Source organism: Ptychodera flava, chromosome 11, assembly GCF_041260155.1.
Source record: "Ptychodera flava strain L36383 chromosome 11, AS_Pfla_20210202, whole genome shotgun sequence".
In the NCBI taxonomy this organism is placed as follows: Eukaryota; Metazoa; Hemichordata; class Enteropneusta; family Ptychoderidae; genus Ptychodera; species Ptychodera flava.
This window is the reverse complement of record NC_091938.1, coordinates 35535376-35602013: the sequence shown is the minus strand read 5'-3', so window position 1 is coordinate 35602013 and position 66638 is coordinate 35535376. Positions and strand designations below refer to the sequence as shown.

Sequence of the window (66638 nt, the reverse complement as noted above, 5' to 3'; positions counted from 1 at the left end):
TGTTTGTTTTCCTTATGCGTGTTCCTCCATCTTTCTGTTTTCTCCAATTTCAAAACGAATATTTATATTACAGAAATGTGAACATATTCTATACAATGGTCTGTCACTTTTCAGCGCCAACCCACAGTCCGGTCCGTGTTATACTACGCCTTGTCAGTTTTGTTTAGTTTTGTTTGTTTTTGTTAACGATAAAGTTTGATTTTCAATGCAAAGTATAGTCCTGTATATAAGTATAAGGGTGTGAATTGTAAAACAAAACTACATCGGGATTCATTATTTTTAAAAGCGATTATCAAAAATATAATGGATGCCAAATGACAGATAATATGTTTAAAATAACGCTCTAGTGTAACTTAAAGTATACCAGACACAATGAATTTAACATGGTTGCCAGAAAACGAATCTTGTGTCACTTTGGAACAGCACACGGGATTTCTGACACCACTTTTCTTACACCGTTTTCCTGCACACTTTACATGCCTAAGCAGAATTTCTGATGCAACCATGTAACTCTGAAACCTATGGAATACCAGTCAATTTATTGCACTCTGGACGAACACAGGCACGCATCGATATCGAAAATTAGACTGCTTAACATTAATACAAATTTTTGGCAACTGATAATATATTTTCGTAAGCTAAGATGAATGACATTCTTTCACTGTCGATATTTCGAAGCTTCATTAACATAGTTTACTACGCGTGTACCTCAACACGTAAATTATTACACTTCCAAGCAGTTCTCAGCGCGGAACTGTTCATATATGCCATTAGTATTCAAGGTACATCCCATCATTGGTGTACATTCTAGAAAATAACATTTCCTTTGCTACACCTGCTCAAATACTCCGGCTGGTTTGGGGGGCTTTCCATCTGCGAAGCACTAATTGAGAAAGGCGAATTTTGGGTCAGCTTTCTTGTCACAAAAGTGACGCGGTTCTTGTATGTCAAAAGATCTACCATAAGTCACTTTAAACAACTACAGTCAGAATTTGTACTCCTTCATCAGAGAAATGGCGGGAAAATGTACCAAAACACGGAAATCCCATACGTCAATGATAGACTACAATGATTTTTTACATTTAAGGAATACATTTGTGAAACCGGAAATTTATTCCAGAATTAGCCGTTTAATGGAATACAATATCATTTTTATTAGTGTAAAGCTTTTCAGTGTAATTTGAGAGGTAAAAATATACCGAAGTCGAGGCCGCTCAAAACAAGTTAGCTGTTTTACGGATCAATTCACCATGAAAGAGGCGTTTAAACGAGCTCTTTATTTCGCGATTAACGAATATAAAAATGAACAGAGTAGAGTTCCAAAGCGGCTTATACTCTGCGCATGTCTGTGGGAACGAGAAGTTCTGGACACGCATGATGCAAACCAAATATGGACCACCCTGTAAAATACTGGACCCATATCCCAATGAATGAATACACAGGGACGGTCTCTCATAGAGAAACATTTACAATACGATTTTGTAATTAAGGTCGGTTTATCTTTGGTATTACTAAATTTGTTTCTCTAAAACCAACTTTGCACCGTAACTCCCATTTTCATTCTTGATTTTGAAAGAGAGCGTTTAAAAGTTTCATTAGGGCACATTATTTCAGCAAAGGTTTTAAGTCTTTCACTTTCGAGGTGCGTACTTCCTTACTGTGACCCCAGTCTTCCTCAGTTCTGCCCCAATAAGTAAAGTTCAACAAACTTGGCAATATATGCCACGAATTCAATCAATTTTTCTTTATATTGACAAAAAATTAGCATGGACTATGGCACAGTGAGGTATAATATAGTATTAGAACACTGAAACGCAATACATCTCTTTCAATGTGCAATGATGAATGGAGAGAAATTACTGCAGTAATAAGATTTTTTTTGCCGTTTACAATTTCAATTTTAAATGAATAAATCCCGACTTTTTTCTTCCCCATTAACATCAATGTACTTGTCATTCAAGATACATTTAATGAAAAATCAACAATGCTTGATTATTGGACAAAATAAACACTGGTTTGATTAATTTATTTTCATTTTCTCCGCTGTAAAACGGAGAGTTCATAGATAAAACGAACTTAGTGACCTCTCTCAATGTGAAGTGTTATTATGAAAAATTAGAGTTTCGTAGATTTTTCCTTATCTTTACCACCATTTGGCTCAGACACTATGTTTAAGTTGCATTTTCATCGACAGTTCTTGCATGCTGAGTGAAGATTACCCTCTGTATTCGAAGTGAAATGGTTATTATATATAAGGCGTGTTTCTAGCTATATATACTAACGACTCCCTAGGCTACCAGTAATTACTGCGAACTCCCTGGGCTACCAGTGATAACTGCAAAAGGCTGTGTGTGACCAATAATCTCCATTCTCGCTATAATTTTCTCTACACAGAATCATCAAGAGTGAGAGGGCAGGGTCAATGCCCTAGAAAACATTCGAACTGTAATGGTGTACGTTCTTTCACGGGCAAAAATTCTTTCATGGGATTGAAAGATGTTTTTAACAGGAATGGAAAATTCTTTTACAGGAATGCAATCTTGTAACGTTGTTCCACTTGTTGAGTCACCGTTGAAAAGCACAAAAAGCACAAAAACATCGATCAACCATTTTACAGCAAGGTGGGGGATGATATAGACCGTATCTGAAACAATCACCGTATTCCTCTAATGGTAAAGCAATCTACACAGTGTTTTCATTGGGCATGGATAGAAATATTTCATCTATATTGGATAAGTGTAATGGTTTTCCGTTGATATTTGTACTGATGTCTATAACTCATTGCTGTTGTTGTTGTGAACGCGACGTCGAAAATTAATAAATCGCCAGGCTGTAAATTATGAGTTAAATTGGACATAACACACATAAAGAACGTATGTTTTGATTATTTTAAGATCAAATAAGGCAATCTGTGCTACTGAAAAGTTTTCTGCGAGGAAATGAGTCTTTAATACCAAGTGAAGGTGATCACATTATAGAATGATGATAAAGTAATGTCTGCATTTGGAAGACGTGAATATCTATTTTGATATTCATGTTCATGTGAGCCTTTTATCTTTATGCAAATCTGGTGTGGGATTTAATCCTAGTCCTAAAACCATTGTTAAAATAACCTATATTGTGACGATATTCCACACACACTACCGCTTGCAGACAGATAACAGCATAGGCTGACCTCTGACCTCACGACACATACAAAGACTCGAATAACTTGGAAGAAGATGCATCTTTGGTGATAGCTTCTACGAAAATGTCTCTTTAAAGTTGAAATAGAGACTAGATGTAATCTTGGAAAGGGCTTTAAAAGTCTACATGTGCTAATAAATTGGATATTCACGTGTTGACACTGTGTTCAATTCTACATATATAGAATTTAGCCTGAGTTGGAGTTGGCCAGGCAGGTTATACTCCTTCTACTAGCCTGAGAGGATTGAAGATATGTCTCCACTGTTTTATTCAAGGCAACGTCAAATATAGGTGAATCTCAATAGGTCTTACATTTGTTGTACTCTTGAACTTTACCCTGTAAAAGTGACAGAGATGGGTCGAATACGTATTTGTCACATCAATGGTAACGATGTGATTCAATGATGTGCTTTGTGCATCACTTCTATATTTCCCAGAGATGAAAGAAGATGATTTACGTCATAACTGAGATAAAGTGTGATTCAGATACGTCAAAGGAACAATAGCTGTAATTTTACGTTTCATTTCTATTGTAATGTACTTCAAGAATTGATTTCTTCCCCTACAGACTAACACAATCCAATGTTAGAGTGCCGGCCCTGCAAAGACAACGCACCGTACACAATATGCGATGTTATGATAAGGAAAAATGGATTCTAGTCCGGAATAAATTCGATCATCAACAATGGCATTTGTCAATCATTTGACATTTCGCCCAACTTGCATGATTGGTATAGAACTACACTGTCTACACTACAACAAGTACTGGATAATAAATCCGACGGTGCAGCTGATGGAAATGTCGCGAATTTTTTTTTGATTCCTGGATATGCAAAGTTGTTTCTCACTGCTTTCACAGTTTAACAATATGTACTAGTACTGCTGAGAAATATTATGAACATTTCGGCAATCCATCGGTCTTTGCAACCGACATGACGCTACGTGTGCAATGCGACGGTAACAGAGACAATTTACATTTTATGCCGCCTGCCTTCATTGTTACAAAATTTACCAGACCATTCCCATCAGTCCTAAATGGCTTTGCATTGAACTGTCCAGGTTTTAAAGAGGAATATGGTTTGTAGGCATGTAATAGTGTTACAACTTATTTCAAACCAAGGTTTAAATTGACCGATAGTTTCACCCGTACAGTTTGGATGAGAGCTGGATTCAAATTGTCGTGTCATTTTGTCTCAACTTGATAGAACAAGGCACTGATGAAATTGTCAGGCAGGAAGCTACATCATAAAAACAATGAGGTGGACTGTACTTTACCGAATACTAATCTTTCAGTCGATCTAATTAGTGTTTATATGTATCATCACATGGGATTAATTGAAAAATAACAACCCCGTAGAACGTATTCAGCTAGATAAGTGAATCACCTCTGACTTACCGTGAAAAACTATTAATAGAAGCAAGGCAGAATTAGAAATGACGTGCATGCAATAGGGCAACGTCACATAGTTAGATTTTGATTAGAAAATAAATCTCGTGCTCAATGAATGGTGCTATAGCGGAATCTAGAACACTAGCCACGGCGTCGGTCAGAATTTCACATTATTAACATACGAAATACATGTCTACAAACTGAATATCATGTAGGCATATCTATCTGTCTATCTATCTATCTATCTATCTATCTATCTCACATATATACATATCATGTGTCTGTATATATATATACAACAATATATATATCGAAGTGGGAATTACAGTGCTCAATGCAAAAAGCAGATAATCCTCTATCTGAGGATTGCAAGATGCATGAAACTTAAGTAATAGATTTCATTACTTTGTACTTGAAGTAATCTGTTTATATATATATATATATATATATATATATATATATATATATATATATATATATATATATATCATTTTTTCAAGCCCCAAAAATTTGCTGTGCAGAGACACTCAGATGTAGTTGTGTGTTTTTCAATTTAGTTTCTACTGTAAATTTCCACGCTACAGAACACTGGGGAACCTGTCTTATTTCAATACCACGTTTCTAGTTACATGTTTACGGTTCCTTAAAACAACTCTTTCGAGAGAATAACCAGTGTAAATCTGAGGTCTCATTGGGGGAAGAAAAAAGGCCAACAGGACGGCGCACGTCAAACCAGCTTGAACTGATCCGTTAGCTCAGTTGGTAGAGCATCCGAACTGAATTCGGGGGACGTGGGTTCAAGTCCTACATGGGTCATTTTTTCAAGCCCCAAAAATTTGCTGTGCAGAGACACTCAGATGTAGTTGTGTGTTTTTCAATTTAGTTTCTACTGTAAATTTCCACGCTACAGAACACTGGGGAACCTGTCTTATTTCAATACCACGTTTCTAGTTACATGTTTACGGTTCCTTAAAACAACTCTTTCGAGAGAATAACCAGTGCCCGGTGGTGGCAGTCTCGGAGCAGCCGGGTACGCACGCTCGTTAGAAATTTCGCGGAAAAGGGGGTGATTTTCGTCCGACATCACGGAGACATCTAGGTCCGTGGAATCGAGAAAAAGGGGTACTTTTCAGATCACCCTCCGAGAATAGGTCGGGTTCTTCTCCCAAACGCAAGGCAGTCTGTTACTGTGCACATCAAACACAAAGTCAACCAATGCTAAGCTAGTGTATTATGTGTTGCTTTTTCACCAAGAGTCAGCACACTTGTTTTCAAATTGGTAAATTATGGTATTCAAATGTCTTGGCAAACATTTAGGTAAAATCTCCCTGATATCGGAAAAAAGGGGGTGTTTTTCGCAGTGATTTTCTCCCAGATTTCCAAAACAGGGGGTGTTTTTCAGATAAAAATTCTGAGAAAAGGGGTACATTTAAAATTCTGCTAACGAGCGTGGGTACCAACCCATCCAGAGACTGCCACCGCCGGGAACCATTGTAATCTGAGGTCTCATTGGGGGAAGAAAAAAGGCCAACAGGACGGCGCACGTCAAACCAGCTTGAACTGATCCGTTAGCTCAGTTGGTAGAGCATCCGAACTGAATTCGGGGGACGTGGGTTCAAGTTCTACATGGGTCATTTTTTCAAGCCCCAAAAATTTGCTGTGCAGAGACACTCAGATGTAGTTGTGTGTTTTTCAATTTAGTTTCTACTGTAAATTTCCACGCTACAGAACACTGGGGAACCTGTCTTATTTCAATACCACGTTTCTAGTTACATGTTTACGGTTCCTTAAAACAACTCTTTCGAGAGAATAACCAGTGTAAATCTGAGGTCTCATTGGGGGAAGAAAAAAGGCCAACAGGACGGCGCACGTCAAACCAGCTTGAACTGATCCGTTAGCTCAGTTGGTAGAGCATCCGAACTGAATTCGGGGGACGTGGGTTCAAGTCCTACATGGGTCATTTTTTCAAGCCCCAAAAATTTGCTGTGTAGAGACACTCAGATGTATTTGTGTGTTTTTCAATTCAGTTTCTAATATATATATATATATATATATATATATATATACATATATCACATATATACATACATACATACACACATACATATACATATATATATATATATATATATATATATATATATATATATATATATATATATATATATATATATATATATATAACATTTAAAATGTAAATTCCATTTGTACATTTACATCTGTGGAGTCACACAACTTGGAAATATTCAATGAAGTAAATTCGAAACACGTAACCTCTAAACCCTTTCAGACTTCAAAAAGACATTCGACGTTTTGTAAACAAGCGCACGACTCATTTTTCCATATTCTAAATTCCCAAGTCACGAAGCGAGAGCGAAATTGAAAGGGGTTGTGTCCCCCATTACGACATTGCTTCTTCGGAGAGCCAACATGTGTTTTTGAGAATTATTCTGACGTTGACAGCTTATTAAATTTCTAATTTTTTTGCTTTAGTATTTAGCTCGCTTAGAATTTGCAATGAGCGGGTAATAGCATCGATGCATTTTGTCAATACGTGCAATATGTTCTTTGATTGCAACGGGTTTACTATCGTACACGTCACACTCTGGTATAGAGACTCTGATTTCGTAATTGTTCAACAAATTCATATATAAACTCTTTACTTGAATTAATTGTGAGCTCGAATTGAAAGCGAGCGTCTCCTTTTATAAAACAAGGCAGTCGATGGAATAGAACAGGCAGTAGTCATTGAAAATATGCAAAATTTTCATCATAACGATACAAAGCATTTAATTATTGATTGCATTTCATCAACTTGGAAAGCAATACTGCCCCGATGATAAAGACAGTAATATCATTTAAGTTACCATCTTTATGATTAGGACGAATGTCGATGAGTAGCAATTTTGTTACATAACGGTTAAACAGATCGATTCATAAGGATTGGATTAAAATTGTCTTATTAAAAGAAGTCAAAATTGAATATGAAATACACAGTGACTATACTCTTGCATTCTACGACTCCAAACTCTGCGTTTTACAAGAGAAAGGCTATACATTTTGACCTCACATACCATAGCAACACGTGGTATTTCTGAAACTGTATGTAGGTCACTCTTGATATATCGATCGTATTTGACTATGGAATTCAAAGTTGACAATTCTTTGATGTATTCGTAAAATGCGCCGAGGAAAGATCACGGGGTTATGTTCAACATTAGAGCTGTTATTACTCTACGAAATGAAAACCTAATCAATCATACATACAGTTTTCTCTGCTTGGAGAGAACGCTATCAGGTGCGTACATACATCTCCGATACAGCGAATATATCATTGATCACGGCAATCTACCAGTACAAATGTGACAAATCTCACACAGACTGAGTCCCTTTAGTTTGCAATGAAAACATACTTGGTTTTTTATTGCACTGATTAGTGGAAAGAGTCCATACTAACTTCTACTATTATGCAGAATGTGTACATGACTGTTACTATGTTCATCTTACGAGCAGGATACCAGAGATCAACCAGACTAGTGGCTCGTGGATGACAAAGAAAATCTTTATTTCTTTGAGGAAGATGCTTACATGTGAGCCCGCTGATAAGTGACGATAAAAGGCTGCTATGCCAAACCTAATATCTAACTACATACTTTCTTAACTAAATTATAAATGCAACATATGTTACAGCACTCTTTCTCAACTTAATTATAAATGCATATTCTAACTCATTACAATAAGTCAATCGAAGAGAACAGATGTTAGGAGAAAACAACAGATGTTATGAGCGGTTGTATACCTTTGAACTTCCAACTTGGTTATCCTGACATCTGTTTATGAATACCAAGTTTAACTTCTTGCGCTAAGTTTAGCTTGTTGACATCTGGTCGATGACTTTTTGGGTACTTGACAATGTCACAGTTTCAAATCAACACATAACTGGCCAAATTCATGAAGTCGGCTTACGCAAAATATAATGAACTTTGCACCAATTTTAACGAAAGCTTTCTGAGGAGCAAAATTTCGGCACACAGTCCATGTAGCCGACAATGAGATGCAAATGATATGCGGTCAAGGTCTCCTCAACTAACTTTCAGCTTCAGCTGGTTCTTCACTTTCTACTATTTTTTTAGTATTTTTTACAAAGGCACAGACTTATTCTACCTGCAACTTAAAACTGATAGTGATTTTGTAGCTCATTCTTTACTATTTTTCATAGTTTTTGGTAGCCGGTAACACACACTTCGTGTTCGTGTCGGCTACATGGACGATCTGCCCAAATTTCTTCCGTAACAGACTAGCTAGACCGCATGACGTTTTGATAAAGGTCAAGGATATCACAACATACTTACATGACCTGACTTTGTATCCCTCACGAGTAAGAGGCGTGTAATGAGAATTATACCCGTATTGAAGAACACCATTATGGGTCTGGTTTTTTCGACGTTGGCGTGAGCGTTTGGACTCTAGTGTCTTCTTTGACGTCACGGTAAGATGGACAACAAAACTTCATTTGAATATAAAGAATATTAAAGGTTGCATTTAAATCTCGTGATCGGGCGAGAGTCCTTTGTCTGACTATACGGTTAGAGTGTCACTTGACCGTGAACCTGCTCATCTTCAAGGAAGGCTGTGAAATGTCGAACAACTGGGATCACGGTACGAGTTTGCAGGTACTTCCAGAATCTGCAAGTTCATCCATAGTCACTATACACAAACCAACATAGGGCCTATACTTGTACATACATACATACATACATACATACATACATACATACATACATACATACATACATACATACATACATACATACATACATACATACATACATACATACATACATACATACATACATACATACATACATACATACATACACACACACGGATTTTTTAATAGAGTGACCATAATTTGTCGGTATACATTATTCATTGTTTTATTTATTTATTATTTATTTATTATTTATTATGGACAACAGGCTGTGTGCCCTTGTGGACGTTTTTCAAACTGATAGGATGATAACCCAGTCGATGCAACAGCGCCCTCATTGTCAACGCTATCGAACTCCTTTCGTTTGAAATTAATAATATTTGTTTTCGAGTTCATTAATCGAAGAAACAAAGATTTTGTGAGATAGACGGACTTTTCGCATCACTTTTATTTTCAACGTTTAAGTTTTTTGGTCAAAGTTGCGGACACTGACATGTTTAAATTTGCCCATTATGTGATAATTATATGTATAGGGTAAGGTTACTGGCTTACAATTTGCCATTAGGCCTAACGTGATAGATGGAGAAAAGTAAATGCTCTGAATTACATTTGCTATCTGTTAAAGGACTGATCATAAGTTCATGATTTCTTGCAAAATCTTGGTATCTATCTGGGTATATCGACGGCAAATCACCATGCATTGTCGACAGAGAGATACTATTGTCACTGAGACTAGCAGATATCCCTGGGTAAGCATGTCTTAGGCCTAGGCCGAAGAATTAGTTTGAGGAACACTGTGTACAGTATTCACAGAGAAGACGTCAAATTATTTAATTTTTTTCTGTTTCCCAATTTAACTGATCGTGGTACTTGGGGGAGGGGGTTCATACTTTCACGCGTGAATTCAATTGCTTCAGCAGATTGTTGTGTACAACTTGAAAATAGACGACCTGTCTTAAAATGTTCTCGGTGAAATTTAGTGATTTTTCTATTAAAAACCGATAACACCTTGAAAAGAATACAAATTTGATGATAACCCACCTCAGTGCGCCGTCGTGTTTCTGTTGATTAGGCCTACACCTATATTTTGGCACGGTCCCTCCCTGTGGAGGGACCGTGATTTTGGACACCTATATTAGCTTTGGACCCACAGCTAAATATTCAGTTACACCACAGTTACCTGTTGCTATTCGGCTCTGCGTCTATGTGCCCCCACAGTCCCTCTATGTGGTGCCCCATAGACGTGTGTACATATGCCTGAGACATATTTAAATGACATACATGTGTACATATGCCTGAGGCATATTTAAAAGACGTGTGTACATATGCCTGAGGCATATGTACACACGTCTATAGCGAAATAGACCAACGGTGATGTGGCCACATCGTGGCTGCACGGCACAATCGATCAACTGTTAACAGCGCCCTCTTCGTCCGTGTATCAGAGTGGTCAACATGGCGTCGCGCATTACCATCCCGAAACGTCTTCCTCTGTTGCTGATCTCTGACGGTGTTCTGCTGCCGGGGTCGTCGATGAGAATACCTGTGCAGTCTCCCAAGAAGTAAGTCTTCAGATTGCGTCACTTTGATCGTGGCTGTAAACGCCTTATAGTTCATTTTGCACCTTGCATGGGACGGGTATGCTTCGTAAACAACGAAACTTATGAGACGGGATAATGAGCTGTGCAGGCGAGTCGCCGTACAGTACCGTGCATCTGCAAAAAGTTACCATGTCATAGTGAAGCAAACGATAAAATTGAAATTTTGTTCTTTTTTCTTCGTATGACTACCATATCAAGTATTCTACTACACTCTGTCTGCAGTGTTATAATGACGTGAGGTTTACGTAAGCATCAACCAAGGTCTCCGTTGAAGTTGAACTTTGTGTTGTAGTTTAACCCCATGTCCCATCGTTACACAAACCGCATCGACCTGTACCTATACCTTGGCACCGTACATAGCTTCTAGAAATACTCAGTAGTTTCAGCAGTCACGGCATTAAAGAGGCTTTTGTTGTACCGAATACTTTGCGTTTATCACTTTATAGATTCTGCTTTGGTTTATTATTATATGCAAATCTTGCCAGTCATAAAGAACCACCACTGGCGTCGATCTACCGGCTCACTCTAGATCTAGGGCCGTAATGTTATTAAAATGAGAAATATGTTTGTTTGTTTGATTACAATCACAGCGGTGTAAAGAGTGAACCCTTTCCTTTCATTTATTCACCCCTCCATTGTCTGTTTTGTTCTCTTTCTTGCATGATTGACATAGACAAAACTTGCTGTGACTAGCGAGGGTACTCTCAGTGCTGTAATGTGAGGAAATATCATAAAACGACAGTGAACCATCTTTAAACGTGGGAACCCGGAATCATGAGAGAGTTCATGTGTTTGTCACAGAATGTAAACACTAATTGTCACATGTGTGTTGTTGTCGTTGTTGTTAAAATAGATTGGTTGTTTACTCGATGAAAAATGGACTACACCCCCAGACCCCTGTATCAATTGAAACGTACTACCAACATTTCTTTGGTATCATCACCTCGATGCTCCATTAATTTACCTTACAGTGTTTAAAAACCTGTCTACAGTGTGGAATTCAAAGAAGTGGTTGCAGTAATTTATTGCATTTGGGTTTAGGTAGGGGTTTAATCATGATTTTATTGCCTACATTTACAAACATACACACCTTCAAATTTTGGGTGAGGGGTTTGTTTGCCATGCTTGTGGTATTATAATGAACCATTGACCCTCAAGAAAAGGGTCTATGAATGAACTCCTATTCTGTGAGTCATTCTGATATACAGTATTTGTTTTTCCCTTCCCAGCATGCACATGGTGAAGAAGCATTTACTGAAGTCCAATACTCTCAGCAGTACAATAATTGGTGTCATTACCAGAGAAAAAGGTGCACAGGTCAGTTGGATTGTTTTCAACTTATATTACACCCCGGAACCCTGTAAAGAGTATGTTTGACTGATTTGATTCTGATTCCGTTGCTAGTTTCAGTGAAAAAGATCTTGCTTCACAACCTGATAAGTTAAACACAGATTTAGATGCAGCATGCGGAGACAGACAATGAATGAAATATTTGAGTGAAACTTTGTTCTATCGTAAATTCATTCAAGTTTTTATACTTGGGTGTTTTTTAAGTTCTTGACGAAAAGTTGTTCTTGCTGTTAGCTTTCTTCAAGATACATGTACACAGTATCATGCATATTAATTTCATTTATCAAAGTATGACTGCACTGTACCTGTTAATTAATGCAGGTGTAAGTCAAAGTGTGAATTTAACTTTTTGCCACAGTCCTTCCATTCCACAGACTGTGCTTGAAATCATGATGTAAGCACTTCACACATAGTAGTCTGAGTTAAACTTAAAATTTACATACACTAAAATATATCAATCAATTTTAGGACATGTAGTGATAATGATCTCAAATTAACAATTTCATAAGACTTGCCCTATCTCACTTTCCTAAGACCAACATACATCATTCCTTGCAATCTATGTCTCCATTCAGATCTCCATATAGCTAGAACACTTGTAAATATAGAACATGCAGTCTTGTATGAGGTACTTGTGTAAAACTCACTACATGTTTGTAAACTTCACATAATCTAATTCTGTACTCCGTCAGGATGAAGACATCAATACATTACATTCTATCGGCACTGCTGCAGTGGTTGTACAGGTGACGGGTACAAACTGGCCAAGACCTGCCTACTCACTGTTACTGACTGGACTCTGTCGATTCAAGTTGGAAGATTTACTACAAGATATACCATACCCTATAGGTCGGGTCAGGCAGTTAGATAAATTACCAGGTGAAGATCTTGGTGAGTGTTATTGACATTTACAACTGTGCTTTCACTGTTTAATATTTTATATCATTTGGACGAGGGACCATGGTTTGATGAAGTACATGGTATTCACAGAGTTGGCCCTTTATCACTCAAATCTGATTTCTGATTGCGCTCTGCAAATTTGTTATATGTACATGTACGTATACATATAACTGGTTTTGGCTGTTTCAGCACTTTTCTCCAAGAAATACCATACATTACATAACTGTGATTGATGAATAATGAAGTATTCTATACGCTTCTGTGTCAGTACACACTTCCAGTTGTGACATTTCTCATGTTTTGTCATCACTACTCATATTTTGACGATGTAGCTTCTCACTGTCTCCTTTTCAACACAGATGAAATCCAAGATGAAGAGTTGTCAGCTCTGGCTGAGAATTTCCGAGAGCAAGCCAATAAACTGGTTGACATGTTGGATATCACTATACCCATCGTTGCTAAATTGAAGGTGAGTTTTATGTAAATTTTGAACTCACTTCAATGTTTCACCTTTATTGAAAGTTCCACATTTTCATTGTTTACAGAGGCATGCATAGAGAATAAAAAGCATGTCTACAACTTGTAAAACACTGTGACACCAGTATGAATGAAAGGAAAGAAAATTGCACCATTACAGCTGATTGCTGTTAGACTGCCCCAATAGACCATTACATTCACATAGCAAAATTCTGTTTCAACAAGAATCCTATCTCTCTGTAAGGCACTACAGTATAATATAGAACAAATTGTCATGTATAGATTGGCAAAGAATATCAAAATGTGCACATCTTTTATCAAAATAGTAATGGATATTATATTAAACTTGTATCAAATTGAGTTGTCGTTTTAGAAAGTATTGAATGTTGATATTAAATCATGAATAAAATATCCGATCAAAGATGGTTTAAATCATGATCTCTTCCCTTTTTTTCCAGAAAATGTTGGATAGTTTGCCAACACAGAATCTACCAGATATATTTGCATCTATTGTGAAAGCAACATCCACAGAAAAGTTATCGGTAAGTAATGTGATCCAGACTGGCAAACTGCAGCTCCTTGTTTTTGTGATGGTTTCTGAATACATTCAGTTAACTATGTTATTACTTAAATCACTACATCATGGTGTTTTCATGGTTAATTGTCAATGTCATAGAATAGAAGTTATTGGCAAAAATTTACGGTACAGTTGAGATGGAGAACTGCAAAATGTCAGCAGCTTTTCATTATGTCATATATATATATATATATATATATATATATATATATATATATATATATATATATATATATATATATATATATATATATATATATATATATATATATATATATATATATATATATATATATATATATATATATATATATATATATATATATATATATATACACACACACACACATGGGCTCGAACTTAACGGTTGCCCGCTTGCCCGGGGCAGGTAAAACCTGTCATCGGGCTGGTAAAAATAAATTACACTTGCCCGGTCGGGCAAGTGATAAACTTTGATCAAATTTACATGTTCTTGGAATAAAAAACTCAAGAAATTTTGTTGAACAGTGTTCGCTGTTATCGAGTTTCAAGTCACTGAAGCGGGTATCACAACCGACAAGCCGGACGTCAACATTCAGCGAGTGATATTCAGCTGTTGTCTTCCAGCTGAAGTCTAATCTCATTAACATAAAACATGCATTTGCTTGTCGCTAGTGACTCCCAGGGGTGTTGGTCAGTAATTTCAACAGCCACTTTGCACGTGGAGACCTGACTGAGACAACGCAGACTGTACGTCATGGCGAAGCAAACCACCCTGTTTTCATGTAAATTTTTGAAATCCAAGCCTGATAAAGTCACAGATTCCGGAACAGGATCTGTGTCAGGGGATACAGTACACGTTCAACCGGCTGGCCACTCAGAAATCGACTGTGATAAAGCGCTAGCTAATGGCGCGGTCGCAGCATCGAGTTCAGTGGAAAGTAAAGTGAAGAAGCAGAAGTGCGATATATATGAAAAGAAACGACAACGGAAGTTTCAAAACTCCTGGAAAAGAGATTTGCTGATGCGAATATCGATTGATGGGCCACCCCTTCAGCTATATGACCCCAATCCTGCACTAGCATATTGGTGGACGAGTGGGCAGAGATCACGAAGACTAACACTAGTGGATCGTAACAATTAATATGATTATCAATACAGACAAAACAGAACCTGCATTGATATGATGCTGTCAGCCACATTTTGAGATTGCTTGGTCTTCGTGATCTCTGCCCAAACAATATAAACAGACAAAAATCGGGCAAGTAAGATTGTTCATTTGGCAAGTAAAATTTCTGGAAACTTGCCCGCTGGGCAAGTACGTAAAAAGTTAAGTTCGAGCCCTGATATATATATAGGTAGGTAGGTAGATAGATAGATAGATAGATTGAAGTATACAGATGTCCTCATAGGAAATAACAGTGTTTGCTAAAGCAGAGCGTTATAACTAATAACACAAATTACTTAAATAACAATGTAATAATATCCATTACTTAAGTTTCATGCATCCTGCAATTTTCACTTCATCTGTCTGACAAGCCTTTGATTCATATATATATATCGTAGAAGGGAGTAGACAAGAAAGAGTGATTAGAAAATGTAGTGTTCCCCAGCCCAATGTACCTTTGCAGTTACTTTATACAGAGAAGTACATCACAGCTTCTTAATTTCACACAACTATTATTATTTTTTATCTTGCAGATTTTGGACTCTGTTGATTTAGCTGAAAGATTTAAGAAGACACTGCCTCTCCTAGTTAGACAGGTAGAGGGCCTCAAACTACTCAGACAATCCAGGAGAAATAACAACATTGTAAGGATAAAACACACAGACAGGCCCATGATCCTTGGAAAATCTAGAAAACTTGGAATGGATCCATCGGACGAGGAAGATCAGGATGGAGATGAAATTGTTGATTTGGAAAGAAAACTAAAGTAAGATGTTGTTACAGGATTTATGTAATAATATTTTAGGTGTTAATTATTAATGATTGAGCTAACTCTGGATTTAAAAAAGAACTGGTGCTGTGAGACTTTTTTATCATTAATCTGAAAAGCAAAGGGATTGAAATATTTGACTGTGTTATTCTTTGTAAACATGAAGGTAGCTTTCAATATTTTTAAAAGGAGAGTGAACAATTGCAAATGATACATCATAAAACCTTGGTAATATACACATTTGTCTCAGTTTTTCAAGTGAATTCTGCAAGAAATATTTCACTAAAGGCAAAGCAAAGACCATTGAACAAGATGTAAACAGAAAAAAACTGACATCCATGGCCATGAATTGTAGGTGTTTTGACGTGGGCTGAGGCATATTTTAAGAAATGGGGATGGTCAAGTTGTTTTGATAGAATTATAATGGTTGAACAATGTGGATATGCAAAACAGCAACATATTTATATAAGTCTTATAGAAACTGATGCTTCTGCAATTGAACAAGTGAACTATTGTAATCGTTTTCCATCAAATGTTCATTTTGATCAAGAAAGTCTCAAAAAACAATAGGCAAATGTAGTCTTTTGAATAAGTTTTTGCATTTCTTTGTATTACCAGTGCTGCCAAGTTACCAGAACATGCTGACAAAGCTGCCAGGAAAGAATTGAAACGTTTGAAGAAGATGCCGTCTGCTTTACCAGACTACAGCCTGACAAGGAATTACCTGGAATTGATGACGGAATTGCCATGGTCTAAAACCACCTCTGATACCCTGGATATTGCACAAGCCAGGTAAGACAAAACCTGGAATTTTGTACAGGTTCATAATTCCATTTTCAAATTGCATTTCCATTATCTGAAGTAGTTGTTAGTTTTGCAAACTGGTAAGTACTCTCAATTTTCCCATTTTGAACTATGCAGAATACTATCACTTACTAATTGCAAAACAACTTTTGCCATAGAATCCAAGTATTCCATCAGCTAGCAGCATATTGAGTTACTGGCTGCACTGGGCATTAAGAATGACAAGTCAGTCAGTAGTTGTGGCATAGCCTTTTTCTTTTCGTGGTTAAGATGGAGTTTTGTTCATGATACTGGAGTGACAGCAACCTGAAATTAAATTCCCTGCTATGAATGTCAGTGTACATGGTATCTGTATAATTTTTATATTTCGATAATTATTGTACTGTGATCCAACAACAGACTTGACCTTGATGCTGACCATTATGGTCTGGAGAAGTTGAAGAAACGTGTGATAGAGTACTTGGCTGTTAGACAGTTGAAGAACTCGCTGAAGGGACCAATCCTGTGCTTTGTTGGACCGCCAGGTGTTGGCAAGACCAGTGTTGGTAGATCCATTGCCAGGACCCTTGGAAGAGAGTTCCATAGGTGAGTGACCTTTAACCTTTCACAATCATGGTTTGATCTAAACCTGTTTGTTATCAATGATGAGTGTGAATGTGTTTGCAGGGTATTTGGGTAAACAGATCAAACAACATTAAGAGTATAATGTCTGCATTTACCATTAAAATGTCAATCCCCAATCAGTTTACAGCACATTAGGTAATTTGCATGTCTTCAAAGACAAGTAAAAGTGGTATGGATGGTAGAATGACGAGAACTTATTTGAACCCAAACCGCCATGGGGAACTTTCTTCATTTGGTCACATGAGTAGAATATATTTTGCAACGTCATCATTTTGTATCATTGTAACAAAGTTTCCTGAAATTCAGGTAAATATGCTACCTGAGTGTGTAACACTTTGTCAGAATTTTCCAAGTATCTGAATAAGTCTCTAAGAAACTGTGGTACATTTTTTACAGTCGGTAATTGCAATCCATGATACCGTACTCCCCAGTGTGTTTTACCGTTGCTTATATTTCCTTTATTTCACCTTTCATTGGTATCACAGAATATCCATCGGTGGAGTATCCGACCAATCTGACATCCGAGGTCATCGGCGTACATACATCGGAGCCATGCCTGGCAGGATAATCCATGGACTGAAGACAGTCGGAGTCAACAATCCGGTTTTTCTCCTTGATGAAATTGACAAACTAGTAAGTGATAAATATCATGGAACTATATCTGCTCAGCTAGACCCACATTCATTGTATTTACAATACTGTAATGACAGGAATGCTAAGGTTAAAGTGATAGTCCTTCATCAAGTACTTATTCTCCATCCTGTCAACAATACAAGTTTGGTTTTTGTGTTCATTGAGATTTATGCAATAGTGTGCTTGAGGTCAAGTTGTTCAGGAAATGGATTGAAAAGCATTGATATGGCATTAAAAATGTACATTTGTTCCATGGTGAAACCTTCAGAATTCTGATATGAGGCATTGCCATTTGATGCAGAGAGAGAAAACGAAGCCATGGAGATACCATGGTGACATGGTATCCATGTTGACAGTCATAAGTTATCCTTAGGCTGTGATTTCATATTTCCAGCTCTTGAACTTAATACTAACGATCAAATTTCATTGAAATTTTCAGAGTAAAGGTATCCATGGAGACCCAGCTGCAGCACTGTTAGAAGTCCTTGACCCTGAACAAAATAACTCATTTGTTGATCAGTATCCTTTGTGAAATCAATGTCATGAGTGTTCTGCTCTGAATCAAACAGGTTTACATAAATTTTGAGTCAACTGAGAATCAAACAGACTGGTTTTATTGCATGGAGGGTGATAAACTTGAAAATCAACATTATACATGTACATCCGTCAAGTTTTGTAATACATGTACATCCGTCAAGTTTTGTAATACATTTACATCCGTCAAGTTTTGTAATACATGTACATCTGTAAAGTTTTGTGACACGTGTATATGCATGTAATGTACAACCAACAACATACGCTTAGTGGTTCATAAACCCTGGCTATAAATTGATCATTGCATCTAACAAAGAAAAACTATGAATCTATGCAAATAAATACTGTACATTCATACTTGTATGATTTCAATCTGCACTTCTTTACAGAATTAAATTTCTGTCTAAGTCAACATTTTCCGCCTCTGCATATACTATATTATGTCTTGTAAACTTTTGTGTCATCGCAGAAACGAGAGAGATAAACCAATACGAATTCAACATCTTATTTACAAGGAGTAGAATCAGTCAAAATGCAGTGTAAAATTTAGAAATACTGCAATTTGACTTTGGCAAAATAAAATAACAGTATCGTCTCCACAGCTTGTAACAAGTATACTTCCTTAACTCAGCAAAAGTTATCTCAATGTGCCCTTTGACCTCTCACAAGTGTTGTTCATAGCAACAGCAAACAGCATCTCCACCATACCAGCTCCATTGCTTGACAGAATGGAAGTCATTTCAGTTCCTGGCTACACACAGGAAGAGAAACTGATGATTGCAGAACGCCACCTTATTCAGAAACAGTTGAAAGAACATGGACTCAGTCAAGAACATCTTCAGTTTCCTGAGGATGCCTTAAAAATGATCAGTAAGTTAGACAGTCTACTCAACATATGGTACCCATTTAATCCTTAAAGTGCTGTAATTGTTCCCACCAAAATTTTAATGCAACATTTTTACAAATTTTTATGAATTTTTCTGTAATTTTTTGATAATTTTGGACCAAATGGAAATCACATTTCATTGGTTACAGTTTGTTATCAAAATTTTGACAAAAGTTTGAAAAAATTGACTGGAGTACATTTTCTAAAGGTGACAAAAATTGACTTTGGCACTAAAAGGGTTAACAGGAGTTTAACCATCAGTAAGGACTGAAAAGGCCACTTTGACAAAGTTTATGGATCAAATTTGAATGAACTGGGAAATCTGGCATTACTGTAACCTGCCCCTCTCTCTCTCTCTCTCTCTCTCTCTCCTCTCTCTCTCTCTCTCTCTCTCTCTCTCTCTCTCTCTCTGTCAAAGAAACAACTGCTTCAATTTTTGACTGTTTTTTCATCATTTTTGTACAATAAATCAAGTATCTTTTCTTCTCTTGCCAATGGCATGTTGAAATAAAAATTATAGGCACTGCCAACAAGGTGCATTTCATACAATATCCAATGTTGTCATTGACAAACAAATTCTGTTCCAGACTGAAATTCTAAAATTCAGCTGTCAAGAACATTACATGCCCAAGGCAATGTACGCTGACTTAACTGCATCTGTGAGAATGATATTGCTCATTGATTTTGCACATCATAATTTTTTGATTGATTGATTGATGCCCAGTAAGTGTCTATTGATTAATTGATCAAATGCAGAATTCAACATGCTTTTGATAAATGACTGTAATTTAAGAGTAGAAAAAAAAATCATAACAGATAATGAAGCCCCAAGGACTTTTCTGTAAGATAGACATATTTGACAGAATTTTACCTGTTTCTCAAGGTCAACTGCATACCCACAAGTCTCTTTAACAGATGTAGGTCACTGTAATATATTGTCTATGTAATCCAGACTTTGACATCGTCTGTCATGTTTTATTGGTATTCCTATGTCAATTCCAAGATACACATTTGTCTTTTGAAAACATTCTGTTCATTCTAAAGTGACTCTACAGTGAAGTATTTTTCCTTGTGTAGTTTCCAGGTATACCCGTGAAGCTGGCGTCAGATCCCTGGAGAGAAAGCTTGGTGCTCTGTGTCGTGCTGTAGCCGTAAAAGTCGCTGAGAACACAAGCACGAAGAGCAGAGATGCTTCCATGGCAACTGAGAAAACGGCTCCCAAGGAAGACAAAGTGGCATCTGAGGAGATGGAGAAGGAATCTGTGGCCATAGCAACCACACTAGCTCATCCTCCGGAAATGCCAATCGTCCTTGATGAGCATGCTATCCAGGATATCTTGGGAGTAAGTTCAATTTTTTATCTCAACCCCTACAAAGCTGAGTGTGTCTTCCTGGAAGTTCTTGATCATCTCAGTGAAATGACTTGATCAATGTTTGCTGTCCCACAGCATCATGTTAAGCATGGGTTAGGACATTTAAAGCATTTGAAACACCATTCTTCAAAAACATATCAGCATGCAGGAACAAACAGCCACATTTGTTTTCTCCAGAAATACCACAGAAACTGCTCGCAAATACATTTTCTTAAAACTGTACTTTTCTGATTATGTTAATCACAGGATTTATAATACACTATATACACTACCATTACACAACATCATTTTTACCATAAAAGGAAATAATGTCATGGTTATCTGTGCATGAGAACTAGGTTTACTTAATTCCTGTAATTCACAAGAACTGTACAATGTACCAATATTTAGCAAAATGTGAGAGTCTATCACATGGGGGATTTCTCTCTATTTCAGCCACCAATGTTTGAGAATGAGATGTCAGAACGGCTTGGTCAACCAGGTGTAGCTGTAGGTACGTTAAATAGGTCTATGATATCCTAAAATCACCTTGTCCAATGTTGCATCAAGATCATGAAAACTAAGTTGTGAGATTTACCCTGTACAAGTCATTTGCATATTTTATCCTGGTTCTGCATTTGCTCTGTGACACAAAAAATGATAAAGAGGTTATTTAGGTTGCACGGCTGAGATCACAAGCAGGTTCCAGTAGCTGATTGGCTGGAAGTCACAGCTTAAAATTTGCATATTATTTCAATCCTTTGCAAAACAATGCTGGTAATTAAACTACAAGTATTTGACCTTTGACCTGCAGGTCTGGCATGGACAGCTGTGGGAGGAGAAATCATGTTTGTAGAAGCCACCAAGATGGATGGTGAAGGTCAGTTGACATTGACAGGACAGTTAGGAGATGTGATGAAAGAATCAGCTAGAATTGCTCTGAACTGGGTCCGTAGCCATGTTGCACAGGTAAGCAGAGTACATTAGAAGTTTAACTTTGTACAATTTAAAAGGACAAAATTTGTTGATTCTTTTAATATTATTATCATTTTTGTTCTCGAACACAAGTTATTTTGTTCTTAATCTTAAGTATGTTGAACATACATGTATTGTGTATGATAGATAGTGTTATTATTGACAAGGGATTCTAGTCTGGATGAAAATGCACAAAAATATTATACCAACAACATACATGCACACAGATACAGACTGTGTCAATAAGTTTGGCATTATTTTGGGAATACAACAAATAACTTGATTTTACAAACAGAACAGAAATACTGGAAGGCACATCAAAAGTTACAGTTAATGGAGCTTGAATTGAAGTTTCTTTCTGAGTTGTAGACTCCTTACTTCTCTGTCATGTGTTTTGTGGAAATTTCATAAGACTGGCATTTCTAAATATAGCAATGTTTGAAATCCTTTGCATAAGCCACTTCCGTATTAAAGAAGTCTTTCTCAATGACTCTATTACTGTTTTAATGCATAATTCCAGTTACAAAATGCATATAATTACTGTGTGTATTACCGGTACTTACATTGATTGAAACAACTTACCATTTTATCTGTTTAGAAGATTACCGTGTCTGCCATTGGACAGCTCAATCTTTAATCCAGATATCACAATTTATGTTTCTGGACTCTATAATTAGTTCTGTTTTTAGCTCTGCTTACAAGCTGCCCCTCACACTGAAGCTTAGGCAGAGTAGATCTGACTGAAAACAATGTTTGATTTCACTGTAACCAACATGTATACAGTACAACCCCGAACCCCCACCCCATTCCCTGTACAGATCCACACTCACCATTGGAGACAATGGGTTTAGGTCAAACCATGGTGGTGAGAGGGTAAAACATACCATTTTTGGGAAAGATGTTCTGTGCAATTTATGGCATACCCTTTTCTCCAGGTTAGAGACATTTTTGAAACTGACACAAAATGAAAGAGGCTCCCATGTTGGTAAAATGTATCTTTCATAATCTTTTAATACTGCCATTTCCAAAATCAGTTTGGTAAGGTAGGGACTCAGAGGGTTAGTGAATTAAATTTCAATATAATGTCAAATTTGTTTTGTCTAATCAAGTGTTGAAAGGCCAGTAGTTGTAACTTTTGATGATGTTTCACTATTTGTGTTTTGTATACCAATTATAAGTTCTTGTTCTACTCCTAAAAGCATGTCAAAACACAAACTACATAGTCGTATCAACTCAGCATCTATTGTATACATGTAAAATGCATGGTCCAGACTAGAATTCATTCATCAGCAATAAAAATGCAATCTACACATGTACACAGACTGAGTTAAAGGGACATAAGCTGTAACTTGCGGCAAGTTTTTCAGTATTCCACTTCAGAATCTGTATATCAACTACTGTATCTGACCCTAATCCATTTATTTTGAGTATTCTTTTTGTCAACACAGCTTGTATGTGTGTAGTGATTATTGTTTATTGTTTAAGAATGAATTCTAGTCCAGACTTGAAAACAATTTTCAACAATAAAAATGTAGATTATACTCATATAGGTTGTGTTGATATGCTAAATACTTGGCATTAAATTACAGTTTAGGGATTCAATGCAGAAAGTTCAAGGAAACCACAAAACAAAAGTGTTGAAAAAGTAGCCAAAAGATACAGCTTATGGAGCTTTAATAAGCTAAACATTGTGTATCTAAGCATGCTTTGAGGTAAATCAAGAAACTCTGACATTGAGAACACAGTAAAAAGTCGCCAAAAGTTAAAGCTGCAGGCCCTGAATAATCAACGATCTTCTTTTATTTACAGTGTGGCATCCAGGTATCAGCTGGTACTGATCTGATGGAGAACACAGATGTTCATATTCATTTCCCAGCTGGTGCAATCAACAAGGATGGTCCATCTGCTGGTGTTACCGTTGTCACTGTGCTCGTCTCACTCTTCAGGTAATCTTCCAACTGAACTTGCCACAAGAGGGCAGTGTCTTTGTCACAGCCCTCACTTACTATTTAAACATGTGCATTAGAATAAAATCATAAGGAATAACCTGCCTTCACTCATCAAGAATGACTCATTTAATATTTTTACAATGTCATTTCCTGAATATTTCATTGATATTAATATTTCTGAGATCCAAATGTGTACAATATCCATGCGGTGTCTTCACAACAATTTTCATATGGGATAGACTGATAAAATAATATTTCACTTCTTGCCTTGCAGTGGCCGATGTGTACATTCTGATATTGCAATGACTGGTGAAGTTACCTTACGTGGCTTAGTCTTACCAGTGAGTAACTCTCCAACGTACTCTTATTCTATATCTGTCTGAATCAGACTAACTGTCTGTGTATTAGCACAATGAGTGTTTTTTCCTGTCATCACTAAGCAATGAGAATCTGGTGTCAATGTTTTAATGAATAAAAAGATGAAGTTCTTTATAGAAGACTTTTTGAGATTTCTAATGGACGCGTTTCCGAAGTGATTTATTACATAAAAAATGACTCAGTTTAGTAAAGAATTGCTGTAAATATGAGCAAAATCAGAATGACAGTTGAAAAATTTCATCTTTCAGATTTTGAACCCTCTTGTACTATCATCCAAGGTGCTATTAATATCATTGATGCTACATGTAACACTAATCCTTCCACAAGTTTCCCTGAAGAAAAAGAAAGTCCTACATGTACTACTCATAAATGTGTCATTGACAACATTACAGAATGAAATTTGTATCAGTTCAAGCATGTACATTTACATGAATAATTGCATTTTCTTTTCAGGTTGGTGGGATCAAGGATAAAGTGTTAGCTGCTCACAGAGCTGGTATCAAGAAAGTGATTTTACCAAAGAGAAATGAGAAAGACCTGATTGAAATACCTGCCAATGTGAAGGTGAGTTTCACTGTGATTGAAATACCTGCCAATGTGAAGGTTAGTTTCACTGTGATTATCTGAAGGAGTTAACAGTTGATAGCCGATACCAGTATTCATAATATGTGCAGCAGTAAAACCAGCATTCATATTGAAGATATGCATACTAATTAAACATTTTTGGTATTTAACTAAGGACAAATAAGGTCACTTTATGCACTTTCATTGAGCTTTTTGGTCATACTGTACTGACTGACAGTTGAACAAGAAATGTAGTCACTCAAGTAATGTTGAATCAAAGCAATATCCCCAAATTATTTTTCCATGAGTGTTGGTCAAATTTGTACTCCTCTTCAATTCATTGTACATGAAACAGACTCTAAACATCAGAGTTGAAGGAATTGTAGGGTAGAGTCACTTTCCTCATAATATCATTACACGTTTCATTTTATTTTCAGTCTGACTTAGAATTCATATTTGCTACGAGACTGGAGGATGTCTTGCAAGCAGCCTTTGATGGAGGTTTTGAAAAGATGTCAGTTGAAATGTCTGTACCTAGCAAACTGTGAAAACAAAACCATCACATCTCTCTGGGAAGTCTGGAAACACACACACTCATGCAGAATGGGTCAACCATTGTAATGGTAGCATATCAAACTGAAAAAGTACAAGTTAACAAAACACCTTTCACACCTATTGAAGTCCTGACTCAGAAAGCTTACTCATCGTCTGAAATGTAGGTTCTCTGAGATCTTTGAAATAATGCCAGACTTAAAGAAAGAATAACTTGAGCAATGTCATGACAATGACAGAGACAGTGACAATGCAGTTGAATTGATAGAGTTTAATATTGTCTTATCAAATATAGCCATTTCATTTGGATATATGTTGTTACTAATGCATGATCTGATAATTGCAAAGGTGAAAAACACATACAAATGTGGTTTACTTCTTGATCATATGTGTGATTAGGTCATCGTGTACAACATGTAAAAGTCATTTGTGTTTGATCAGGGTCACAGAGAAACTACAGTTAATCAAGATTGTAATCTAGAACTTCTTTCTGCGTAGATTCTCTGACAGTTACAGATAGGAATAGAAATATGTTGAAACTGATTCCAGTGATAATGAATTTGAAAGCTGGCAAATCCATACACCTGTACTAACAATGTAAATGATGTTTTGCCACTTGACCTCTACATGTCTGTGATTTGCCAAACAATAAACAGATAACTTACACCAAGTGAATGAGAAGGAAATAAGTCAAAGACTTACAAACTCTACATTTTGTATCATTTGTATTATTCAAATGAAGTGTAGATCACATAACTTGATCTGGGCCAATAAGCACTTTTATAGATGCATTCCATGATTGCACATCACTTAAGTTGCACAGCTTTCAGTGAACCTCCTTCTGTAAATTTAGTATGCTCATAAAATAAGAGAATGATTCCGATTGGCCAGTATCTCTTGATAAGATGGGAATCCAACCAATCAACAGTTGACTCTTACTTTGCTAAGAGGGTGTAAGTGCATCATAATAATACAGTGAGAGGAGTACAAATGAATTTAAACACTTTATTACTTTTGTAATGAAACATTCGTTATTGAAAGACCGTTGATGATGTGCAATAAACATATAATGATTTAACAGAAACGACTCATAATTGCATAATGTTTACAGTCAATGAAAGTTCAAACATAAACTTGCAAAGCGATGTGACAAATCCTGTCGTAAAGTCAAAATCTTTTGCAAAGATAACTTTTTTACAGCAAGTCCCTTCCTGAAATAACAAGTACGAGAAATTAGATGTATGTCTGCTATGTCACTGTAAGTGTGGTCTGTAAAGTCTTCATCATCTGCATGCTGCACAAAAATAGGATGAAACTGCAGAATCAGATGAAAGCTCTCTGCAAATCCAACTTCCCCAAATATATTGTTGATGCTGTTTCAGGTAAGACTTCTTTTGCAAAGATTTTTGAACATATTAAGGGCAAGAAAACAGTAAGACTGGCTAGTCTGCATATAGTTACTTTGATAAAACAACAAGAACTTCATTTAGGTGACAGGATAGCCACAAAAGCTAGCACTGGCTCAAACTGACCTGGAAACAATATCCTACTAGAGTATCATTGTGTGTATATATCCTGTTTTACTAGTGACTGCATGTACCCATGACAACAATACTGGGAAACAGAGAGACACTTGCCAACTTTACCTGAGTGATACACAATGGAAAGCATGTATGTTCTGCCTATTGACGACAACATGCCTGCATGTTGAATGATGGTGGGTAGTACAACAAATGTTTGTAAAAACTAACAATTAAAGATAATCAATGGTGGGATACATGTTGATGAAATGCTCAGTGGAATAGCTAGTCATGAAATTGTTGTCCTTTGAAAAGATAAACATAAAGTAACATCACTTTTAACACAACACTTGAATACAAAAGTTGAACATAACAAAGGATACTACAATTCTGTTAATATTTGCTATCTACAAAACTATCTGTGAATACACTTTGGCGGAAATACAAAATGGCAGTCTTCAGTGTCGGGGTTTTCTAAATTATTTCAAATTCACAGAATCTTCTATCTTTCAGAAACTATTTTAGTGAATATTTGTTGTGCTGTTACACTTGATGTTGAAGGAGAACGCTAACTTCATTCTCAGCAAGTTTTGTTGTGTCTGAGATACGGTAGCTGAATGTTGAGATGTCAGTTCACTTCTTGCATAAAACACAAATATCATGGTATAAAATGATTGCATTCATATCAAAATACAAAGTATGTGGCGTTTTGACAACAATAGACAATCCTATTTGATAGAATGAAACGTATCACTTCCAAAATCAAACAAATTTGGGAGGAATTTAGACAAATACTTTTCTTCCTTTGTTTTGTCTCCTGACACAAAAGTCATTTTTAATCTTGTAGAGTTTTAATCCTATATTTACATAATTATCTGTCAAAAGCGAAAATGGATGGTTTCCATGTTCGCATTTCAACCTCGATGTGTCTTTGACATTTTGTACACAGAGTTCTGAATTTCTGCATTGGAAGTACAAAAAATGAACAGCATAGGACGTTTAACACTTACACCAGATGATATCAGCCATACTGATCAGAAGCACAATGTTCAGGGAAATCACACAGTTGGAATGATCCTGTCAAAATTTTCTCCTGAAGTTGACAAGGAGATGCGGTCATACATTGATGCTACGTGTGCATACCAGTACGTTTTGATGTAGAGGTGCACACATATATTCACACAAATGGTGGACACAAACTGATTCAAACAGTTGAAGATTCTATATACAGTCAGAGCAAAGCAAATGGAAGCTACGTATCATCTCAACTGTGTGTATTCAGTAAAACTTGTCACCACAGTAATGTTAATAGCATGGTGTCTCTAATGCTGCAATTTGGTTGAAAGCTAATCCTTACCACCCAAGGCTATTCTCCTCAAGTCTTTCAGCTTTGTCAGAAACTGATTAAATTCTACCACCTGTCTCAGTCACTTGCTATCAAACATTGACTGCAGACATCACATAACATACATTATTCAGAGTTTCTGGATGATCAACATGAAAATCAAATACACCTATGAGCAGCTAGACTTGTCAGAGGAATCCGATAGTTGTCTTCTACGAACATGGTCACCAGTGGGCTATCTAAGGTTTTCTGTAAACTTGACTGGATCAAACCATCCCTAAAGGAATAAAACTGATCAAAGTTAATCACTTAATATAACAAATCTTGGGCCACATCATACAACACTAGTTTTCGTTATCTTATTTTCTGTAAGTTCAATGAGGGTTAAGTGGGGTCAGAGTTATTTCTTACAGAAGTCAGGAAAGATTTATCCAAATCTAACTACAATTGACCTTGATCTTTATACCACATATCTACAATAACTACATGTACATGAACTCACCTCAGGAACAAGAAGTAAAGATCTGACAGCATCATCAACGTCATCTACAAAAGGTGGGATCTCACCATAGGCAGCTGTTTTACCAATTTCTAACAGATCATCACGGGAGTACCGGTATGTGGTTCTAGCTGTGTCGGAAACAGACGAGCAAATGAACTGAATGTGAAGGGCATGTTTTCAGTTTCAATGACAAGACTACATCTAGCCAAGATTTAACCCCACATTCTGTATACTAAACACACAATTTCATTAACCCTTTGAGTGCTGTAATTTTTCCCTCCTAAATTCTAGTGCAACATTTTGCAAATTTTTTTGATTTTTTTTTCGTAATTATTATGGTAATTTTGGAGCAAATTGGCATAACTTTTAATTGTCAACAATTTTTGATCAAAATGGTTGGAAAAATCTGGAAAAAGATTGTCTTAAATTGACCTGAAAAAAATTGCCTGCATTATATATTTTTGAAAGGTGACAAAAATTGACTTTGGCACTCAAAGGGTCAAACATAGACATTCCATGTACAGCCTACTAAAAGAAACTAAGACTAATTTCTGTGGACATTTTTTGCATCATTTGAGAGATTGTTCCCATAAAGGTCAGAATATTAAACTGTACTACTGCTGGTACACCTCAGTTGAACACACCACGCCATATTCCTGAGTGTCCAGCTACGATGAGTTGGCAATAATTCCCTACATCAAAGTATTCATTGTTGAAGTTACATATGCTTTAAGTTTCACATCATATATTGAACAGCACTGAAAATTGATGCACCAGGCTGAACTATTTGGTAATAGGATAGATAATTCAATGGACAGCAATAGGGGCTGATTTTGGCACTGATAGTGAGTATCAACAAAGATGTTGAGTAAATACACAGAGACAATACTTTCTACCACAGAACTAGATTTTTAACATTACTTGCAAAATTGTTAATCAGTTGGAGTATCCTCGTAGAAAGTTGTTTTGTCCACAGTATCAGTTTTAACAGGCATGCTGTGTTTACTGCCTAACACAGAACTATTCCTATCTTCACCAACTTCAATTTAGAAAAGTGTCAGCATAAAGTTGAATGCTTAGGGACATCTTTGGATTCAGTAAGTAATGTATTATGCGCCTCGAAAGTGAAGACTTAAGCTTTTGCTCAAACTTTCCTCAAGGAATATTTCAATCATTCTCTTCTAAAATCAAGAATAAAAATCGGGGGTCACTGTGCAAATTCTGGAACTAGAGAAACAAATTTCTCAAGATTTACCGATATTGAAATTCAAAATGGCCACCATCCCTGTGTTAACTCTATGAAGAAAAAATAAAATTTTTGATTTTCGAACAACTTAGCCGATGAAAAGTTTTCTTACACCAACAGCTTTAAAATGAACCCCCACAAGTTGTAGATCAGAAAAGAATTGTAAAAATTTGAGAGTCTGAATATCTGCACCGAGGCACATGCTACCTTAACAAATTTGGTGTACTGAATACAGAGATGCTAACTGTCAGAGATGACAAAGCATAGCTTCCACCAAATGTAGGAGCAGGTCAAGAAAGACATCACTTCTGCTTGTTACCAGAAAAAAGATGTCCGCTAACACCATGACTGACATGAAGCTACACGGTACAAGAAAGGGTTTTTATCATGCATGATTATCCTATTTGATTTCATGGCTGATTTTAGCAAACATTCTGTGACCAAAAAAATGCCAGAAAACAGGTATTTTGAATTTAGCAGAAAGGGCACACAGATTTACAGTCCTTTCTAAGAAATGGTTGATTGGACAATAGGTATTTTGAATGTTAGCAGAAAGGACACACAGACTTACAGTCCTTTCTGAGAAATGGTTGATGGGACAATAGGTTGTCATCATCATCTGCATGCTCTGCTGGTATGAACTCATCTGTAATAAAACATGGCCTTAGGTTTTTATAGGTTCTTATATAAAAGTTAAACTGTCTATCAAGATACTGCACCTCATATCAATACAATCACTACTTAACAAAGATGAGTCTGTGATGAAATGGCTGCACATCTCCTCAAAAGAGAGCTCTCCATAAAGACACTGATAAAAACTAAAACATTTTCGATTAAATTTGTTCATTGAGATTTGTAAATCTTGATAAACAAGTTGAGTATAGGGCAAAATGTTTCTTATCAAAGTCCATAACGATTGCCTAATGACTACACTACTTGGACTAATGTGAAATTTGGACAGAGAAATTGTTTAAGATGGAAATAATGACTACAGAGAAATATTACTTTGTCTTCTATATTATTAGACTTAAATGCTATGAAACTTGGTTTCTTTTCTCAAATCATAAAATTACGATTTTGCAAACGTAAAAAGTCTGTTAATCTTCACCTTTTTTAACTTTAGTGATGGAAAATTGTCTTCTTCTAGATAATGCAGATTTGTCTAATGGATCCATTGTACATCTGTTTATGGACGCAAAGATTGAATTTTGAATATCAGGACCAAAAGGTTGCCGTGTGACAGTCACTGAACGTCTGTTCTGAATGGGTTGCTTCAAAGGTATCCGTTTCTGACTCATCCCTTGTGTGGTCTGAGTTTTTGTCTCTATATCACACGTTTTGACATTTGACGACACATTCACTTTCATAGAAACCATTTCAGGATGGCGAGTTCTCCAACTTCCTGTGTTTGTATTCAAACTTGTTGAAAATACTCCAGACTTCTCCGGAATGGCCCACCATTTTCCCGGATTAAACTCTTTACTATGGATTGATGGAAAAGTCTTTCTCTCTTGCATTGGTTGGAAAGGCCGATATCCAGGAGGCGGAAGGGTCTGAGAATGCGGCGCTTGTTTACGGGGTTCGAATGGCCGTATGTTTGAATAACAATCCATAGAAAAGTTGAACTGGAACTCATTTCCAAATTTTGGTGGCAGGGGAAAATGTTGCACTTTATGCAAGTCCTTTGCGAGGGGCGGACTGGGTTGTGCGTTTACTCTGGGTTGTGTGTTTACTCTGGGTTGTGCGTTTACTCTTGACTCTGCCGTATTTGATTGTTCCATTACGTTCTCAGTGCTAGTATTATAAGTTCTGGATGAGCTGTGCATCACTGATGAAGTTTTAACTTCTTCAGGGGCCTTGGTACTGCTGTACCCTGTTTTAATGAAATTATTTACATGTCAGTTATAACAGTATTTTGAATGACATGCGATTACTACAGTGATTATGTGCAAAATTGAAAAACTATAATTTTAAATGTTCTTGGCATATGTGTTTCAAAGAATATGAATGGAACACCATTTTGATTGAATGTAGAATCAATATTTATGTTTACTTTCATTGCATCAGATAAAAGTTTTTGCTTCGTCATACTTGCAGATTATGCACAATTCACATTAAACTGATAATGCATTATTTATAATGATCAGAAGACTTGCATACTACCGACAGAAACAGACCATACTTTGCATGATGAATAACTGAACCCTGTTATGTAAAAGATATTCTATTACCACAGAATATTCAAAAGAGGTCTTAATTATGCAAATCCAATCCATGAAAAATTGAATCATTTACACTTCTGGTTATTGATGTGATGCACATCTTTGTCTGAAGCATTACAAATCAGATTCTATGGATGTCAAATCAAGAGACAGATACTGTACACATATCCATACAGCTACAACAGCTTGTAATTGTACGCTATGAACACTGAACAGGCACAGCAGACAGATGCACCTACACTGATTAAGCAATAAACCATACCCAGTTATGGTATGCAATGACATTTCGACTAGTTCCTAACATACATGCAACAGCCGTAGCATGTACTGTATGTCATGAACTGGTCAAAACCAAGAGGTACACACGCAGTGCTGAGGTGGTTTATCGCTATTGTATGATCACAGTATATGATATTGAAATTCCAGCATGAAATGTCAAAAAAAGAAATTTTATGTAGCTGAAAAATATGAGCATGTATGTTCCAACTGTGCCATATTACAAATAATAATAGCACAGTCATTTTCACTTCTCGACCAATCAGATCACTGTATCTGTGCCATTAGTATACACTGGTATGATATAATAACCAATCAACAGTATGAACACAACAAACTATGTGCATTTATGAATAGATCTGGGGGTTGGGTAGATGGGAGAAGAGTTTTGCTAAGTGGGACTTGAAACAATTACCTTCTTTTCCTTCACATGGAAACTGTTTCTTTCTTTTCCTCTGAAGACAGGGACCCAAGTAGAACCCCTTCTCTGAAGTGGTTTTCTCCAAATTACCGTGACTGTCAACCAAGGATGTAGCGCGTTTCCACTTGTGTGGCTTGGCGTACTCATCAATGCCTGTACTCTGTTGATATCAAGGGCATCAAGAACATGATCAACATTGTGTTGACATTCTGAAAAAACTCTAACTTTAAATTCTTCACTTTAAACTGTCAACTCTGCTGATCACTTCTGTAGACAGGCTTCATAACAGTTACTGTGTCTGGGCAGGATATTACCGGTATCTATGGGTCAGTAGCTTCAACTTTTGATGTTTTGTTCACCATTTTTATTTACATTTCATTAAATAGTATCTTGTTCTACTCCCAAAGCATGCTAAGATACACAGTATTCAGCTTGTCAACTCAACCTGTACATGTGCAAACTGCATTGTTATTGTTGAAGGGTGAATTCTGGAAATTCAAATGTAAACAATAACAGTGCAGTCTACGCACATACAATAGTGAGTGTGAATAGTGGGTGTTTTAACATGCTTTGGGGGATAGAACAAGGACTTCAAATCGACAAACAAATGAAAATAATGAAAAACTCATCAAAAGTCACAGCCACTGACCCTTTAATTGCAGCTATGTGGCAAATGATAACAATAGTTTCAAGAATTCAACCAATGCACTCTGTTCTCACTAATAGCTGACTTACCCAATCTTCTTCACTGGGCACAACTATATCTCCTAATATTTCTGCTCTATTGGTTGAAGATTCTTAAAACAAAAGAAAAAAATAAATGTATACAACATCATATTGAAGACATCGCTGGTAAGTCTCCATTCTGAAGAAATCGGAAGACATATATCAGTGTTTTCTCTGCATGTTCACTGAAGCGGGCAATTTCTGCCCCATTCATCAAAATTAGGGGCAAACTTGACATTTGAGGGGGCAGTATTTTTTAATGCTTACTAATGACATTAAACAACATATCCTATCAAAAAATGAACATAAAATGGCACTACAGACTGAAGCACAACTATGTCCTGTACTGTGTTTTCTTTTCGATGCGTCCACTCCACATTATGACGTCACCAAAATTCAATGACAGGCGATATTTTGTCTTTTCCGGGGAATATTCTGAATAGAAATAACGGCAAATTACAGGTCACTACACTGTGCGCTTGGGTCACCATCATACGGACGTATTTGCGTGCTGTGTTTTGTGCGCGATTTTCGCGCAGTCAGTAACTTTTAAAGGGCAGAAAGTGGCTTGAAATGCGCAATCTGCGCAATCGCTCAGTCGAGAGAAAACCCTGATATATTATAGTAATGATGAAATCCATTGGCAGTGTCAACATATATGCCTAGGTAGATCAAACCATTCTATTGAAGACAATAAGATTGTAAAAATTCTGTGAGTGACAGGGTGAAATAAACCTTTTGAGTCACTTATAGAGTCTTCTGTCTGGCAGAGCAGGGCTTGAAACAAATGAGATAGCTCAATGAATGGACTTAAATTCAAACTTTTTTGTGTTCAAGTAAACTTTTCATATATTGGTGTTTTGATTCAGAGGTATTTCTTGAAAAACATGAGGTCCTTTCTGATGGAGAGAAGTATTTGTAGAAAAACTCACCTGCTTTCTCCTTCAAATGTGATGATCTGTCACTCTCAGAGTCTGACAATTCGTCTTCTTCCTTGCGTATTGTAGTTTCCATGGCAACACCATCAGCTTCTGTCTGTGGTTGGACGTCTTTCAAGAGATTCTCCATATCTTGGTAAATGTCTGCTGACTCTCCAAATGTTGGAGGACTGTTATCGCTTGGATTGGAAATCTTAGAGGAAAGAATTTTGGCAAAATGAGTAGTACTTACTGAGAAAGCATTAGTAGATTGTATTCCAAACAGATACCGGTACATGTGCAGACATCTTGTGATGTGACAAGGTAAACAATACAGCAAGAGTACAATTAGTGCAGCAAGGAATGTTGGTGCAATGTATGTATGCGTGATATAAAGGCAAGCTCCATCTTGAATTACATTTTCAAAACAACATATTACATTTTTTGCACTTGTCCTATTACATCAAAGTTTTGGGAACTTCAAATACAATGAAATTTGTCACACTGGACACATTTCAGAACATCTGCTAAAGAATGGCAATTACGCTGTAAAATTATGAGAAGTTCGGCTGTATACTCTATCCACATATGAAATAAAGAATCTTGCCGCATTACTGAAGGTGCTCTTTACATCTTTACCCATATCTTATACATTTCATTTCACCTCCCTAACCTTTCATAATTACATAATTTGTCTTATTTTATTGCCATGAGTCAATTGGTCATTGGAAATGTTTTTATTAAAACTATCATGATGACCATAAATTGCCTTGGACTTGAATTTTTAGAAGTTTTGTTAACCAATGATATTGACTTTCATCCCACATTTCAGCATGATAAGGCCAAAAACAATAAATTGTGATGTTCCGATAACATGGTTTTCAAAAATAGGGAAGGTAGGTCGGCAGGGATTTTTTTTTCCAAAATATTTTTATTTTTAAATATGCACTTTTCAGGGGTTCAGTGTGACAAACACTGACCACAACATTTCCAGAAAAACATATCATACATACAAAAGGAATAAAAACATAAAAGACGTCCTCGTTTAAGCAAAAATCAAATGCCAGGTAACAAATACATGATTTCACTGTTTTTCTCTTTCTTTTTTTTTACTTCCGTGTTTATGTATCTCTAAAAAGTTTAGGGTCAGCAGGCAAAAAATAGGGTAGGTCAGGTTATCGGAACACCACACTTTTCTTCTTTGGCCTAATACTGTTTTCACGGCAAAGGTAGACCTGTGTAAGAAGCATTGAGAATGAGTGGGTATGAGTATATAGCAAATAAAGTAAAGCAATTATAACTGTGTACCTTGTAAAATGCTTGTGACAGAAATGCTTTAGCAAATAAAATAAAGCAATAACTGTGTACCTTGTAAAATGCTTGTGACAGAAATGCTTTAGCTCTAATATAGTCAGCTTGGTCCGTGCCACTATCAGCGATAGCTATGTAACCATCTAGGATGAGCACATGCATAAAAAGCAATGTCAGTAGTGATAAGCATGGGTGTATTAACTCACAAATGGACACATTGTATCAACAGATTCTATTATTTCATTGACAAATCAGTGAATCCAGTGAAGCTATTTCACACGTCAAAATAATGATATCACAGCTTTATGAGTTTTTTTATATTACTCATCACTGACATTTGATATTATCCTTTGTGGAGAGACACTAAGTTCTTCTTGCCAACCAATTTCACTTTAAATAGCAAGCGAAGGCGCAGAGAAATGAGTTAATACATGAAAACGTGTATAGCAGTTCTGGCGTGCTGGGTGGACAAAACAAAATGTTTATCATTCACACTTTACAAGCAGACTGCTTCAAAACTAACATCGTAATTATTCATGCATAAACAAAAGTGTAACAAAAATAACTTTACACTGTGTTTGTCATAGGGTCAAAGGTCAAACATACATAAACTATGTTTGTATCCATCAAAAGGATCACAACTTGTTACACATGCAGATAGACATCATAGAATATACTAAGTGCCTTGGGTTCTCGTATCAGGACTCTCATATTTTTACAATATTTTGTTAGTACACTGCTTGTGTGCACTCATTTTGAGGCTAGTGGAGTAACTGAATCAAATAATTTAAGTTTTCTCAACTGTCTTAACAGACAATTAGTGCTCATTTTCAAATTTCAAACGTTGATACAGTTAAATTAATTTTGTTTCTCTATTTATAGCAAAATTTGCATGGTGCCCCCTAATTGTTATTCTAAACTGCGACAGAGAATTGAATAAAAGTTCCCGAAGAAGGTTTGGCAAAACTTTCTTTCAATTTCAAGCCTGCGTACATTAATGATGATTTTCACATGAATTACCTCAATTCCTGCCATGATACACACATACCTGGGGCAGTATTGACCATGATACACACATACCTGGAGCAGTTTTGACCATGATACACACATACCGTACCTGGGACAGTATTGACCATGATACACACATACCTAGAGCAGAATTGACCATGATACACACATACCTGGAGCAGTATTGACCATGATACACATACGTGGAGCAGTATTGACCATGATACACACATACCTGGGGCAGTATTGACCATGATACACACATACCTGGGGCAGTATTGACCATGATACACACATACCTGGAGCAGAATTGACCATGATACACACATACCTGGAGCAGTATTGACCATGATACACATACCTGGAGCAGTATTGACCATGATACACACATACCTGGAGCAGTATTGACCATGAAACACACATACCTGGAGCAGTATTGACCATGATATACACATACTTCGAGCAGTATTGACCATGATACACACATACCTGGAGCAGTATTGACCATGATACACACATACCTGGAGCAGTATTGACCATGATACACAGATACCTGGAGCAGTATTGACCATGAAACACACATACCCGGAGCAGTATTGACCATGATACACAAATACCTGGAACAGTATTGACCATGATACACATACCTGGGGCAGTATTGACTGTTGAAGTGAGTGTGAAGAGTATCTGCATAACACATCCAGATTTCTTACTGATGTAGATTACAATATTCTTCAAGTTATCAATTGTAGTGTTGGCCCAGACGCTGATTGGTATCTCAAACAGGTATGGCTAAATAGTAAACAACAATATGGATTACAATATTTAAATTGTACACGTCTATACACAGGTTTAATATATTTACATGGTTATTAGGGGATATAGACTATCTCACCGGCCCTCACTGGCAGTACAATGATAACTTATCCATTTGCCATTATACCGGTACATGTATGAACCTTGATAAATGATTAAAGGTAGGGGACTCAATCCCAGGGATCGAGTTTGTTCTAGTCTGTAAGGGATTATGAAGGTGTCAGAGCCTTTTGTTTTCCATTGAAATTGTAATCTAGTACGTAAATTTCCTAGCAAGACAATCTGATGCGTGACCCATGCCTTTAACTGTAACATTCCCAATATCATTGACCAACATATACCAAGCTTGCTCTGTGAGTTTTTACTTGGCAGACAATGGCACTGAATTGTAGCTGTGTATGGCAATAACAGGATGTGAGATCAAATGAGGTACAAATGAACAATAACTAACACTTTGGTTCCTGCATGTGCAAATGCTTAAAGACAACCACAGATGTCATCACTCATCTTCCGGAGATGAGTGATAGAGGGGGTTCTTGGTAAATTGTTCACAATGGACAACGCCAAAGTTCACACAAACAAAATACACAAATTAAACAGTACCATATTAGCTTTTTAGCCAGCTATTTCTTTGAGCGCTATCTAGCATACATATCATTTACCTTTGATACTTCTTTTAACTGGTAAAATCCTGCCTTGACATCTTCAGTCAGGTCCTGCCAAGTGCACAATAATGATGTAAGTTAGCTGAATACGGTCAAGGTGAAAAGGTGTAAGATTTTGCATAGAATTATTAAAGTGCCATTGACAGTAATAGCACAGTAATATGGATTTTGTCAAATATAGAATTGGTAGAGTGTCAGAACATATTCCATGCAACAATGATCATGTTTGAAATGGAAATCCATTTAAACAGAAAGCTACTCAGCGGAACCAAGTTGATATTGACGCAATGCTGGAAATGGAACACAACTGGAATATCTCAGAATTGGATAAGGGAGCATGGATTGCAAGGTTTTGTGGACTAACAGAAATACACACCTTGGTAGATATTTTATCTGGGTATGTAACATTCACTGTGTTACCAACAAGTTCCATCTGACAATTGTATTTGTAATTCAGTCTTGATTTAATTGCTGCAATGAAAAATACAAAGACTATTGTCAAATATTGGAATTTTTAAAATTTTATAAGCTGCTTTTGATAGACATAAACTCCTGTACATGTTGCAATATCTTGCTGAGGATGAAGTTCGATCAAGTAAAGTTGTTTAGCTTCACTCACTGGATATTGAAAGAATGGTATTATAGACTTCAAAATGTTAAAAAACAAAAGTGATAATCTTTCGTTTCAAGATTATGCCATAATAAGTTACTGGTAGCAACAAAGTTAGTTTTAGAATAAAGTAGTACTTTTTAAGTGATGTCACATTGAACCACGTTGTGAGATTATAGAAACAGCAAATTATTCACACTATCTATGATGTGGTATCTTGAAATTTTGGCCAAGACCAACAGACGTTACGCATATAGATTTCAAAAGGTATCATATTCAACTTATAACTATACAATCAGAAAACAGCAGTAAAAACAGTGCTGAAAGATGGCACAAACTTTTACACTAGCTGCCATTCTCTTACCTTCAAAGTCAGCTTTTCTGTCCTGAGGAATTGTGACTGTTATTGTGTTCAGTGTCTGCATAGATACAAATAGATAACATTATTCTCTTGTGCTATTATTTACTGTAAATTTTCACCTTCAGAAAGCAAATAACTCTCCTACATGTACAATGTACTTTGATTTTTCCACTCAAGCAAATAGAAAAGTTTCTCAGACTTTATGTACTATTCAGGATAATGATTTTGTAAAGCTTAGATTTCTCACCTGTATGACGGACTTTAAAGTTTCCTTGTTCTGCTGATGCTGGTTACTATGGTAACTTGATGGCCTGACTACAGAGGTATCCCTCTGCGATGACAACTCTGTGTTCACAAAAAATACATCAAAGACACGGAAAATCAACAGATTGGCTATGACGGTCATGTGCAACTTGTGATTACTTGTACAAAGGTTCTGATCCACGAGACGCTAGACAATGCTGCAGATCATTCACGCTCACTATCATATGTACATATGTTATGGTGTAATAGTTAACACAGGCAGGGAACAGACACTTGGGGTAAATATTATATCAACAGGCACTACACAGTTTTCATATTCACGAAAGGCTCTGATTCAGAAACAGTCCTTTGTTACATTTGCCGGCACAAAATGTGAGAAAAGAGAGAACTATTTGAAGTTCATAGTACATCATTTTATGTGGATTTTTTATGCACAATTTTGTATATGTACTTTGGGATGAACACTATACTGCCCACTAAGTCATCACCATATTGATGGAAAATAACTCACATAGGCTGGAAAACAGTTCTTTCAACACAGCTGTCTCAACTAGTCAAAAAAGGCTAGAGCAGCAAGCTAAGATAGATTTACAATCTGGTGCTACGATGCAAGTCCGTGTAAACTACCTTCCTTCTACTTGTGACTTTTTTAATATTATCTTGATCTTTTTTTTACAATGATACATTTTTAGATATTTGTCTGTGTATGTGATGATATCATCACAGAGATAGGTACCTCAGACATAATAAATATATCTCATTTATCATCCTCAAAATAAATCTGTCTTCATTTGTAATTTCATACAAGAGATCAACAATATAACGTAGACTTAACCTAAAACAAATGACCAGGACTGAAATTTTGGAAATCTTACCGTTTTGCAAGATGAACTCTTTCTGTGGTAAACTGAAAGTGAGACCAACTTGAGTTTTACAAGAATATGGCTCCTGAAAAAGGACATGGAACAAGATTTATCCAACCAGTATGCCACCATCAGTTACTAATAGCCTTGTTCACGGTTACAGGTTTGTTACTAAATATAGCTGTACGCGCGCGACATCGGACACGCAGCTTGAAATGCGGACAAATTTTATCAATGTTGCATGCGTGGCTATTTTTGCAGCTTGTACTCTGAGTCGTGAATATATTTTTTAGTATTCACTGTTACACTAGCAGTCGCCCACTGAGATGTATTTCGTCGTTCTTGCATGCGTAATTTTCAAAAGCGTAATCTAAAAATGCAGACAAATATTTATTTTTGCATATTAATGAGAGAACAGTGACGTAACTGTGAACGGCCCTATACTTGTTTTCTCAACTTTGACTATACAGCCCACTTGTCTGAAAAAATTGAAATCTGGGGTATCCTAAACATCCAGTGTTCATGAGGAGAATGGGGGAGGAGGAATATCATACAGCTGCTGATAAGTAACACCAAATTATAATATATCTTTTCAATTTGAGAGTTCCTAGGACAATTTTACTAAGATTAAATAAATCCTAGCAAATTGTGCACATACATAAAAGCATATTAATTCAACTCTCCATTCAGCTGAAAGCTTAAAAGATGTCCAGTAAAATCCAACACTATAGACTGTCATGTCTCATTTGAACACAAAAACTCTTCATTTCTCTCACCTGTACTGATTTGACACTCTTTCTTTTCTGTGCAATCAGTTCCTTGGCTTTATTTACAGCAAGTCTGTTGCCTTTCAAATGAATACTCCGCATGGTACCAACTGTCAACAACACAATGAGGATGAATGATGAGTGCAATTGAGAGTACCAGTATGGTATTTCTTTCCATTGTGAATTTTTTTTATTCTCCTCTATATGAATTTTGAAATCCATAGGAAAATACTGGGTCAGGGATCTTGTTAATCAAATATATGACACTGTTGGGACTACATTAATCTTTACGGCCCTGATACAGCTTTTGCGGCCAGATGTCGTATGGCGGAAGGGCCCGAGCGTGCAAGGGCCTTTACACCGTACGACCAAGGGCCACAAAAGCCGTATCAGGGCTGTAAAGGTTTTATCATATACCTTATGGAATGATAAATATGTAGTTTACATAATATGCAGCATCGTCTTGGAGATATAAATGCGTGCGATATCAAAAATTCTTAACCATTTGTGTCAATTTTTCATAAATGCGATGGCCACTCCCCGTCGCGGATTGACATACATAATGGCGCCATTACCTGCAGAATTCTAAAACGCGCAAAGCAATGTATGCTTATTATTACGTGACCAACAGAAATCCAGGCTGAAATCGAGGTGTGAGAAGGACAAACGTGTCAATTTATTGTAATCTATACTGAACAGGCACGCACTTACATTGTAGTATACACAGGATTTCACTAGAATTTCCAAAATTAAGCAGATGTAACCGTCGCGGCTCCCCTGTTGCCACGCGCAATTGTACGATCTGAGTGAGCAGACGTTTTCCTAATCTAGCGCTGGCTTTGTGTACGAATGGAACGTTTGCGGATAGCAACGCGCGTAGCAACCAGAATCAAGGTACATGTAGTTCAGAAATGCACGCAATTGCCCATATTTGGGATGGGCCGGGGCGTGATACATAAAAAAAATGCACAGAACTAGAAGCACACATAGCTTTACACAGGCACGTAAATGTAGGTATATGATAACAAGCTTTTGTGATGAAAAGTATGAATACATCAAACTTAGTTGCTGAAAAGTGAGAGAGTATGAAGACTCACCTGTAGGAAGAAATTTGATGTAGGCATTACTGATCTCCATGATATCTATAACAGCTTTTCCTTTTGGTCCAAAGACTATGAAAGAGAGAAGTTACACCACATGTTAAATGCATTATCTCATGCTTTCAATTTACAGTAATTAATCCTCTTTCTACCAGCTTCCATAGACAAACCATAAAAATAAATACAATTTGGGAGAAGAATCAAGCAAATTTTTAAGTATTAAATTACTCTCTTTTTTCTCCTTGCACATTACATAGTAAGCCTATTACCAGTACATTAGTGCATTAAGACTTCTGAGAAGGAACGTTTAACTACACATTATTTAACTCTGAAGTCATTTTTCATACAGTGGCAGACAGACTGTGCCTCTGAACAATACACCAAATAGAAACACTCTTACCAGATTTTGCTTGGCTTAAATTGACTGCCAAAGTTTCCTGGACAAGTTCTTCATGTCTGCAAGATAAACAACAATAATAGATTGCAGAGTTTCATTATTTAGGAATGATTTACAGACATTACAAACTCCAAAAGTTGCTCAAGAACTCTTCATTATTTTTTGGAATGCAGGCAAGTGACTATATTCAAGTGAAATAAATCATTGCAGATGTACAAGTTGAAATGGCCAAAATCTTTCAGAGAATGTTGGTCAACACAATACCGAGTATACAATTTTGACTTTACCATCAGACTTGCTCACTAACTTATCAATGCATGCCGAAATACTGCATAAGACATGAAACTTTTCAAAATCATGCAAACTCATCTCTCACTGTTCAGGCCATGGACAATTTTGTCTGTGTTGAGGTACTCAAATCCAATGAGGTACATGTACTAAGAGCCTCAATACTGGAATCTTTAAACTTTAAAACTGTTTAACTTTTGCTCAGGAAACTTTAAACTATTCTCCTTCATTCCTTCATGATGATGAATATAAATCTTGGGTCAACTTATGAATTATATTGCTTCAAAAGTTATTGATATATGAAATTCAACATGGCTGCTATATCTCTGTAATTACTCTTTTGGAAAAATAGATTATCCATTTTCACTAAAACAAGACTGAAAATTTTATTTACTCCATCAGCATGCTAACACAGTATTGTAAAAATATGAGAATGAGAAAACCCTGTCAAAGAGACATATTCTGCCTTAATACGCCAACTCACTGAAAGCAATTCAATGTGTCACACTATTTCTTACCTTGAATACCGTTCGAGAAAGTCTTCTTCACTGACACCATGACAGAAATCAGTATCTGTCTCTGGGTCAGGTGTTGTGGCACTTTTAGTTTCTGTAGTATTTTTACGATCACTCCCAAAAGTCCAAACTTCTGATGGTGCTTGGTGTGAGAGATTGCTGCCTCTTACAAAACTCTGGCTGGAGTTACTTTGTGATTGGATGTTCTTTAACCAATTTTGAACATTTTGACAACTTTTGGACTCTGAAAACCTCGTCAAAGTCTTCTCAATGGCCGGAAGGTTTGCATCACCACTGCCAACCTGAAAATGCATGATTTGTTTAAATTTGTGACATATTGACAAGATTGTGATAAGACCGTGACATTTTGACAAAACTGTGATACATTGACAAGATTGTCATATATTGATGATTTTACAAAGTCATTATGACTATGGAGGGGGTCACTTTTTCTGCTCAACTACATGACATAAGTTGCTTAATAATGATGAAATGTTGTTGTGTATATTATTTTGTTGATGACAGTATCAATTACTGTGACCACCTAGGATCTACAAGCTGATTCATAAAGCCTTGAACTCCGTTTTTTTTCAACATTACATAAATAGCACTGACTAGTTCGTTTAAATTGGTACAATGGCTTACACAAATCTCCGAATTTTCTGTGATAAATATTGTTAGTAATAACTACTTGTCATTTACTGATGTGTTCCCCACTCCTCAATATTCTGGTCTTTGAGTTAATTTACAAATTTCTGGAAGTTTCTTTCAGCACTGTATCAATACTTGTGATGAATGACACTTTCTTGTAAGTGCACGTTTGAATATTCACACACCCTATTTATCTGATACCTTTTCTCTCTATTGTGATCTGGTGTCTTTCCCTTTTCCCTTGCACCAATTATTCTTATTTCAACAATAAACACTATATTCTGTGTATCAAGGAAACCTAACACTAGCTTAATGGGTAAACTACCGGTATATCAGTGTTAGATGGCCTGTCTGGAATTCACACAGTAATAATTAATCTAAGTCTTCATCTCCAAATGACTGCTGGCTGTCCAACAGGTCATGAACTTTATAAGGTCATTGTCAAGTTGTTATAAAGTATATTTTACATGCAGGATGCTAGAGACTCACATCAAATGGTTTTTCCAACTTGGCATACTTTCTACCATAGTATGTGGATTTGACAGACCACTGGGCAGCTCTCAGTTCAATCAGTTCCAAGAGTTGAAGTCGACTGATGAAGTTGAGTTTGGTGTCCATCGCCATTGTTCTGAAGGTTGTGAACAATCTATCAACTTTTCCTGAAAAAGTTAGAAAACATGGATTTTTCAGTCATATGCTTACTATGTTATTTACGGGCAGTCTGCAAAGCTGTTCATGCAAAAGCAGTTAGAGAGGGTTGGTAGATGAATGGGCGAGCAGATTCCTTTCCACACTAAAGGGAATGGAATGGGTTCCCCTGAAATTTTTCCTCAACAACTGGCTGGGAATTTCATTCTCTTTTACAGCTGGCAGTTTGAGTTAAATGGTGGGTCACCGGATACAATTCAGTTGTATCAGGGATAAGTAGGTGGCAAAGATATTGCAGTGGGGATATTATGAGTATAGAGGGGAAGGCGGGATTTCTTGGTGGGAAGAGACAGTTGAAAATGGGCAGGAATAGAACTTTCCAAATTTTAGTGGGCAGTTGTTCACAACTCCCATTTTCCTCTCAAAATTTTGTTAGAAAAAATAAGCTGGTTGGCTGTCCCTCTTTATTATAGGTACATATTCAAATAAGGACTGTACTCATCAAGGAAATATTTATGATTCTGTGAACATACCGGTACATCGACATTATTACCAGTTGTAACCATTGTTACCAGTGTAGCTATGGTTAGATCTGCAAGCAGCTGTATGCTGCAGTATACTGGTAGCTGTTGCTGGGCCATACACTATTGTCAAAGCAAACAGGAGACTATTTTTGTCAGAGTATACAAAATCAAAGGAGCTGCAACATTTCAAATGGGACTACATGTAGCTGGCTGGTACATGTAACTTCACATTGGCAGAAAGCAAGTGCTTACTATTGATTATACAGTCTCTGTAAATTCATTCTCCAACAGCTTATCCTCAATGTGCACTAGTTCAAATAATCTTGATTACTTTCCATACGTTTACCTTTTGCCACTTGACAAGAACACTTCAATTTTCATGTCATAACTCTCTTTCACATGTTTTACGTGTCATGATAAACTAATCTGCATACATGCATTACATGCTAATTGTTGGTTCATTTAGCACAAACACCTCATTAGGATTACATGTACCTATAAAATTTTCAACAAGGCAGTTTGCAAACAATTTTCATCAGCCTTTGAACCTTATCCTGCCAAGTTAATATTTTACTATCAGGTCGAGATGGAGAAGAACAATATACTGCATTTTAACAAAAAAATGAAAATTTGAAGGCCCTGAAAACAGACACTGTAATCATTACTTTTACATACTAAATCCACTATAACAGAACCAAGCCAAGGGGCCGAAATACATAATTGGCTCAATGTTGCTTTTCACAGAGTTGGCAGCAGATGGGGAAGTGATACTGTCTGGCAGGAAAAGGGTTCAAAACCTGAAGTACGCAATCTACATTTGATTAAAACTCCAGTACATACCTTTGTTTTCCTTTTCTAGTTGCAAACCATACTTTTTGAAAGCACTGTTGATGTTTGTTATGACAGTGTTTGTTGATTCTTGACTCCCATCTCTCACTCTCCTCACATTGATTTCCAAACCTTGCAAGATTTCTCCAATGCTGAGGTTGGATTCTTTTGAAAGGCTGCCAGATTCATAGCTGCCTTCAGATGATGTTGATGGCTGTCCACCTATCTCTATTGCTGTACTCAGTAAGCTCTTGGGACGTCTGGATGGTGCCTGCAGATTTCGTCCCTTCTTGAATGATGGCATTGTTAAAAATTACTACTACAACAAAAAAGAAAAAGGCTACACAGATTAGATGTTAATTCACAGCTGACAGATAGATATACTGCTTGAAATTTGGACAAATTTTATCATTGCCTGTGTGGCTGTTGTTGCAGTTTGTAGTCTGAGCCATAAAGTAGTGAACACCAGCAGGTTTTGTTTACGTTGTTCTTGCAGAAAATGCAGTTGGTAAAGAAATATTTATTTCTATATATTAATGAAAGAAAAAATGACATCATTTGCAAACAACACTATTGTGTTTGAACAATCTCTGTACGGTTTCTGTCCTGAGATTTACAAGACAGTAACTACACCAAGTCTACAATACATTTGGAAGGCATATTGTACAAAAAGACAGTTATCATGAAAATCAATGAATGGTAAAAATCAGTGGTTTGGTATCCGGTAGACCATACTATGAACCATAAATAAGCTGTAAAAACGAAGTGCAAGCTTAGAAGTTTCAAGTACCTGTAACAGTAACATCTACACAGTACAATATAGGATAGGTATGCAAATGTGCTGGAATGTAGTCACAAATCAAAGGTCATAATCCAGTACGCAGACTTAAAGCTTCCTTCCTTCGATGTCACAACTTTGTTATAATTAATGAGATTTCTGGAGAGAAGTCAAGCCCCTCCACTGATAATTATCAAGACAGAATGAAAATTCACCCAATCTCTTTACAAAAAGCACTTAGTTAATGGAAGTATTTAGTTATTAACATCATAAACGCCAGCTGTGTATCCAGTAATTATTTTATTATCTCATGCCATATCAGTCTGACTTTATCCATTAAAATATTTCCTCCCATATGTGCAAGAATGATGCAATTTTCTTGGTATACAGTACTGTACAGTGAGCCAGTTTTTCTTCTTATTGACATCTGTCCATGTCTTACATAATATTAATTTTCACATACCTAGGGAGCACAGTTGAAACTTTCATTTCTTCCTTTGTATTCATAAACGACAATTTATGCCAAGCTAAATTGCCCACCAACACCTGAGCACAATTGACACTAAGATAAGATAATGATCTTCTTCTTAGTTTTGCCAAGCTAGACACTGCATTTGATAGAGTGCAACTGCAAATGATAATTCTGCAGTGGCCATACATGCAGCAAGCTGTATGTGTCTATTTCATAACAGTAATATATAATAGAGTGTTGTACATGTTTTTCAATGTATCAAGATGGTATCGAAAAATTTTTGTCCTGACATATCATATGGTGACTTACTGATTGACACAATACACATGCTTCAAATGAAAAACACAGGATGTACTCACTCCTTGCAAAACATCTTACATCACGTTTAACTTTACATAGAAAGAATAAAAATTTGACTGAACTTAATTTTGTATCAAATGTTTTCAACCGTCTTGCCTGGACGCAGGAAACTATATGTATGATGGAAGATTATTATTCAATAATACGGATCCTTGATTCTAGAATAACTTCCCCACTATTAGTGCTAGTTTTCACCATCATTCTTTAGTTTCTGTTAGTTTCCTCTTTGAAACTGAAACTACCTTTCTTACTATTTCATTGTTTTCTCAATCTTGTCCTACACGTAGTGCTCAGTAAAGTTTGCTGCAATAGCGTAAAATCCCTTAATCATTTATATGAGCGAATACTATTTTCAAATATCTATTATCGTCTTTTGATAACACAATATGTATATTTCACCAATATGATGCATGACAGTTTGAAAACAAGCAATGCATTTTAATGACACTAATGGTTGGTGGTTGTTGGAGTCCTAGCTGCTACCAATAAACTATAAAAGGCTGCAGAACAGGCTACATTGGTGTACCCATACTATGAAAATGCTGAGGCCGTGCATAAACTCTACATTAGCCGTTAGATGAGTAGAATACCACGACTGGGGGACCAGGGTGTCGATTTGACACAGACTTCACTAATTACGGTAAACATGCAAAGTCGTCTATACGCAACGTCCTGCACAAGACATTGCATGGCGTACTGATACATGTGATTCGTAGTTTGTGTAAACTAAAATATCGCAAAAAAGAATGCCTAGGCTAAGTACTTGCTCTTCGCAGCAGTGCCGTGGCATGACCGTAGAAAGCAAAAGGGAAAGATACGCCAAATGTTCCTACTGAGACAGTGACACTGGTACTGGCAGGACAAAAATCGCGGTTGGACGTCCAACTCTCTGAAATCATGGAGCTTTTTTAGTTCCATGCTGAAATGTAGACCAGTGAGTCCTTGTAACAAGGAATACTGTGTCCGTGTTCTCCTCGCGTTGCACGGGGAACATAATCTGAAGTTATCCCTGGTGCAAGGCTTTGCCACATCGGTTTTGTGCTAAGCTAATTAACATCCCTAGATAGACTGTCCAGACATTCACGTCACGCACGTCAGCATCATGCATAAGCATTTGTACTGAAACCTGAAGAGTCCACATACGTGGCGCTGATATGTTGAAACCACACCCGTGCTGCAATTTCAACAGTTAGCATCCTCACCTTTATTCTCCGGGATTCCGAGGTTGAGGTTTGCCGTTCCTTATATTCATCAACCCAACAACAAACTACGCTGAAAGTGCACTGATTGAGTGACGTCATCACAAGTTGCAGGGAGAACTCTCGTGGCAATTCCCGCTTTCTTTTAAATCCCGTCATTGGCACTCGATGAGGGCGCTAATTATGTTGACCCACCTCAAACGTGACCTGAGCTGACCTCAAACCGTCAAACGCCCCTCTTTCCTCCACCCAATCGCAAGTGAATACGTTCACTTTTCACAAGTTACCAATATGCCTGAACGGCCTGAAAATGCAACTTTTGAGAAACCTTTTATCTGAATTACAAAAGTTATAATGGATGGAATTTTTTCCGCAAAAATATCTCACATTTTCAGCGCTATAGGGCTGCTCTGATTGTTTTTTCCATGGAAACCCTGACAGCGTACGCGTATTACCGACTACTTATATGTGTTGCTCTAGTCAAGTTTTAATATGAATGAAATGTTTGTGAAAATTATCCACTCTCGAAGCAAATTGGTGTCAGATGAACGCTTTACCTATTAGTTTATATTGCTCCATTTCCCGACGCTCAAATTTGTGAAGATACTACCAGAATTAAAGAAGAACAAGCGCAAGAAAGTGGTCGATTAAATCACAAAAATAAGCTGACAATAAAAAGGAATGAATATTGCAACCGCAGATTTCAGTTTTATCACGACTGGTTATGGGATCTGTCACATTAATTCATAAGTCATTGAAGCTATAGCCTAATAATTTTCAATTAAATGGATTACGTGCACGCGTGAGCTGTGGTTCGCAAGTGAACAGATTCGAAGGTATCTGGCATGGCAGACATAGTTCGTCTACGTTCACTGTTAAATACTTAACTTCTATGAAACTGTTGGCAACTAAATCGCCTTCATACACTCAGATAAATTCATGAGGGTAGCCTCCAATTCTTTTTTCGGTAGAGCCACTAACTGTGGTATATGTTGAAGTATACTTATCCAGAATCGAATTGAGGCCGTAAAAATACTCGCATTTTGCAGGTAAACAACACAATAGCGTTGATCGCGATTTCGGCTTTGTTACTAAATATAGCTGCACGCGCGCGACTTTCGGACAAATATGCTGAAATTCGGACAAATTTTGTTGTTGTATGCGCCGCTGTTGTTGCAGCTTGTAGTCTCAGTCATCAATTCATACCAATAACTGTGATGCTACATAGCCATTCTAACACTCGCAGGTTTTATTTTCGTCGTTTATGCGGAAAATGCGGACAAATGTTTATTTATGCATATTAATGAGAGAGAGAACAGTGACGTCATTTGCGATCAGCGCTAATTCCGAAAGGCTGTTGACTCTCATTTCGTAAACTGTTACAGTGTGCTTCTATGAAAACGTGGGTCGACGTGCTGGCGCCATAGCCGCCGTATGCACAATTTAGATAGGTCATTAGTGATATCCTGAAATGAGCAGCAACGCGCAGCCGCATTGCAAGTTTGTCTGTGTCGTCTGCGAATTCTGCGTGTCAGAAATGTGTTCACATTAGCATTCTTTATTTCCGCCAACAAACATTGCAAGTGCACACCGTGAACGCTATCACCGTCGCAGGGAGTTTCTGGCAGCTGCAGAGCACATTTTTTTCAGTGTCGCACAAGAATTCCACTGAAGCTGAAATTATTCCGAACACTATCAGAAGACGCAAAAATACAGAAGAGATCCAGAGAAAGTAAGTGAAAAGAATTGTTATTATATACGAACTTGAATCTGACTTAAGTCACTTTTTTCAGGTACTATGAGATACTTTTATGTTTATGAGTAGACCTAATCCAGCGATTCTTTTTCTGTCGATTTGTAATGTGCGTGTGTCCGAAGAAATAGCACTGAATCTTCGACAACCATTGGGCCAAACTGAGTAATTTTTATTGCTGACGTTGTCGTATATGTACGGGTTTTTAGTGATTTGGTTTTGTTGAGTCCAGTTGTAGAGCTAGGGATCGGGCATTAGATCTTTGGAGAGGGGAGGTCATAATAACAACGTACACGCAATGTTTTGTTCGAAAATTTTATAGATGCTTCCGAGTCGATTTGCATGCTATACACACTTCACCCCCACCCTAAGAAATTTCACACTTTTATTACTGATCGACAGTCATTTGAATTATTTTGCCAAAGCTGCAAATCTGATATGTGTATTTTTTTCGCAATCTTTGCAGTAATAATAATTTTTTTTTTGCATTTAACCACCCAATATTAATGCAAATATCTATCATAAAAATCATAATCATAATCATAATCTTTATTTCTTATATAGCGCATTACATATTTAAATATGCTCAATGTGCATTATATTAAAAACAAAGAAATAAGTGACAAATAAAAACAGTAAATTTTAAATGTTCAATAAAAGTAACATCTCGTAAAACGAAAGAAGTGGTTAAAATAGATCAACAAATAAATCTCAGGTATAAAATGATATAAAAGGGTATAAAACTCATGTATAAAATGACTTAAAAAGATAAGTTTTTAACCCGACTTTAAAATTATCGAGTGACTGAGATGCACGAAGGTGCGACGGCAAAGAATTCCACAGACGAGGCGCACATATTGAAAACGCCCTATCACCATAGTAAGCTGTGCGGCCGATGGGTTGGTTGTAACTTAATTTCCCCATTTGAAAATGAACGCAATGTATGACTAGTACTCCGTCTAATCAAAAGCTCATGAAGGTAAGATGGTACATGACTACAGAGAATTTTTAAAGTAATACAAAGGGAGGTAATACATCAGGGAGCCAATGAAGGTCACGAAGAATGGGAGTAATGTGATCACATTTTCTCTTCTTGGTAACAAGACGAGCTGCCGAATTTTGAATTGTTTGCAGTTTGCGTATTTCAAATGAAGGGAGGCCGAAAAGTAAACTGTTGCAATAATCCAGGCGAGATGTGATAAAGCATAAATGAGTTTCTCAGTTGAAGACTGATCAAGTATATTACGGATTTTACCAATCTTCCAAAGAGCATGAGAGGCCGATTTACACACATTGACAACATGTGCTGACATACTGCCACTAGAATCCATTGTGACACCAAGATTGCGAACAGTGTCATTTGGTGAACAATGACATCACCTATTCTAATATCACAACAAGGAACCAGACCTACACCTGTAGATTTAGAAGAAAAATGAATGACCTCGGTTTTACCATCATTTAGAGCGAGCATATTGTCTCGCATCCATCCCCTGATTTCATTAACACATAGCTCAATTGAAGTTGTCGGAACTTGATCTGCTTCGCAAGTGATATACGATTGCGTGTCATCAGCGTATATCATGTAATGTAACTTATGCTTGAAAATGATATTCTCTAAGGGTGCTGTGTACAGATTGAATAAAATTGGTCCGGGAACGGAACCTTGAGGTAGGCTACACCACAATCGAGAGATTGTGCTTCGGACACGACTGACCCAACACACACTGACTGCGTTCGCCCCTGCAGATAAGATTAAAACAATTCAACACTGTCCCCGTGATACCAAATCTATGACACAGCCTATGTAATAAAATTTCGTGATCAGTCGTGTCGAAGGTAGCAGATAAATCGAGTAAAATTAATATAACATCTTTGCGTCTATCAAGAGCACGTAGAACATCGTTCTGGACTCTGAGATTCCCTTTAGTATTTGATTGACATTTTGCAAACAAATTATAATGGCATAAAGTCCATTACGACCCCTCTACCGGAGCTGCAACACCCGAAAAATTTTTGCTGTCTCCAAAATATTGAGTATAAGTACTGTAGAAAGTAGTATATGATTATGTGGCGGGAAAATGAACGCTTATACATACATACATACATACATACATACATACATACATACATACATTTCTGCGTTCCATACAACCTGTATGGAACGCAGAAATGCGGACATTTATGATCTCGGAATGTGATGTGATAATGCAACTTGTATCGGGCAAGGTAAGAGAAATATCCTTTACTATAAATTTACAAATAGAAAACATGGTAACTTCCTCTTCGATGTCAGTTAAAGAAAGTATGAACCCCAATCGTAATAAATAAAATTAGAACCTATATACCAGAATTATTACCTTCGACGCCCTTCTCTTCCTCCTTCCCCTTCCTCCTTCTGCTCCTAGGCCTTCTCCTCATCATAACCATTATCACCATCGTCATTACTACTACCATCATCATCATCTTCTTCTTCATCATCATAAGAGCGAGTCTCCATCATCTTTATCAACGTAAACATCAAATAGCACGAACGTAACAGAGACTGGTAAAGAGAATTGAATTATTTCAATGGAATGGAGTTTATAATGAATTTTGTGATTACAGATATCAGCAAAGCCTTATTTATTCATGTCGAACTTTTAAGGAAAAGCGGAGAAAACATAAGGGCAATACATGCAAGATGTTTGATGATGTTGCGACTCTAAATTCTAGGGTTGAAAGACGCTTACGAGTAATCGTCATTTCGTATTTCGTGTGATATTCGTATAATTCGAATTTCACGCATTTTTTAATGACGACATTGAAGTCTTTAGAAATCCTAAATCCCTCAGTAAGCTCGTGTTCAAAATTACACGTGGCTAGTCAATGGACTCCGAATTCGCATAAAATGGAGAAAATCAAATAAAAATCGGGGAAAAAATAATCAGAATGCATGTCCAGTCTGAGTATGATTGTGACTACTTTGATGAGCATTCTGTTATCGCTATTCATTTTTTGTGGTGTTGAGTGATGTCTTTATTTGTTAAGTCGTCTTGCCCTTCTAGGAGGTACGAGGAATTTTTAAAGTATTGACTATATGAAACATTCAGAGTTCGTTTATACTACATAGACTTTGTCGTAAATAGAGTTTTTGTGTATTTGCCGCAAATATATTTTGTGTGCCCTATTTGTATGCAAATCAACTTATTATTAAGATCTTAGTAGTAAAGAAACCGTGGACAACTGGGATGAAGTAAGAATTTTACACCCCATTTTATTCATTTATCTACATGAAGTGAAGGAAAAATTAACCATCCATGTAACTAAAGTATAACCCTGACCTATATACGAACTCACGCACGCTTGCGCAGCAGTGCATTGTCCTGAACTAAGCGGGCCCTGCTGAGCATGTTTATACACGTTCCGAAGGTGGGAAGGTGGGAAATTCCGTGTGAGTCATCACCATCAAACTAGCCTATATAAAGGAGTTTTTTTTTACACTCGTTGTCAGTCCGGCCGGCCGGTCGCGGAGTCTAGCTGATGTTGAACACGAAGTTCCTATCGGTGCGAACTTGTTCACCTGATAGATAAAATTTTAGTAATTTCCTCTGAACTTAAAATATGACGGAAGACCATTACTTCAAACAAAATGAGTCGTTTCAGATGAATGGTACTGATATCTAAAGTGTTCACTCTTTTATCTTTACGTACAAATGTAGTTCCTAAGTCGTTCTCTATTCTATTCCCACCAACAAAACATTCAATACTCATTTCCCCTCCCCGATCTTTATCGATACTTATGATAATATCACAAGTTGTTCTGTTATCTGTTTTCATAGCATAATATCCAACCAAATCGTCAAATTCATCTCCAGTAGCTAACTTTACACATCTAATGAGAACTGTACCATGTTGAAGTATTTTCATATTATCAGTCATCTGTTGATTTACTGTCTGTAAAGTGAGAACAGCTGCCTCATCACCGACACTTTTAAGACCCAGTTTCTTTAAAGTTGTGTCCCAAAATAATCTAACTGAACTCCGCTAGCTGTATACGAGCAATAGACCCCCTCCCCCTCGTTTATCCACCTTCTTAGTGTATTATCTGCCTTCATTATTGTATTAAGAGGACTAATTTTAAGATGAATTGGTATACCAAGAAGTGCAATGTATGGATTCGTAGGAGTAAGCCAACTACGAAAATCTAACAATTTATATTTGTTTACATTGCTATCAAAATAAATCACATTCGGAGTTCCTGGTGGTTCAGCAACACCTCCTGCAATTTCACTATCCAATATATCTAAGATGTTACGCGGCACATTATAAGGCATGAATTTCTGACTATCCCCATCCCATGTCAGAGCAAAAGGAGTAGGATCATTCGAAGCCTTTGTGGCGTCAATTACAGTTTCATCAATGTCTTTAAGTTCGGAAAATTCTACAGCATGTTCGTGGGGTGGCGCCGCGGCATTGGCTAAAACGAAATATTTTTCGCGGTCTTTATAACGAAGGACGTAATCCTTATTATGATTAGCAGCCATCTTAGTATTATTGTTAACTTTAACATCACTCAGATCTTCAAGCTCAAGATTTTGTATACGAATTGTACCTAGACCGAAGCCACTTGGATCAGACATACTCCGTAGGGACCTATATACAGTGAAAATTAAAATAATACCTTGTAATATACAATACACAGTCATGGCTTCAGCTATAGGAATGACAGTTCTCGGTGCTGTATTAAATGCAACGGCATTCACAGGAGGAAATATTATTGGACAAAAGCTTAGCGGGAATGGTGATGCTCTTATTGAAGAAAAGGTTCGACATGATAAAGCATTAGAAAAATTTGAACATGATCGCAACGTCTGGTCAGAAAAAAGATTACTTCAAGCTGACTGGGAAAGAGAAAATCAAGCAAAGGATGCGCATGCTGCGGCAGAGTTAAGAGATACAGATGCAGAAATCCTGGAAGAAGCAGAAGCGGTGCAAAGCAACTCTACGTCAGGTCGTTCCGAAGGCGCAGTTCAATTCTCAGATTATTATCAACCCAGCCCTGAGCAAAAGAAATATGAGATGATCTATATTGCTGGAGGATTAGTCGTGGGATGGTTTATCTTCCGATAGGGTTCCTTCGGAACGCACCGGTAGGGGCCCCGCTTCGGGACTACTACAGCAATTCAATACAAAAGCTAATTGGCCAGTTATTGAAATCGATCATGTTCCCATCCTGATCTGTTATCCAGATACGCATTGAATTCATGTAATCTCCCCCTTTTCTCAAGGGCATAGAAATTGCTCCGTTTTTAAAATCGTAAGTACCTTTTCACTTATTTCTCTCGTATCCCGGATGGGAAGTATTTGTAAACAGTTCGATACTTTCCCCTGTATGTATCCTCCGGAGGCACCCGAACCAAATGAAACATAATTTCCAGTAACATCGACTACATCTGAATGAACTATATATTTAGTGACTGTTAAGAAATCCACTTTCTTCGGACTCATAGTACTTTTTATAACTGGGTTGTCCTCTGGCTTATCTGAAAAGCCAACGACGTTGGCGAAGCTACCTGTAGCATTGAAATAAACTTTAACATCTTTAGCCAAAGTTAGATAAACATGGTTTGTCGGCAGATGTTTTTCAAAATTAATTTTTTGCTTCAACCCGATTGCTTTGTTTAACGTATCGATATTGTAGTTACCTGGACGTATTGATTTAGTCTTCTTTGGTTGGTCACCTTCTTGATATTTTATTACATTATTCGTTGATGTTATGTTATGCCATGAATTATATAGTCCGCACTCTAGCAGTCTTATCTTCGTAAACTGTGTCGTGTCAATGCAAGGGTAAAAATTAACAGTGACTGGTTCACCTGTTTGGCTTTCAATCCAAATGATCATTGTTGTGCGCTGTATATATTACTAAGTATAAATGTTCGATGAATATTATTATTATTCCGAAGGTGCCCATTACGAAGTATAAGGTTCTGCAGGAATAATATTTTTCTGTTCAAGGAGATCTTTGGTCGCAACCGCAGCAGCAGTCGCACCACCTAATTTTGCCAATCGAGTTAAATTTGGTCGACTTGGATCGCCAACCTCTATTTTCAGAAATTTGCTGGAGATCATAAGATATCCCATCGCAAGTCCTGCGATTACAATACCATCGTACATTGTGTTTACAACTGTTTTAATATCCATGATTGCTGACTAGTATATAAAATAAAAAATAAAAATAAAAAATATGGGGAGTTAATCCATCTCATACAATGTAGAGGAGCTGGAAACCTCTCCCTCCCCCTCTCCCTCCCCCTCCCCCTCCCCCTCCCCTCCCCTCGGAACCCCTGTCGGAACTGTTCTGGAGGGAGCCGCTACGGGCTCTGTTTTTTTCGCTTTCTGAAGCGGTTCCCGCGGTTTCCGGGGAGGACAGGGGGTATGCCGAGCACGCCCCCAATATAGCCCTAATGCAGTCAATGAAACTCCCACAATTCCTAAAACAAGATACATTTATTATACCAGCGTGATTTATTATCACACTGTTCTTTCATTGTAGGCGGTAGGTCTGCCGCTACCACATCGCTATCCCCTCCTCCCCCACCATTGCTTGGCGTTTCTTCTCCTTGTTTTGCCTGTTCCATTCCGCTAGTCGCTTGCCCGCAGCAACTCTCCCTGGATGCTTCGGTGGCATTGTAACTTTCTCTATGTTGCGCTGTGACGGAGTCGGGAAGGTCGTCCCTGACGGAGTCGTTTGCGGTGTGGAGGTCGTTTCCGTTTGCTGAGTCGGCGAAGTTGAATCCATTTATTTCAGGTACTATATTAAAACCGATTTTTTTAAAATTTAAATGTTTACCCGTAATTAAACCGGTGGAAATTAGAGCAATCACAGGCCCCCACGTGTACGCTATCCGCCCTGATAATCGTTTTATTTCACTGTTTAGAATAAAATCCTTTTTAAGATCAGTGGCATAGTTATCTCGATCATCGATTGGAACTACCTGACTTATTGCGCGGGCTCCTAGATCTATGAAACTTTGAGTGATGGTATCACTTATAAGAGAACTGTATCTCGCTTCATAGACTTTAAATGCTTTATTCACCGTTTCATCTCCCCATTTTTCTACGTCAGCAACTGAAATCTCCTTACCAAAAAATAACTTACTTTGTCCACTTGCGATGACACAGAGTATTTTTTCACGCTTTGTTTCTATTATGGATCGAGCGTCTGAAGGCGCCGAAGGCACCGAAGACCCTTCGGAACGCGTATTTGCCGCTGCCGATGACTTTATTAAATTCTCCATTGTTTGCAGTATGTTATCTATTCTTAGTAAAAAATAAAAATTCGTTTAAACTGAATCCGAAATAAAGTATTAACATAGTCTGGAATGTTAGTACCCCTAACAGAACCGTACCGATAGGGATTCCGACAGGGATTCCGAGAAAATTCTCCTCCATTTAAATCTATATGTATATAGAAACACGAATAATGAGTACAGACTTATTCCCAGTTGCTTTTCAATTGAATAAGACGAGCGTACCGACAGTACAGCATGCTGATACCCCCCCTTCCAAACCGGACGGGGGAATAAAACCTATTCTCATGGACTTAGAAATATATGTAACGCCGACAGAAAATTTACTTTTCATCCACGGGATGTGTTCAAAGATAACGTAATCACTCATCGATCAGCGAAAGAAAGTAATGTCTGGCTGGGCAGCCCAAAGATGAAATACTGGGACCAGCAACTGAATTTCGCTGTATGGTGTAGCACGACTGGTTGTGGTATATCATTCGCCCATCTCGTCGATAAGAAATTTCCTCCGCAAATACGATCATTCTGCCGTTTCCATGTATACTTTACAATACGTCGTATCCTTCACGAAATGGGCGTTGCACTTCCAGACGATACCCCCACCTTCAAAGCGGGCGACAATCCGTACAATCTCGTCCAATATGAACTTCTATGTACTGAATTTGGAAATATAAGCCCAACGAAGTCCGACTTTCGTTATCGAAAAGGTCAAAATAAAGGTCTTGGTTATGGTTATGAATATTACACTAATCGTGGCCCTGTTCGACAGCCAAAAGCGATATACACGGTCATGACTTTTTCCTCCTCCGCCGACGGAGGCGTTTTCTATACACATACCATTTTTGGAAAGAAAAACATGTACTGCCCGACAAAGACAGACCACACTATTATTTCTTCCGAAATGATGGATCGGAGGGACAATACAATAGTTTCATTCCTCTGAAGGGAGACTCGGGACTAACAAAGGCCGGTCTCGCTCGCCTCAATGAAAGCCTTGAAGCCTACGTATATTGCATACTCGGCGCACAAGCAAATATTCGCAGTACCATAGTAGGTGATACTGGCAGTGCACAGCAAGTCCGAAAGATTCGGCGTTCTCCTCGAAGATGAAATTCGCAATACCGACAAAGTAATCAGTTATAGGCGATATCAAGACACAATAATGAATACTGGTGTCAAACTTGATATGGCAGTCTCACCCAATTTACTTCTCTTACCGTCTAAGATGGTCATTCTTTCGGGCCCGGCAATCTCGGGTTATAATAATGAATTGCAATACGCAACAGAATCTATGTCCTTCGGGGTGAACGGTGATATAAACACGGAAGTTCGAGAAAGTGCTGTACACGAGATGGAGGGGGAGGCGGATCCTGTGAAGTGGCAGGACGAGCCCGGAGGATCACCACCACCTCACAATGACACGACTCGGATTCGGTCCCCTCCCCTCCCCTCCCCGGAACGGGCAGCATCTACGACCAGCGTAGACCCTATTCACGAATATGGTAAAATTGGTTTGTTATCTTTAGCAATATTCATTACATTAATGTACAGTATATAGATCCGATGTATGCAACTGTACCATTCAACATGATTGTAACTGGACCGACAAATTCTGGCAAAACGGAATATGTAATGGATCTCCTCACCGGTCCGTACCTAGGAAAATTCGAATATATAGTTTTCATTTGTCCGACATTCATGAACAATAAAACGTATAATAAAAGATTCATTTTCACCGATGACAATGTGTTTGTGTTTCCGGTCGGACTCGATGCTGTGGATGATACACTAGCCTTCGTGCATAAAGAATGGGCCGGCACAAACACTTTAATAATCCTCGATGACTGCGCCGCGTCCAAAGATATGAAGAAGCGCAGTGACGTTTTAGTCAAACTTGGTTTCAGCGCAAGACACGACGGACTATCTGTCTGGGTTCTGACTCAACAATATACTAGTATTAGTAAACCATTTAGGGAAAACATACAGATGTTAGTACTATTTTACACACCGAACAAGATAGACAACAAAACTATTATAAAAGAATATGGAATGGAGGTGTCAGAACAGGAAGCCGTGGGCCTAATCAAGCATTGAAAAGTAGGCCATTCAGTAAACTAGTATTTCATTTACGGCATCCGTACGACATAAAATTTTTCGTATAATATAGCAATTATGGAAGCTGAAGCCGAAGGTGACACCCCCGAAGGCACTCTTAGAGAATTATATTACAACCCGAAAACTGGTTTTGGAGGTGTACAAAAATTGTATGACGCAGCACGGGCCAGCGGACTCCACGTCACTAAGAAAGAGGTGAAGGACTGGTTAAAAACTCAGCTAACTTATAATCTACATAAACCGGTCCCTCGTACTCGTGGCGCGTTCCGAAGGGGCCGGCGCGTTTTCGTAACATCGATAGACGCTCAGTGGGAAGCTGATCTCGTGGAATTCCTTCATCATTCGCAAAAGAGAACCGTAACATTCGATACATGCTAACAGTAATCGATGTGCTCAGTAAATACGCATGGGCTAGGCCGATACAGTCAAAAACGGCAGATGATACGTTGCAGGCACTACAAGACGTGATTAAGAAATCCGGGAGAAGGCCCGACAAACTTCAGACAGATGAGGGGCGGGAATTTACTAATCGAAAAATGCAGGGGTGGTTGGAGGAGGTGGGAATTCACTGGTTTCACACCTACAGTGACAAAAAAGCTAGCGTCGTTGAACGTTTTAATCGGACCCTCAAGACGATGATGTGGAAATACTTTACATATAAACAGACACGAGAATGGCTTTCTATTCTACCCCACCTTCTCGAGAATTACAATAACACCGTACACGGAAGTATCAAAATGAAACCCAGGGACGTAACAGAGGACAACGATTGGCAGGCATTTTATACACTATTCGGTCCTGAGTTGGCAGCCGGGGGAGCCAACCCTGAATTCAAGCCGGGAGAACGGGTTCGAATTACAAAATACAAGACCACTTTTAAGAAAGGATATTTACCAAATTGGACAGAGGAGATTTTCGTGGTTTCAAAAGTGGTGTATGCAGCTGGACTGGGAACGCCACCAGTTTACAAAATAAAAGATCTGAATGGAGAGGAAATACTCGGCACTTTCTATTCCGATGAACTTCAGAGCGCACCTTCAGAACGTGGTGCTGACGAGCTGTACAGAGTAGAACGAATTTTGAAGACGAAAAAAATTAGAGGAAAGAAATATTATCTGATAAAATGGAAAGGTTATCCAGAAAGTTTCAATAGTTGGGAGCCGGAGGAAAATGTTATTAGTACTACGTAAGTACTTCGTAAGTTCCTGTGCTGGTACTACGTAAGTACTTCGTAAGTTCCTGTCCATGGTACTTGTCAAGTACTACGTAAGTACTAACGTAAGTATTTACGAAAGTTATTCAATAAGTACCATGGAAAAAGTCTTAATTTCTTGAAAGCCGAAAGTGTCAGTTTACCACCCCACTTCCACCCCCCACCTGGCCAAGTATTATCATGTACTGTCGTAAGTAATGTTCACTTACTGCATCTTTTTCGGCCGTATGTGGATGAGGTGGGGGCCCCTCAGTTCCTCCGGAGGCACATATTAAGTTTGCAAGATCTTCAAAACGACTTCTCATGTTACCACAGTCCGTTCTTTCGAGTCCCCTTGTTCAGCTTTATCGATAAGTTCTGGTTGAAGTATAATGTACACAACTGACATGAGCCATAGACAAGTAACTTCAAAGTCCGGTGTTACAGAACCGTAGGGTTTCATAATGTCAAGTGCTCGTAGGTCAAACGAAGCATTATAAGCACACACAGATTCACAAGCGTTAAGAAGTTTGTGTAGGTTCTTGAGTGAGACTCGAGGTTGTTCTAGTTGTTCTTGACCAGGTGGGAAGTACGCTTTTTCAAGTTCTCCTCCTCCTTGAAACCGTCTATTAAAAATCCCTGGCTGCCGCTATCGCGTGCCGAAGGGCTGCCCCATGCAATTCCAAAGTCAAAAGCTCGTGGATATTCTACTGGTCCGACTGTCTCGGTATCAATTGTTGGATTAAGTATATTCTTGAGAACGAGGGGGTAAGAGCGTTCCGAATTACCAAACATGGAAGTCTGTAGTCGTGGCAAATTTCTAAGAAAGTCTGTTTGAACTTATTGTGAATCTCTTCTAGTTCTTCTAAGGCGGTGATTTCGTACGACCTGGCTCGAGTCAACACATTCCGCCTGCAATAATCCCAAGGCATATCTTTGAATATGATAATGAAACTGGGTAAATGGTCAAATGCTCTAGAAACAATCTTTTTTTCTTCCCACTCCGTGGAAACGCCCCGGATTCGAGAAAAAGTCAGATGTTGAATTATGGAAGAGTCACAAATAATGTATTGTTCTGAAGGGGGCCCCCCTCCCCTCCCCCTCCTCCCTCCTCCTCCCAGCCTGACATTGTAAACTAAGCGTATGTTCTATAAACTGGTTCTGAAAATCGGCAATCGAAACGGGGGTGACACGCCCATTATAAAGTCGGCAATGTTGCTGGAAAAACTAGTGTCAAATTCTGGTACGTGATACACCTCCGGTCCCTCCGCCAAATTTACTGCATCGTAACTCTTACCACTTCCAGTTGGTCCATTTATGAATATGTATGACATTTTTGGTATACTATATCATAGAAATTTTTTAAAAATTTTTTTATTAAGATATATACGATAAGACAATGACAATCCTTTCTATTTCAGATGCAATAAAAATACTTGAAACCGGAGAAAACATCAAAATTGATGATGGAGGCAAATTAGTATTTGGTGAATATGTAGATCCTTTCATATACGTAGACAGTGAGCTAGAAGTAGTTTTCAACATCGGACCTAAATATGGTTCTAGAGATCCTGCTACATGCGATGGGGTGTGTGTCAGTTGGCAACTTAGTCTTCAAAAGTTTACTGATTTAATAATATTCATACCCTAGGTGAAAGTTTCGATGCATCTACTGCTAAAAGTTATGCTCTAAGCCTGGCCGCTCACTCCAAGAATCCTATCGGAACCGTCACCGAAGGGAATCCTATCGGAACGACCTGTGGATTTTACAATCCATCTAAAGTGTATCCGAAGCGAGGGAGCGAGGGGCCTCAGCCGGGCATGAGGTATTTTAATTTCAGTTTAAAAGAGGGAGAGGGAGAGGGAGAAATAACGATTTCGCTACATGTATTGATATGGTTCAAGAAATTGACTGCGGTTTTAAAACAGTGAGTCCGTTACTACCAGTCCGAGAAAATCCTGCTATTGTACCTCGTAATATCCGAAAAGGTAGTAAGATAGAATTCTTAGCATTTAAACCGCGCTTAAGTAAGCGGCTCTTTCTTTCACTGTTGAGAGATTAATATTTGTGCTGCACCTAATAAACCAGAAATTCAAGATGCGGAAGAAATAGTCGACTTAGAAAGATTAGGTGAGATATATAAACAAATAAATGCTGACAAAAATATTATAGTGGATTTTGATGACCTATCATAAAATAATTATTTTTCATTTTTAAAAAATTTTAGGATAGTATATATCATAAAGATTATTATGGCCCATCGATTACATGAAGCATTCAAGGGAGCAGTTTTACGAAAAGAATTTCCTGAAGTCAAGCGAGTCGAGGATATCGGGGAGCTGGTGGATATTGAAGGTATGGTCAAAGAAACGGAACGAAAGATGTACTCTGTTTATACCGAAATGGAAGTCAAATTATCGGATCCGAAAACTGGTAATACACAACCGCGTACATTGTATGTTAAATTAAAAGATACATACACAAAAGATGTAAGAGGATCGGGATCGGATGTGGGGCAACAATTAATAGATCGCTACGACCTTATGCTTGATACAATTGAAAATGTTGAGGGTTCTGGTCTCGTTCTCGAGGAGATACTTAATTTTGAAGTAATTCTAGTAGAAGTTTTACTCGGGGCTGGGGCTCCTACGGGAACGGAACGAGTCCAACTTCCCAGATGGTTAAAAAATAAGCATTGTGTTAGCGATCTGGTGCTACCTTCGGGCAGCGAGAACTGTTTTCAATACGCCATCGTAGCAAGTTTAAAGTTGGCCGACCCCGAGTTTCGTGAAAAGAAATGTGGTCAGGTAAGGAGAAAATGGAATACGTACGCTCCATTTATGGCTGACTACTGTTGGGAAGGTATTCCCACGCCCACGCCCGCCGATCTGACTGTATTCAGGCGCTTCGAGCAGCAAAATCCAGGCATCAAACTTCAAGTATTTCAGATCTACGAAAATGATCCCGCTCCCCCGTCCGACATAACTGTGTTATATAGTGCCCCTGGCGGAGCCCTGACGGACGAAGGTGAAGCCGATAGGAATCAAATAGCAAATATCTTACTGATAGTTGGCGAAGACGGCGGCCGTTCTCACTTCGTACCAATTACTGCGGAAAATCGCCTTCGTAATTCTCGTACTAATCGAAAGAATGAGCGCAGACGGAAGTGTATTGTATGGTTTGTAAAAGAGGTTTTAAGTCAACAGAAGAATTAGAAAAACATCAGGTATACTGTGGAACAGACACTGCCCAGCCAGATTTCCTAAGGAAGTGTGTCAATTTGAAGGACATCGGAAGAAGGTTCCTTCTCCCTACGTCGTCTATGCAGATACTGAGGCAATTATTGAGAAGGGGACCGGCCGACACATTCCAATTTGTCTTTCGTATGTTATGGTGGAACGGGGTGGGAGGATCGCGGGGACCTTCGGAACGAGGCCGACCCACTGTTTATGGTAAAAGAACATTCACAGGTCTCTCCTGTGTTACAGACTTTCTAAAGGATATGAAAGAACGGGCCGAGTATTATTCTAAATCGTATTATTGGAAAATAATACCGATGAGGGATCCTTCTAATTACCGGCGCGACGGATGTGATCCAGTCTGTATTGCATGTGGAGAGCCGGCAGGATACCGAGTAGTGAAGGAGGAGGCGACCTTCTATTGCGAAGGATGCCGGCCGTCGAGAACCATTCCTATCTACTTTCACAACCTCAAGGGATACGATGGTTCTTTTATTTTGAAAGAATTACATGAAATCGACGCCGAGGGGGACCAGAGCCTAAAATTATAGCTAAGACGAGCAATGGAGGAATTATGGGTCTCTCGAAAACATTTATTTTTCACACGCCTCAATTGTTGTTGCCGGAGGGAAGAGGGAGATAAAGAGACGTTTCTTTTCTATAAAGTTTATGGACAGTGCTCAGTTGATGATGGGTCATTGGCGAAGTTGGCAACGACTGTGCCGGACCACGGATGGACGGCAGTACCACTTACGTACCCGGACATTCAAAGGGCGAAAGGTTTCTTCCCCTACGAATATTTAGACTCGGTTGACAGATTAGAAGAGGTGAGCTCCCGGATAGGGGGGAATTTTTTATAGCGAATTGACGGAAGAGGGGATTTCAGAGTCCGATTACGAACATGCTTTGCGAGTATGGGACGAATTTGGATGTAAGACGATTCGTGATTATATGGAATTCTATTGTGAGACGGATGTTCTCCTTCTTGCAATATATTCGAAAATTTTCGCGACACATGTTTAGAAGCATATAAGTTAGATCCGCCCATTACATGTCAGCGCCGGCTTGACATGGGATGCTATGTTACTTTACACGGGTAATAAGTTTGGGCTCATTCAAGATGCTGAGCAGAGACTTTCGTACAACGGGGAATACGAGGAGGTATCAGCCAGTGTAATATTCATTATTTACAGACAAATCATCCGGCTTACGCTGGCCCCGCCGGCGGGAATACTTACGTTAGTTACGATCCGGAGAACCAGTGACCGAAATAAAATATCTCGATGCAAACAATCTCTACGGCTGGGCAATGAGTCAGGCAATGCCCACGGGCGGACTTCATTGGATGACGATGGAAAGTGGGAGGAATGGGAAGAAGGGGCGGAGCGGGGGCCCGAGCCGGCGGAGCTGGCGGAGCGTGGGGACCTGGTTCCACCTTTCCACCAAGTTTTCTAGAAGTAGACTTAGAATACCCAGCCGAATTACATGAAGAACACAGCGATTTGCCATTAGCGCCGCATCACTATGAATTTCCGAGGCAGGGCGGTCGACTGATTACAAGTGTGATGGATAGAGAGTCCTATGTCTTACACTACAAGTTGCTGGAATTCTATCTTCGGATGGGAATGAGATTGAAAAAGATTTATCGGGTGCTTGCTTTCGATGAAGCTCCATGTCTCGCGAAATATATTGACTTTAACACTAAAATGAGGACAAAGGGGAGGACAGATTTCGAAAAGAATTTCTATAAGCTGATGAATAATGCAATGTTCGGTAAGACAATAGAAGATGTTCGAAAGTACAGAGACTTTAAATTTGTTTCGGACTGGAACGGCACGGATAGTGGACGTAAAAAGATTCAGAAGTATAATCCAAAGATGAAACATATAACTTTCATAACTTCCGAAGAGGATGGCGATTCCTGCGACAGTGCCCTACTGGAACTGAAAACGGATGAGCATAGATATGTAAAACCAGTTTTCATCGGCGCCGCAGTACTGGAACTTTCTAAGCTGCTTATGTATGAGACGCATTACAATTACTTTCGGTCCAGTTCCCTGGAATACGATTAGCCTACATGGATA

The 66638-nt window shown here is 37.8% G+C and overlaps 2 protein-coding genes across 4 annotated transcripts; one reads left to right on the top strand and one right to left on the bottom strand.

The window, feature by feature from the left end:
- Positions 1-10696: 10696 nt before the first annotated feature.
- Positions 10697-26443, top strand: LOC139144160 (lon protease homolog 2, peroxisomal-like). The gene is made up of 18 exons (XM_070714816.1): positions 10697-10849; positions 12118-12205; positions 12931-13129; positions 13498-13607; positions 14074-14157; positions 15873-16105; positions 16727-16900; positions 17312-17497; positions 18022-18169; positions 18609-18688; positions 19341-19573; positions 20667-20932; positions 21398-21455; positions 21756-21910; positions 23726-23862; positions 24140-24206; positions 24697-24807; positions 25245-26443. Exons 1-18 carry the CDS (start codon positions 10743-10745, stop codon positions 25353-25355), a joined length of 2547 nt encoding a protein of 848 aa, XP_070570917.1. The 5' UTR covers positions 10697-10742; the 3' UTR covers positions 25356-26443.
- Positions 26351-49033, bottom strand: LOC139144159 (uncharacterized). Of its 3 annotated transcripts, none has more exons than XM_070714813.1 (21): positions 48963-49033; positions 46163-46469; positions 44640-44809; positions 43503-43801; positions 42700-42755; positions 42297-42371; positions 41209-41309; positions 40445-40517; positions 39553-39650; positions 39309-39363; positions 38711-38805; positions 38332-38385; positions 37501-37645; positions 35843-35988; positions 34550-34748; positions 33627-33688; positions 32886-33051; positions 31081-31845; positions 30544-30618; positions 28727-28854; positions 26351-28501 (listed from the first exon to the last, which is right to left on the bottom strand). In XM_070714813.1, the coding sequence occupies exons 2-21, from the start codon at positions 46452-46454 to the stop codon at positions 28460-28462; spliced, it is 3096 nt and encodes a 1031-aa protein (XP_070570914.1). In that variant the 5' UTR covers positions 46455-46469; positions 48963-49033; the 3' UTR covers positions 26351-28459. The 3 variants fall into 3 exon arrangements, with proteins under 3 accessions (XP_070570914.1, XP_070570916.1, XP_070570915.1); XM_070714815.1 differs by having other exon boundaries at positions 35903-35988; XM_070714814.1 differs by having other exon boundaries at positions 46163-46466; positions 48963-49028.
- Positions 49034-66638: the final 17605 nt, after the last annotated feature.

What these genes read in the sequence shown, in the direction of transcription:
- LOC139144159 (XM_070714813.1), bottom strand. Translation starts at nt 46,454, where the DNA reads ATGCCATCATTCAAGAAGGGACGAAATCTGCAGGCACCATCCAGACGT. An exon ending in TTTAAGCCAAGCAAAATCTG is followed by an intron (nt 42,372 to 42,699) that starts GTAAGAGTGTTT and finishes TCTCTTTCATAG; the next exon opens with TCTTTGGACCAAAAGGAAAA. An exon ending in AACAGTCAATACTGCCCCAG is followed by an intron (nt 35,989 to 37,500) that starts GTATGTGTATCA and finishes TGCTCATCCTAG; the next exon opens with ATGGTTACATAGCTATCGCT.
- LOC139144160 (XM_070714816.1), top strand. Translation starts at nt 10,743, where the DNA reads ATGGCGTCGCGCATTACCATCCCGAAACGTCTTCCTCTGTTGCTGATC. An exon ending in CTATCCAGGATATCTTGGGA is followed by an intron (nt 20,933 to 21,397) that starts GTAAGTTCAATT and finishes TCTCTATTTCAG; the next exon opens with CCACCAATGTTTGAGAATGA. An exon ending in TCCGTAGCCATGTTGCACAG is followed by an intron (nt 21,911 to 23,725) that starts GTAAGCAGAGTA and finishes TTTTATTTACAG; the next exon opens with TGTGGCATCCAGGTATCAGC.